The 72089-nt window shown below is 32.2% G+C and overlaps 1 protein-coding gene and 1 long non-coding RNA gene across 2 annotated transcripts; one reads left to right on the top strand and one right to left on the bottom strand.

Annotated features, from left to right (window-relative positions):
- Positions 1–1853: 1853 nt before the first annotated feature.
- Positions 1854–2272, top strand: LOC143199049 (uncharacterized). Its single transcript, XR_013006334.1, has 2 exons — positions 1854–1994; positions 2067–2272. It is a non-coding gene; the product is annotated as an uncharacterized LOC143199049 (long non-coding RNA).
- Positions 2273–26816: 24544 nt separating this feature from the next.
- LOC143199028 (uncharacterized) lies at positions 26817–44044 on the bottom strand. The gene is made up of 2 exons (XM_076408746.1): positions 43149–44044; positions 26817–27171 (listed from the first exon to the last, which is right to left on the bottom strand). The coding sequence occupies exons 1-2, from the start codon at positions 44001–44003 to the stop codon at positions 26902–26904; spliced, it is 1125 nt and encodes a 374-aa protein (XP_076264861.1). The 5' UTR covers positions 44004–44044; the 3' UTR covers positions 26817–26901.
- Positions 44045–72089: the final 28045 nt, after the last annotated feature.

Below are 72089 nucleotides of genomic sequence, written 5' to 3'. Positions count from 1 at the left end.
ACTTGCATGACTACTGTTAATTAATTAAAACTTAAAAAGGAATATTATAATCACGTTATAGCCTATGACATGACGGTTTCTAAAAATAAACAGAGCTTAATAGTAAAACATTTACTAAAACGTGTTAGTCACCGTACTCACTACTAGTATTATCATTCATCGTATATTCATTGCCAAAATATCTTTCCGTTTTGTCAACAGACCGTTTAAACATTTGCATAAAACATATAGGGAACCGAAATCCTCGCGTCCTGTTATCATTCCGCGTGTTTGATAAGGAAATATTAGTCAAAAGTCAACTACTATTGATGACTAATCTCCATAAGCTTTCTAATACGGTCAACGAATGAATTATTCGCTGGTGATCGTAATTTCGTCCACGTATTATCTGTCGGTGATATAAATGAAACAATTAAAATATCGATGACATAACTCGGTGACTAACAATTGCCGCGATGTTAAAATGCGCGTCTTCTCTGCATATTATTAGCAGGGCGTTCGTCGAGGATGATTCGCTCCGAAGACGTCGAAACGGGGCCATCGAATACCAAACGCCTACCTCACAACAAAGAGACATAAATAACTGACAGGATTTTCGATTCGTGATTGGAATAATTGATTTAATCAGTCCAGGAGAAGAAACTGAGGTTTTATCACCGCTGAGTGGTAAATTTATTATTATTCAAAATTTTATATGAACTATAATGATTATTTCACAATTTTAAAGCAAAAGAAAGCATTTCATAAGTTATTTACATTATAAATCTTAAAGACAATTTAATATAAAAGGTTACGATAATTACATAAGTATGTTTCTTCTTTAAAAATTAAAATAATATACTATTTTGTAATATCTGACAATGGCTAAAAGCCTAAAGGTATTTCCAGTAATTCAATAGTCTGTGACTTATCGTATGTTCACCATATTTGATTTATTGATTTATTTGAGCTATATGTACAGATATGTGAACAGGAACAAAAGTTGAAAGAACAAAAAGCTTATCCATTTAGCAGTGTAGAAGAAGAAAGTAGTAGTAAAGAAGTTTTGAACATACGTTGCGGGTTTTATTAAAAATATTTTAGCTGAACTTAATATTAGTACGGGCACATTCATTAAAATATCTCAAAAAATGAGAAATATCAGCTTAGATTTACCGAAAAAAAAGGTCCTCATATGAAGCGGGTGACAAATCAAGATCAGCTTGTTAGCTGTATCAGAGATCAATCATATAAAAACAGTTTGTAGTTTTTTCAATATAACATAATTTGATCCAATTATTTCAGAGGAAACTGTGTGGAAAGTATCCATAGATAGCTTAGAGCTATGACATAGATATTTCAGAAAAGGACATTGGGTCACTCATTGCAAGATGATAATAAAAATAGTGTTAAGACAATAAAAGTTGATGGAGAAAGGTAAACGTTGGAATAACAATTGATGAGGTTTTAGTAGTCATAACATATATTTTTCTTTGTGCTGGAAACAGGAATGGTTAATAACACCTTCGGTTTGGATGAACTCAATCAGACACATTCAAGAACAAATTGACAAACGATGAAATTGAGAACAAATGTTAAATAGATTAGAAATTAACAGCTTAGTTATTCACTTGAATTACATTTTCTGAATGTGGGTATATGACTCAATGCTGACAATTTCCATGACAGGGTGATGAGACTGGAAACAACTAAAGGTGAGTAATAATTAATATACGATAATGTAGAAAATTCTATTGTAGATTGTGAACGATTTATATGCATAGATAAGTATGTAATTGTTCAGAATTATACATAGCATTACGTTAGAATGTATGAGCAAAGGATTAATACTAACTGTTTTGTAGATACGGTAAATATATTAGAGAGAATTCAGTGAATAATTTTATCAAGAATGCTGTACACAGGTAGTAACAGAAGAAATAAAAAAATACAGTAATATCAAACTGATTTGATAAGAAAATACCATCGACGGAAACAGGAAGTAAACAAAAAAGGTAAATATGAAATCTCTCTAATGAAAGTAAAATAGATTACTTGGATATACAAATGTTCATTACGTGGATTAGGCATTCAGAGGATACCACTACATAGAAAAATATGCCTAGAACTCTACCTCATGGGTGGTGAAGAAAAGTGTTCAAAGTAAATATAATAAAACAACTCTAAACTATACATTATTTTTGGTGTATATGTAATTAACTGTTGATTAAATTATTCGATAATTTATGCATTAGATGTACTATAACGTTAAAGTAAATTATATTTGATAATATTTTTGTTTCATTATTTTATTTAGATTAGAATTTTATTATAATAGGTCAAATGAAAAGTTCCCGGCCTGACAAATAGATGGCGTCACTAGAATTAAATCCATATGTTTTTTAGTTAGCCCTAACACTTAAAAGCTGCGTGTATAAATTTGGCAGTTGCGCGTGTTGATAATATATTGCTTTTTGAAGGGAAAAAATGCAGTTGAAGCAAAAACTTGGCTTCGCTCCAAGTTTCTGGACACTACTACAGGAAAATCAACCATCAAGCATTGGTATGCTAAGTTTAAACGTGGTGAAATGAGCACCGAAGACGGTGAACGCAGTGGACGCCCAAAAGAGGTTGTTACCGACGAAAACATTTAAAAAATCCACAAAATGATTCACTAAACTCCACTCCATAGTCGGCTGGCAAGGTTATGGAGTCTGTATTTTGGGATGCGCATGGAATAATTTTCATTGACTACCTTGAAAAAGGAAGGACCATCAACAGCGACTATTATATAGCGTTATTGGACCGCTTAATGGACGAAATCGTAGGAAACGGCTGCTTTTGAAGAAATAGAGAGTGCTCCTTTACCAAGACAATGCACCACGTCAAAAATCCATGAATTGGGCTTCTCAGATCTCAAAAGGATGCTCGCAAAAAGAAATTTTCATCTAATGATAATGATGGTGACCGCCGAAACTGAGGCCTATTTTGGAGCAAAGGACAAATCGTACTACAAAAATTGTATCGAAAAGTTGAAGGGTCGTTCTAATCGGAATGGAATTATGTTGAATAAAAAAAAATAATTTTGGCAAAAAATGTATTTTACTATGGTAGGCCGGGGTCTTTTCAATTGACCTATCAGGTCAAAGACAAGATATAGTAAAACTGAGGTGTTGATACGGCAACATTGCACCATTTTGACGTTCTAAATTAAGATGACGTATATATATATATATATATATATATATATATATATATATATATACATATATATATATATATATATATATATATATATATATATATATATATATATATATATATATTGTAATAGTTTAAAATTCATTATGAATCTTAGTTAATGTATATTTAAAACTGAACAGATTTTCATGTTGTTTTCATCAATGGGAAGGTTTAATTATATAAAGTAATTTATAGATCGGTTGAAATATGACAATAATTGTAGAAAGAAAATAAGAATTTAAAAGCATAAAAAGCTTCTTAAAAACGTTCTTCAGCGTCCATTCACCGGCACACGATTTTTTTCTCCTTCCTTTATGCGTATAATTGATATCCGCAGTAGGCTTGCCTTTCGTGTCATGCCTGATAATCTCTATTATTAAATTAAAACAAAACCAAACCCGAATTACTAATATAGTCGATAAAAACAATAGATAACGGACCAAGCGTTAGCATACTATGTTAATGAAACATCATTAGGGAACATGAATAATTCATTTATAAACACCGGACCAACAAACTGTTGAAACATCCAAATATACTAACCTGATAAATTGCGTATCAGTGATGCGATGAAGCAGTAGTTGAACTACTGCGGTTCCCTGCTGCTCATTAGTTCGCGAAATTTGGTCAAGGCCCCTCTTAATTGCAATAACAATTAAAATAGTTAGTCACAATTATTCCAATGCCGCCTTTCCTAACCGTTCAAAAATAGACTTTTATTAATGAGTCACGCTCATTCTGGCGATTCGATGTCCAAGCTTATCTGAATAGATTACTATCAAAAGAGTATCTGATAATGATACATGAGCCTTATAAAGAAATATACACAACCGAGCTGGAAACGTTATATAATGTAAGTCGAAGATAAAATGTATATCTTTAACTGGCTATCACGCCTCTAAACTAGGAAAATCGATTTATTAAAATATATTTCTTAAATATAAGAAAAAAACCTTTTTTTCCATACCACGGTCGAAAGTACGTATCTAATAACAGGGAAGAAAAAATGAACAATACATTATCATCTAAGTAATCCACGGACGAGGAAGACGTTATACGAAATTTCGATGCAGAAGCGCGAATGATAATAAATACAGATACGTTGTCGAAGAAGTCAAATGATGCCGGGGCAGGCATCAAAAACATGCTCATCAAAATTTCAAGTTAAATTAATAACGTACTTTCGACCGGCTATCAAAAATACATTGTAAACTCTAGTTCATGTTTATTGTTCTAGATTCTGTTGACTCTTCCCAATGTTATTTTTATAGGGATATAGTAGATCAGATATAGGAATGGCCCCAAAATAATACCATGGGGGACTCCAACCGAGAGAGGTTTAAATATTGATAATGCGAAACACTAAATATTCTTTTGAAAAGATACGACGCAGACATTCACAATAGCGGGATTACCCTCAAATAATATATTAATCAAATATTATTAATTAACATATTATGAAAGAACATACCCGGCTAAATGCCTAGTTAAACGGATAGACGCCCGAGTAACAGGTCAATTGAAAAGTGCCCGGCCTACCAGAGTAAAGCATATTTTTTGGCAAATTTTTTTTTATTCAACATAATTTCCTTCAAGGGAAATAAAATTTTTGTAGTACGATTTGTCCTTTGCTTCAAAATAGGCCTCAGTTTCTGCGATCACCTCTTCATTCGACGAATATTCTTCTGAGATCTGAGAACAAAAAATAATCGCTGGGGGCCAGATCATTGGATTTTTTCCATCGTTTTCTTTGATTTGTGACACGGTGCATTGTCTTGGTGAAGCAGCACTTTCTTTTTATTCAAATGCGGCCGTTTTTTGGCGATTTCGTCCTTCAAACGGTCTAATAACGCTATATAATAGTCACTGTTGATGGTCCTTCCTTTTTCAAGGTAGTCAATGATACCTTGACCTTGCCAGCTGACTGTTGTATTTTCCCACGCTTTGGTGCGGGTTCATCGTGTGCAGTCCACTCGGATGACTTTCGATTGGACTTCGGAGTGAAACGATGGAGCCATGTTTCATCCATTGTCACATCTCGACACAAAGACTTGGGTTTAACACGCTTGATCATCTTCAAACATTGCTCCGAATCATCAACTCGTCGTTGTTCTTGGTCAAAAGTCAGCTCGCGCGGCACCCACTTTGCACATACCCAAATATTCGTGAATGATATGATGTACACGTTCAGTTGATATCTTTAGAGTGTCTGCTATTTCATTCAATTTTAATTTACGGTGATTCAAAATTATTTTGTGGATTTTTAAAATATTTCCGTCGGTAACAACCTCTTTTGGGCGTCCACTGCGTTCACCGTCTTCAGTGCTTATTTCACCACGTCTAAACTTAGCATACCAATCCTTGATAATTGATTTTTCTGGGGGAGTGTCCGGAAACTTAGCATCAAGCCAAGTTTTTGCTCCAACATATAACAAATGTAACAACAACAAATACAAAACATAATAAATGTTGCTTCACTCAAAATGCTATAATTCATAATCTAATGATCCGACATCTGTCAAATTTATACACGCATCTTTTGAGGCTTAGGGCTAACTAAAAAATATATGGATTTAATTCTAATAGCGCCATCTATGTGTCAGGCCGTTTGACTTTTTAATAGACTTGTTATGATTGTGAAAATTTGATGTAGTTCTGAAGTTCAGAAAATAATAAAATACTAGTTTTATATTGGTAATCGAAGAAATTAACACATTAGAGCGAATATGAATATAATGTATATATGATCATATGCCATTTATTGGCCTAAGTAGTTGTGATGAAGCCTCCTTTGGATATTCCAAGAAATACGGAGAACCTGATGACCTGAAAGTTTGTATATGTTAATATTAATATCATTCTTAAAAAATGTGATGTGTATTTGGTAAGAATATGTAACTGGTACTCATACTGTTGCAGACAATACTGTATATATTTGGAGAATATTCATAGATGCTACTAGATGAAAAATATGAAGTTACAATATAATAATCCAGACAAGATACACATTTAAAAAACATTGGTTGTGTGAAAAAACCAAATGCAAAGCAAACACTTCAATAATATGTGCTATTATTATATCGATAATATTACTTCGATATTGAAATATATGTTATTATATTTCACATCAAATTTATTTTGTTTCTTTCGTTTTCATTAATGTTTTCAATGCTTCAGTTAAAAGCTTTGATTTATATTATTTTGAGTTATTTAGTGGGGAATAAAAATACATTAGTGAATTTGAACAACATAATAAGTATCTATTGATAAAAGTTTTTGTATTTTTAGTTAAGGTTTTTAATTCCAATTCAATTAATTGTCTTAAAATATTGGTAATAGTAATCGCATTATGACGAATTGATTTTAAAGATAACTTAGCTAAATATATCCTTGACGTCGTGACTCGAACATTCTTGGCTCTAGGATATTAACAGCAGTGTGTTGGTTAGATACGCTAAGTAGATACTTTCTCCAAGCGTCAGCTATGGGTTGATGTTGATGAAAATAATATCTAGGTAATTCTGGTAGAGGTGTGTTGGATGCCATCCCAAAAAAACATTTTGTTCTTTGAACTGTCATTCAATTAACGTAGCATCCACCTTCCCATCTTTTGTATTTTACCCATTGCTCGTAATCGGTCACTAATCGTTTCTTGGGCCACATTTAACCCTTGTGCCAATTATTTTTGAGTTTGCTTTGGGTCTTTGTCCAATAACGCTTGCTGTTTTGCATTTTGAAACCTTTTCTGTCTACCAGATCGTTCTTTGTTTTGACGATGACTTTCAGTGGCTTCATTCTTTGGAATAAATGAGAAAAATAATGCGTGCCGCAAATGCCCGTTTTCAGACACGAAACTTAATATTCTCAAAAAGGTATAAATCTATAACGGTATTACTTTCGCAAAATATAACACGTGTAGTTTTGAAGCTTAATGTCAGTAACCGAAATGAGTATTGCTAACATTTCGCTTGCCGTAGATACAACTAAAAATAACGTGGATTTATTACTGTATATATATTACGTTATATTGCAACATCACCTTATTTGGACGTCACTGTCGTATGATTGATTTTACCGATCTCCGCTTTATACCACACCCACACTTTCATTAGGACCACCTCGGTTACAGAGGTACAACTATTTCAATATCTTAGAGCCGATAAAACCAATAGCTTATTCTTCAGGTCTCCATCAGAAAACGACTAAATTCGACAAACGAAATCGAAAATGGGAGATGATAAAGTAATTCCTAAATAATGTTTTCCAGGTCGTTCAACTTGTTGATGAATTGCACCGCCGGCTAGATTTATCGGCATTATTTAAATTTTACGTTTTTTAATACAGTTCTATCTTATCATTTATACGTCATTGTGTTTAAATGCTGTTAAAACATTTTCGATAGGATGTGGTTTTTTTCGGCTATTACGTTTTTATTGTACACATTTACTAAGAGGTTATATTACCTTGGATTTCTTTAAATATTCTGTTAGCTTAAATGGCTAATAAACTATTTGGTATCAAAAATTCTTCAGGGTATGGTCTAATAAGTGGCCAAGTACTTAAACAGCTTGCCAGAAATTACATAATAAAATTTTCTCATATATTTAACGCTAACCTGTGATTGTAATATGTGCATATAAAGTGAAATATTGCGGAAATTCTTGTACTATCTAAACCAGGTAAATCGCCCAAAGAGTTATTCTTAAAATTACTCAAACTAGTTTTTGAAGAACCGCAATTTATTCCGGCTGCAATTTCAAAAGGAACATCATATTACGAATGTAATTGAGACAAATTTTGAATAAAATAAAATTTGTTCAGCTCTACTTAGATTTGGCCCAAGCTGTAACTGTAAATAGAATACAGGGAGCATCAATGAGCTATCAATAACATTAATAAGGGGAATGGTAAGTTGGCTAAAGAAGATATATAGAGGATAATAACCAGATGTACATACAAAAAATAGACAACATGGCGGTGATAGATTATTTAAGAGTAATTATGTTTGCAAACAATAAAATATTTGGGCATGACACTGGAAGCCAAGCAAAAGAAACGAGCAAAACTTTGTATGATTCTTAAAAGACTTAGATGGTTGCTTGAACGGCAATTTGAATTATCATTGCACAATAAATTATTATTATATAAACAAATTTTGAAGTCAATATGGACTTACGGTCACTTCACAAAGATCCATTATTCATATGATCCAAACTTACCAAAATCAAGTTCATCACAGCATTGTTAACGCCTCATGGTAGATTCTAAAGAGGTAAGTGGTCAGCGAATAAATTAAACATGTCAAATTAACGTTAGAACTTCATAAATAGCTCATTTGTTCATCCGATGCTCAGAGCCTATTTTACTTTATAGATTTTATTGTGTTTTGTCTGCCGAAACTGGGTTTCATAAAATGGTGAATTTGTTTGTTTTTCAAATAAAATTAAATATATTTCTTAAAATATAAAAATACTTTAAAAATATTTAGATAATATCGATATTTTTGGCCGATATATCAATATATTTTTCGGCAGCCGACACCCCTAGGAGTGAGTGCACAACAGCAAGAGTGTTGATTATTTGTGATTTTGTGGTTTTAGTCATCTTGGTAGGATTTGGCCTGTTTCCCTTGATCTCATTGAATGTTCATTATTGTTAGTATTAGGGTAGAAGCTGATTCGTATCGTGTTGTCTTCCATTCGTATTGTATGCAGATGTTATACTTTATCGTAACTTATTTATTTATCTATAGCATATTATCTGTTATGGTTGTCTGTCATTATTATTGACTATTATGGACTAAGATTATTATTAACAAACGTGGTTATTCCGTCTTTGCTATTGACTTTCATTGTCATTGTCATCATAGATATCATCCATTATCAGTACAATCACTAGTCGGTATAATTATTTATCCCTTCGTGAAGAATCGGTCGTGATAATCATTGATGCTTGGTCTATTTCATAAGTATTTTTAATTTCATCCTTGTCATAGAACGTTTGGTTGCACAGGTACGTTTTCATAATAAAGGAATATTGTGTTGACATGTATGTTCAACATGTTCAATTCAATATAATATATTATGCGATATAATTCAATATATTCAATATAATTCAATGCCGGTTTAAGACTGAACTTTGTTCCGTAATATCTTAAGGTTATTCGAATAATTATGCTTAAAAACCTTCTTGAAACAGAATCAGCCAAATACCTCGGAATATATTTCAATGGTAGGTTAAACTGGAAACGTCAAGTTAGAGAAATAGTGGACACAAAGTCAAGCTACTGTACTGCACATACACGTCTTGTTTGTATATTAATTCAAGTACAACAGAACAGTAGTAGTAAATTAATATGTAAATTAAGATTGTACTAAGCATATCTGATATAAGTCACACTACCACTTGGACACCAAGATCTTTCAGGCTTAGAATTTACTTTATATATTTTGTTATTTATTGTGTAGGTAGCGGCTATATCATTTATTTTGATGTATATTTTTATTTCTTTATTTTTTATTTATTGTGTAAGTAGCTGTTATATCATTTATTTTGATCTATATTTTTATTTGTTTAATATATTAAATTTTTTATATTGATTTATTTAGATTTATATACAAATTATTTTAAGTAACGTTTAAACATATTATTTGAATAAGCCATGTTCATATATATGCATAATAGTTTTGGTTTCAATCAAAAGACATTTCAATTCCAAATGAAAATTAAATAGCGCCAATTTATTTGATGTATCCGTCTGAAATAGACCGTCATAAATCATTACGCCACTTTAATGCACTGGCGTGCTATAAATTACTAGAAAACCATTTTTCACTATTAAAAACGTCTCAATAGAAGTAGGAATTCGGTTCTACCACTTTTACGGCTCTACTTAATCTGAAACGATTTGCATTTAACGTCCACTATAAAGCCCGTCACGACGCCCAAACATTGAACATTATCTCAATGAAGAAAGTGCGTCCGAGCCCCATTATCTCGCTTAATGTATGTAAAGACCTTCTTCGCCGTTGTCTAGAAAGTCTTTTCGTCTAGCCGCGTCGTATTTTTATTCATCTCTCGCAACGGATCATGCCGTCAACTTCGTTTAGGTCACCGGTTGCGAGCTGAGTTGAAACGATATGGTATAATTGTCTTGTTATGAAGATATTTCGGCAGTAGCTGACCGTATCGTGATCTTGATGGACTTTGTGATTCTCTAAGAATGTACACGGAACGATCTGTTCAGATAAAGGTGATGTTGATTTAGTAGTGGTGAAAAATAAAAGTTTACGTGATGTGACTAAAAAAATATTTCTGTGTTGTCAAACAATGTATTTTAAACTGACCTGGGGGTAATTTTAAACCCAGGGTGTAAAATCAAAATTATATTTAATAAAACAATATAAAGCAACATCTTAAATAAAAGCAGAGATTAAATATATGGTATAATAACTAGTTACTCAATAAATGGCACAATAAATAAAGCAAATAACGGTGCGAGATCTTGATGTCAAGGTGGTCGGGTGACGTACCTGAGTAACCAATTTGCAATGATAAGGGTGAAATTAAAAATATACTGGAAATATAACAAGGATCAATGATTATTACTATAGATACTTCTAATGGCAGGTAATTGAAATATAACGGCACTGACAGTTAAATATTGCCAGATATATGTAAGGGAGACAATGCGCCAGATCTCACCACTAAGCTTAGAAGGCTTCGCTAAGATTAAGCTAAAATACTTTGTTACTATTGTATTCTTATTTCTCCAATTCCAGTTAACAAGTCAATTGAAAAGTCCCCGGCCTGACACATAGCTGGCGCTACTAGAATTGAATCCATATGTTTTTTAGGTAGCGAACCCTCAAAAGTTGCGTGTATAAATTTGACAGCTGGCGGATCATTAGTTTGTGAATTATAGCATTTTGAGTGAAGCAACTTATGTTATTGTGAAAAAAAATGGATAAAAAGTAATTTCGCGTATTGATAAAATATTGCTTTTTGAAGGAAAAAATACTGTTGAAGCAAAAACCAGACACTGCCCCAGGAAAATCAACCATCAAGGATTGGTATGCTAAGTTTAGATGTGGTAAAATGAGCACTGGAGACGGTGAACGCAATGGACGCCCGAAAGAGGTTGATACCAAAAAAAAAAAACATTAAAAAAATCCACAAAATTATTTTGAATGATCGTAAATTGAAATTGAATGAAATGATGCTCTAAAGATATTAAATTAACGTCTAGAATGTATGAGAAGGCTCTGTGCAAAGTGGGTGCCGCGCGAGCTCACTTTTAACCAAAAACAACGACGAGTTGATGATCCGGAGCAGTGTTTGAATGATGAGAAAGCGTAATAAACCCGAGTTTTTGCGTCGATAATCACAGTCTAATGGACTGCACACGATGAACCCGCTCCAAAGCGTGAGAAATGGCAATAGTCGGCTGGCAAGGTTATGGCGTCTGTATTTTGGGATGCGCATGGGATAATTTTCATTGACTACCTTCAAAAAGGAAGGACCATCAACACCGACTATTACATAGCATTATTTGACTGTTTGAAGGGCGAAATCGCCGAAAAACGGCCGCTTCGCCAAGACAATGCCCCGTGTCACAAGTCAGTGAAAACGATGGCAAAAATCCATGAATTGGGCTTCGAATTGTTTCCTCATCAACCGTATTCTCCAGATCTAGGCCCTCTGCTACAATTTCGTGTTCTCAGATCTCAAAAGAATGTTTGCTGGGAAGAAATTTTCGTCGAATGAAGAGGTGATCGCCGATACTGAAGCCTATTTTGAAACAAAGGACAAATTGTACTACAAAAAAGGTACCGAAAAGTTGGAGGGTCGCTACAATCAGTGTATCACACTTCGGGGGAATTATGTTGAATAAAAAAAAATTGCCAAAAAAAGGTGTTTTACTATGGTAGGCCGGGGACTTTTCAATTGACCTGTTATGATGAACGTGTAATGCAGGAAAAAACTAAAGGCCATTTACTATCGTGTGCACATGTCATATTTCATCCTAGCATAGTTTATCATTGCTATCAGTTACCATTATTGTCTGTTTAATAATGATTGTCCGTCAATTACTGACTACTATGAACTAAGATTATTGCTAACCATCCTGGTTACTATATCATTGTATTGCCTACCATTGTAATCGGTTTTTATTGAGATTATCAATATCGTCCATTACCAGTATCTGTCGATATATTTATTTATCGAAACTATTACTCTCGATACTATTACAGGTGCCAGTATTGTAACTGTTAAGTACCATTATATTTCAGTGACCTGGCAATATAAGTACTTATCTACGCAATATTTCAATTATATTTTAATTTCACCCTTGTCATTGAAAATTTTACTTATGTACTTATGTACGTTCTTTGTTATGTTTGCCGAATTATCACCCGACCACCTCCACATCAGTTGTTAGTAGTCATTCATTGTGATCTATGCTATTATTTATTTAAGATGTTTAACATTTTATTATTTCATTAAATATAATCTTTACTTTACGTCCTGGATTTAAAAATAATCCTGCAATACATAAAATATTTTATCATCATAATATAGTTATCTAACGACACATTATCTGTTATGTAAGTCACAGGCGTTTCAATAATATTTATCCCAGACCCTTTTATTCCCACGAAGAGAAAATAGGTCAGAACAAAGGAAAACTATTTCCCGATAAGGCCACGTTTTTCTTGTTAACGGGGGAAATTAAACGACGCCTCCGAGAAGTGCCCCGTAGACTGGGAGATTGCTCTTGGCGCCAGATTTCCTACGCAAACGAGGACAACTAACGACAGCAGGAATAAAAATCGATAACTAAGCGAAACCCATTTTGCTGCCACGACATAATATAAACCGGCCTGAATCATCTGGCGGCGACCTTAGTCGGGATTAGTTGTTTGTTTTTCTTTGAATTATAATATAGGGAAATGCTTGTTCTGATTGGCGGTGCTTAGGTCAAAAACTGTCTAATTTATTTAATGAGTAATGAGGTGAATGTAGGGCATGTTTAATAAAATAAATATAACCTGAGTGAATCAACTACGGTCGTGTGTAAAGTAGCATATTTTACTAAATGGTCCATCTAAATTATTTAAAAATTCCCTAAAACATCTTCTATTTGGACTTTAAAGTAGGGCAGAGCTTCTGTTAATGGATATCCATTGGCTGCAAATCAATAACATGCGGAAAAAGAATGGACGTTACTAGTGTTGTCATTGAATGGAAGGAACGACGTTGGTTTGACTGGATCTAGAAATTCTTTAGCATTTCAAAACCCTGTGCAAGCAAATTCATTCTACATCGATCTTAACAAATACTGATCATAGGGAGTAATATTTGGTGAGTATGTTGGACGCGATAGAACTTCCCATTAATTAACGCCCAAAATGAAGCGTTATATTTAAAACGTAAAGTAGGGTGTAAAATAAAATTATATTTAATTAAACAAGCCGGATTACTGGGAATGAATATCTTGACACCATCAATAACCAAGTGTCATACACATGGTTCAAAAGGTTTGAGAAATATCATCAAACATTTACTCTATCGAGCACAATCGCCAGACATCAACATAATAGAAGCGTTGGGGGTTTTAGAGTAAGGACTGAGCAGTTGATTTCTATTTCCAACACCGTTGAAGCAAAGGCAAGCTTGGAAACGTTATATTTAAAACTTAAAGTCGTGCGTAAAATAAAATTATAACTAATTAAACAATAATAAACAATTTAACATCTTAAATAAATAAAAACAGAGATCAGAATAAACGTTATAACGACTAATTACTCAATAAATAACAAAATAAAAAAGTAATTAAGCGTGGGAGATCTTGATGTCGAGGTGGTCGAGTGAGACAAGGGTGAAGTTAAAAATATACTTGAAATATAACAGGGATTGCTAATTATTACGATAGATAATTCTAATGCCAGGTATTATTGTAATAACAGGTCAATTGAAAAGTCCCCGGCCTGACACATAGATGACGCTACTAGAATTAAATCCATACGTTTTTTAGTAACCCTCAAAAGATGCGTGTATAAATTTGACAGCTGTCGTATCATTAGTTTGTGAATTATAGCATTTGGAGTGAAGCAACTTTTGTTATGTGAAAAAAATGGATAAAAGGGAATTTCGCGGGTGGATAAAATATTGCTTTTTAAACTACCGTTGAGCAAAAAGTTGGTTTGGTGCCGAGTTTCCGGATACTGGCTCGGGAAAATTAACCATCAAGGATCGGTATGCTAAGTTTAGACGTAGTGAAATGAGCACCGAAAACGGTGAACGCAGTGGATGCCCAATAGAGGTTGTTACCGACGAAAACATTAAAAATAATCACAAAATGATTCTGAATGAGCGCAAATTGAAATTGAATGAAATAGCAGACACTTTTTAGCAGAAAGATATCATCCAATAAGTCTTTGAACTTTATCGGTAACTCTTTTGGAACTAAATCACCAAAAGAGTTGAACATTGTTTTATTGGGGATACTGTTAATTTTGCAATATAAAGGTAATTTTCCAAAAAGTGCTTCCAGTAAAACTGCCAGTAGACTTAACTATTAGAAGATATTTATTATAAAATTATCTCAATATTACATAATTTTCGTTTAAATTTCCGATCATAAGAAATGTAAGCGAGTATTTTTTTGACTTTTTTTTGAACATTGACTTATCCCAGATATTAAGTTATAATAATTATTACTCTTTTTTCTTTCTTATGCCGATCTTTTGGGGTTGGCCCGTTAGTCTGTGAGCACTGTATATACATTATATATTTTATTATATATTTTCAATTTTCTAATACAGACCTTGGTGCAAACTGATAATAAGGTTCTTTGATCAGAGTAGTTCCAGAGTTTTGGCAATAATTTAGTTGATGAGCTTAGCCAGCGCATCATGCCGCTCCTTGTATTCACTTTATCCAAATAATTAGAAATATATAATATTATTCTTTTTATTTATTCTAGAATTTCTACTATAGCAAAGCATCTTTGTGCATATTTATATTAATATTTTCTAACGACCTTGAGGCATGTCTAATTTTACATAGTGGAATAACGGTCTACAAAATACCCAGAAATATAGTCCCAGATGTTGAACACGGGCGGGGTGCCAGCAGCGCCAACTAGAACCCGATAACGAATAGCTGGCAACCCCGAGACGTTTATCTGGGATGTTATTGAAGGGTATTTCGATTCATTCAGTACTCGACCATCGTTTGGTTTAGACGTGCCACCATTGACTGCCCAAGCCTCGTCTCCATGTAACACCGCTGCCATCTGTTTTATCTAATTGTATTTTTCACATTTTTTATATAGCCAATAAATAACTGTCACATAATGTAAACACCACTGTTTCATTTCGTTCTACCTCCATTCACCGAGCCATATCATTTACCCCAAAATTAGTTTTTATTAGGATACTTCAAAGAAAACTATACTCAAAGGCGATATGGGGACTAATTGTAATTTTGAATAATTATTTCTGTATCACTACTATTGAAAATAAATCAGGGAAACGATTAACATTATCTCGTGATTTAACGTTGTGGTTAAGAAGCAATGAAATTATATGAAACATTCTTGGGTGATGCCATAAAACATCGACATATGGCGTACGGTATTGTTGTCGTAAGCTTTACTTGTACATAATGGCCCATTCCGATTTATTTTCTCATTTACCGGTAATATATTACAATAAGTCAAGGACAATGTACGGCGATAATGAAAAATAAATCTAGCATATTTAATGTATGGAATGTCTTAAAGATAAATTCGACTGTAACAACTTTCACATTATTATTGAGAACGTTGTGACGAAATTGTTCGTTCTACACGAAACAGTTTTTACCCCTTTTCTTTAAATATGGAGCGGGAACCCATGGTCATTCTGATAACCAAGATTAGCCTCAATAAATCACGTATTTACAATTACAAAATACATTTTTTTAGATGTCGGCTTGGTAACCGCGATAATTAAGGCGACAGAACGGCGACCTCCCTCTGATGCTAGAGTCGTGGGTTCGAATCCCGCAGGGCATACATGTGGTTTGAGCTTGTCATCGTGATTATAAGTGTATAGGCAACAATGTCAAAAATTCGACCAGGAATGTGCCCCACTCACATGTCTTCTGGAATGGTCTCTAATGCCGAGGATTGTAGAGACCATAATTAGAAATAGATCAAATAGAGATAAACTCTGATAGGTAAAAGAGGATCTTTACATTGTATTCAGCTTTGTTGAGGAAGGCACTCTCATTCTGGTAGTCAAGAAAACAATTTGTCATATAATTTTTAATATATTTTACAATTTTAGGACAATGATGTTTCGTTTATAATGAAATAATCAGAAAAAAGAATAGAATTGAAGACGATATCATAGAATGATAATGTTGGCTTGCAAACATATTAATTGAAGAAACAGACCAAATTAGGGAACAAACTGACAACCGAATGAACGGCAAACGACTGCTATGCTAATGGCGATCCAAGGAAGTCCGTATTGTAACAGATGTTTTATACGATATTATAAACTTTGTGAGATTTTTTGAAGTATTATTAAGTTTTTTTTACATGAAAAAGTCTTTATCAAAAGAAAAAGTGGGTTTCCATACTAACAAAAAACTAACATATCCTTTTTACATTAATTTTTTACTGATTATGACTATTGATTACGGTTATTGATTAAATCTATTTCTTGTTCTTCCTATAGTATTAGTAGTACTCAATATCAACACTGCTATAGGAGACGTGCAATGAGTATAGGGAAAGAGAATCTGAATCAGCAGGCTGTGCTGGAATAAAGTCAAAATAACTTGTGTATTTATTTGAAATGCTAGTATTAACTACAATAAAGTGCAGTGGCTATCAAACAATTTTCACAAAAGAAGCAAGAGGCACAATAGATATATTATAATTAGCAAGGGATACTATTTCTTATGTTTTCGTGCGACAGTAAAATATTAATAATTACCTTCAATTGTAAAATCAGTGATATTCACATTAGTATCTTTTATTTAAAAGAGTTTATTAAATAAGTAGGTTTAGGCCTTATAAAGCTATGTATATGACATATAACAGTTATGATTTATGTTTTGTAGTTGCAGCCATAAAATGCTATTATCTTCTATTACAATATAGATTATCAGTTATGAGAAAATGTCAATACAAAGAGAGCTAACTGGAATATTCTGTGCACAAATACTGCACAAAACGCAACAACAACTAACTTTTGGTTGCCTATTTTACACGTTACGACGTAACTTTAACTTCTTCAGACATTTTAGTATGGTTTTATTAGCTGTGTCTGAGTGCGAAATAATTCGTTAAATTGAATCCGATGAAGGTCCGAGAGAGTGTTTAATGTTATAGACGGTGTCGTAGATACAGTTTACACTTATGGTATAGATAGAGATATGGATAGTTGTGTCGCCTGCTATTGCAGTTGAGCAATTGCGGGAGTTATGGGGATCAGTAGAAGAATATGGCATTTGGCATAAGTAATAAACCAAATCGGCCAAATTGCAGTAGATTTTGCTTAAGGTGGTTCGTGAGGAAGAAAATAATTATTACAATCAAGGTCTGTCTCTTTTATTCTCATATTTACCAATATGTATGTCTACTATACTTGGACATTATTGAACGAATGATAGTATGAATTCTGGCTATGGATTAAGATTGAACTGTTGTGAAACTTTACTAATGTCGCCATTGCTACTAACTACCCCTTTTTGTAGAATTGCAAATTATTTTTCGTTCTTTTGGAAATATTAATATATGTGGGAGATTCAATTTAATAAATAACTCGTTCTTACAACACTTAGTTAATTGTGTAATAAATTTGTTGGTTGATGTTGGTCATATTAAAATAAATATACTACCTTTGTATTTGTGCAAGGAATATGGATTTTTTATGATATTTCAAGCTGTATTAAATAATTGTTATCAAACCAGTGATGTGAATGTCTAGTCTCCTACATCTCTGACTAATTCTTCGTTGAAATGATTACACACGTGACAGGCGTGACTTAAGAGTATGTGTATAAAATATTTACGAGGATATATTAACAAATATGCATTACTATGCATTTACTGAAAATTAATTGCATATTATAATACAGTAATTTAACCGCCCTGTATGGTTGTTTTGTCGTCGACTTTTGCCAAGATCCATCGGCCGTTTCTTTTTCGCTTAACTCATCGTCTTTCGGAATAAAATCGCGCTTATTTCGCCCGTTTATTAAATTGCATCGTCGAGCTTTCGCAAAGCCGTCATCTTTCTATCCAGCCACTTGTATGATTCATTTTTAGGTCAGACGGAATTTTTCCCGTCGTTGCTTTTTTTCTTCGTACTTTCGAGATGTTATTGGCGTCGGTGACCCAGAAACGCAAACATTGTTTTGAACTTGTTCAGGAATATTAAACAATTCGGAGAAAAAGTTTTGCTTTACTTATTTTTTTGAATTTGGTCCCGGGTAAATATCCTAGAACGTTTAATTTTAATGTTTAAAGTTTAATGAACAAATATCGAAAATAAATGGGATTACACATGAATGTGTAAATAGCGAAAAGGATTCTGTCTATGAGAGTTATGTATAGTGAAGGGGTTTAAAACACTTCAATTTGTTAGGCCTATAAATTAGTATTAAAATATTTGTTTTTAATTTGAAGTGTGAAAAATCGGTACAATGTAATTTATTCAAAGTATTGTCCATCGATAGTCAGTACGTTTTCTAATTTTTCAGGATATTTTCGAAAAAACGATGTGTCCTTTAAGGCTATCCACTTTTTGGTATTTTAATAAGAAGTGAAGAGTTGCTCAGACAGGTTACGAGTCATTTGTCGGAGCAAGTAGTAATATGAAAGAGCAAGGTTTGGAGAATATAACAGGTCAATTGAAAATTCCCGGGTCTGACAAACAGATGGCGCTACTAGAATTAAATATTTAGGGTAAATTGATATGGCTCGGTGAATGGAGGTAAAACGAAATGAAACTGTGGTGTTTACATTATGTGACCGCTATTTATTGGCAATTTTAAAAAATGTAGAAAATACAAAATAGATAAAACGGATGGCAGCGGTGTTACATGGAGACGAGGCTTGGAGTCGATGGTAGCACGTCTAAACCAAACTATGATCGGTTACTGAATGATTGAAAATACCCTTCAATAACATCCCAGATAAACGTCTCGGGGTTGCCAGCTATTCCTTATCGGGTTCTAGTTGGCGCTGCTGGCACCCCGTGTTCAACATCTGGGATTATGTAACACGATGTAAAATTCGACATGACTCAAGGTCGCTACAAATCCGTATGTTTCTTAGCTAGCCCTAACCCTCAAAATATGGGTGTATAAATTTGACAGCTGTAGGATCATTAGTTTGTGAATTTCTCTAATGTCTGTATTTTGGATGCGCTTGGTATAATTTTCATTGACTACCTTGAAAAAGGAAGAACCATCGACAGCCATTATTACATAGCATTATTGGACCGTTTGAAGGACGAAATCGCCAAAAAATGGCCGCATTTGAAGAGAAAGAAAGTGCACCAAGACAATGCACCGTTTCACAACTCAGTGAAAACGATGGCAAAAATCCATGAAAAAAATGTTTTATTCACACTTCGACAAAAGGCTGAAGAGTGAGGCTTCAACATGAGATTAGTTATAAATGTACCCGATGAGATTTAATACATAGTAACATCATTTTTTATATGCCTTAAATTTACGTTTGGATACTTTAAAGTACTATTTTATTTTATGAGGAATGGGAAGTCAGCAAACTAAATAAAAGCCTATAGACCTATATCACGGCTACCAGTAATATCTAAGGTTTTTGAAAAACTTCTGTTGAAAACAATAAAACCGATTATAGAGAGAAAAAACCTAAGTACCTAGTACCAACACACTAGTTTGAGTTTATTAACAAGCACTCAACAACTGACCAGGTCCACAGAATAACAGATGTTATTGAAAAAGCCTACGAAAGTAAAAAAGAATGCTCAGCTATATTTTTAATCGTCTTGGACAGCGATGCAAGACTAAATTGATATTTTTATTATCTATTACAAAACAAACCAACTCCTATCTCTAATTTTTCTTTAACATTAAAAGAAGGTGATACACATAGACTATTCAAAGTTTTTTTTGTATATACGTCATCAAGATGTTTAATGCATTGCTTGCCGCAATTGGTAAATTCGTTTTAGAATCAGACAATATTATCCTGATTTTATTCTGGTTAAAAAGAGACACAACGCTGAGACACTGAGGCTGTCAAAGTCGTCCCGTTTTCAGACGTATGCATAGTTCTTGAAAGCAATACTGATAAGAGGTTGTAACTCTATCCTATAACCTATTGTGGCTGTATATATTTTATTTAGATTAGAACTTTGTTGTATGTCAAAGCCAAACTGAACTAAAACTCGGAGTTGATGCGGCAACATAGGGACGTTCTGATGCCACAAATTTAAATGACGTATGTACAAAATAATTTTGAACAGACTATATGTTATATTTAATGTATTAAAGAATAAAGAGTTGGTTTACTGACACTTTAACATCACAATTGTTAGATTTGATTTTTTAAAAAATTTAATTTGTATAAATTTGGTATTCAAATGTTAAATACCATTTATACATTATTATAAATAAAAAAAATCAAAATATTTTTAGATATCCTGCTGCCCTGTGGTAGTTCCTAAGGGCAAAACTTGGTTACGACTTTATATATGGGAAATCGACTTTAGAGAAGCCATTACGTGTACTTTTAATATCACGAATAATATAATCCTTCCAATAAAACAGCCAGTACACGTCATCAAAATTTATAATGCAGGGTTGCCTCACCAAATTAAAGTTTTCGTTTATTTTGACTCTGACAAAAAACTGCTAATGTAAATATGTTTTAAACTGAATTTGGCAATACGTACGATGGTGTTGATGACGTATATCGGCTGTTGCATTTGAAGGACTATATGTTAGTATTATATAGTATTTTTCAGTGTAATTACTTAATAAAATAACACATTATAGCTAAACGAATTACTCATATATTGAGACAACCACGCCACATTTAACGCATTCGTAACATTAACATAGTTTTCCAATAACCATCGATTTATCACAATAGTTTCCCTCGCTCTCTCAAAACGGACCGAAGATATCATTCAAAAGCAGCCCTTGTCGTATAGAACCCGGATATTCGCATAAATCCAAATGAATCACTGAAATAAAAATAAAACCAAAGTAAATGATCAACTGGCTGTGTCCCTCGTGACGCAGTCATTTCCTTTTTATTAGTCATCGAAAACTATTCGAAATTAGTCTAGAAGGATCGATATAATATAATTAAATTGTCTTTATGGTGCGTTATAGAAAGTAGATTTGATCCCATGTTTTTTAAAAGTATTGTTAAAATGGGTTTTCTATGTATAGTTTCAGTTTCTGCTCAAAAACTAAATGTTAGTATTTCGTGCTTATCTCTTTTTGGTGATTGACTGTTATATTTTCTATTCCAAATTATAAACTTCTCACAAAAAATTTCTTTTAGTTTTTTCATATACTTATTCAAATTAGTTGTGTCTACTAATATTAATACTAATAATAGGTCAATTGAAAAGTCCACGGCCTCATATATAGATGGCGCTACTAGAATTAGAATAGGAAAATCAACCATCAAGGTTTGGTGAAATGAGCACCGAAGACGGTGAATGCAATGGACGCCCAAAAGAGTTTGTGACGAACGTGGACACAAAATGATTTTGAATGTCTCCAAAAGAGGTTATTACCGACGAAAACATTTAAAAAAGGAAGAACCATCAAGAGCGACAATTATATAGCGTTATTAGACCATTTGAAGGGCGAAATCGCCGAGAAACGGCCGCATCTGAAGAAAAGGAAAGTCAGTGAAAACGATGGCAAAAATCCATGAATTGGGCTTCAAATGGCTTCCTCATCTATTTCCTGTTCTCAGATCTCAAAAGAATGCTCGCTGGGAAGACATTTTCGTCGAATGAAGAGGTGATCGACGAAACTCAGGAAAATTTTGAAGTAGAGGACAAATCGTACTACAAAATGGTATCGAAAAGTTGGAGGGTCCCTATAATCGGTGTATCACCCTTGAAGTAAATTATATTGAATAAAAAAAACTAATTTTGCCAAAAAAAAATGTATTCTACTATGGTAGGCCGACGACTTTTCAATTGACCTGTTAAGACTACCAAATCTATGATTGATTTGTTTAATAAATCACTTTGTAAATGTTTAAACTGATTTTTTCAGTTGTATAGAGTGTTTTTTAAATAGCAATACGTCGATTTAGTATTTGACGATAATTTTTCAAGAGATTGGTAATGATATAAATTTAAAGTTTGATTAATGAAGGCGTCTTCATCTTTTTAGGTTAGCATCTTTTTAATATTAGTTTCATTCATATTAGATGACTCAATATATGGTTCCTGTCTGGTCTATTCAGCGCTTATATTTTTTAAACAATATGTTGATGTTTATTATAATTTGGTTCGTTGTTTTTGTAGGGTATCCTAATTTTAACATTTGTTTTTACAGGTCTGTTAACTTCTTCATTCTAAGGTAAATTCATTAATTCATTGTAAAAGTTTACCATTCATTTACCAAAGGGACATTTTAAATATCACTGCCACAATTTATTTTCATATAACTTACCAATAATTTTGTTTGAGAAATTTAAATTTGATTTAAAAAAAGTTTAAATTAATAAATATTTATTTGTTGGTGATTATTCTGAAATTTTTATATAATATAGCTTACAAATTACTTACTTATAAATTTGAGAATCAGTACTGTGTGGGTGGGAAATATTATGATCCTTTGTTAAAATTAAGGATAATAAATTAGAGAATATAAGAAACCTTTTCTTCAAATAGTAAAGTAAATGACATATAAATGGATGATAAATAATAAGAAGAAATTACCAACAGTACATTACAAAAGTATACCTTAACAAACTCAAAGATCGACGTATAAATAATATTACTTTTTTATAGCAACAATACAACAAGTAAAAATATTAAGACAATCGTAATATACAAATGATAAAGTAAAATGCGGAAATGGAAATGATGAGTTTGTTCACAGAATATTCCAGTATTCTCTTTTTATTTATCATTTATTATTTATAAAATCTCGATTTATTATGTTATAATTATTATTTTTCTTATATTTATTAGCGTTCACTTCTCATATTCTACTTATTATTTTCCATTTGTTATTCTTCATTTATAATTCTCATTTTATTATATTATTTTTCTCTATTTGTTATGCTCTACTTATAACGTGAAGCATACATAAACGCCACCGAAAATGGTTTCTGCTGGCCTTGATGGCAGCGTATCTAGCGTGTGGCTTTTAGCTTTCTCCCTTGTACGCATTGCACATCCATCATAGCTGGAGTTGGAGAAGTGAATGAGTATGTATTTTGAGAATTTAGCTTAATCCTACCGAGGTCTTCTAACCTTAGTGGCAGCATATCTCGCGCATTACTTCCCTTGATCTCTTGCACGTCAATCTTGTTAGTGTTAGGACATAAGCTGGTACATCTTGCTTTACTTTCCCTTGGTATCGTGTGCACTTCATCCAAGCACAGTTTATCATTGCTACCTATTATCGCTATTATCGTTATTATTCATTATATGTTGTTTGTTAGCTATATACATCCATTATATGTGGTTTATTGACTATCTGAAGCAATCATAAATGCCACCAAACGTGGTTTCTGCCGGCTCTTGGTGACAGTGTATCTAGCGTGTTTGCATTTGGCTTTTTCCTTTGTATGCATTGCATGGTCATCATAGTCGGACAGTGTTCACATATCATATTTCATCCTACCATAGTTTATCATTGCTGTCAGTTACCGCTATTATCTGTTTTATAATTATTGTCCGTCAATTATTGACTACTATGGACTAAGATTATTGCTAACCATCCTGGTTAATCTATCATTTTATTGCCAACTATTGTCATCGTCTTTTATCGAGAATATCAATAACATCCATTACCAGTATTTGTCGAGATATTCATTTATCGATACTATTAATATCGATACTAATATAGCTGCCAGTGCCGTTATATTTCAATTATCTGACAATAAAAGTACCTATCTACATAGTATTTTAATAATATTTTAATTTCCCCCTTGTCACTGAAAATTGGTTGGTCAGGTACGTTTTTATTATGTTTGCAGAATTAAAAAAAAATATTTCAAAGTCTCCTTTTACCAAGTAGGGATTTATCTGGACTGGACCTATAGTTTAACGTGGGCTCCGAACCACGGTCCTAAGCATTAAGCCTACCAACTGGCGAAACAACTTTAGAAATCATCCCAGAAGATATCCAGGCCTTACATATATCGGCCTTACCCAGCCTGTTTACTGGCATGACTGGGATCATTTTCCTTGTATCATTTTACACTCTTGCCTAGGACAATCACAAATTTTAAACAATCACAAACATAAATTTACGATCATGCCCCAGCAGGATTCGAACCCGTGGCTATTTCAATAGTAGGAGGACCGTCCTATCGCTTTTACCATTGCGCCACCAAGCCGGCTGTTAGCAGAATTGTCACTCGACCAACTCGAACATCAAGATTTCGCACGCTTATTTGCGTTATTTATTTTGCCATTTATTGAGTACTAGCGACCTGCCCCGGCTTCGCACGGGTGCAATGCTGATACTAAATTAAATACACTACAGAAAAAATATGAACGTTGTATATAAAAACATAGCGGCCCGCTCCGACTTTGCACATTTTTCATTCATTACTGCCCTTGGCCTGCACGCATTAAATTTGGAGTAAAACAATTCCTCTTCCCCTATACTTACTATGAAGATTTCCTGCTATCTTTGGAATATCTAAATTCATACAATTTTTATTACATTACACATTTTTAAACGCAAATTTTAAATTTGTAATATCTCCGAAAATATTTGTTTAATTTACATGCTGTAAGGAACCATATTGATCTATATTAATTGCACACTGTATTTAAGCTACTTAATTCGATAAGGATTAATGCCGTATTGTTTAAAATAGCTTCGTAAATAATCCATTTTCTCACGTAAAAAGTAAACAATAAAAATGGTTAATGTGGGTTATCCCTAAAAGATAAACATATACCATCGCGGACTTTTTTGTAGACCTTTTTATGGTGTACAATACTGTAGTACATTAATTTGATCTAACTCGTAGGGTTAGGCAGCGTTTTTGCTAATTGCTAAATAAGCCTAAAAAATAGGTTAATTTACGACATCACGTTAGAAACCTCTAAAATTAGCAATGTTGCCTTAGTATATTATGCATGTATTATACATATAAACCTTCCTCTTGAATCACTCTATCTATTGAAAAAAACCGCATCAAAATCCGTTGCGTAGTTTTAAAGATTTAAGCGCACATAGGGATATAGGGACAGAAAAGGCGACTTTGTTTTATACTATGTAGTGATATGTATTGTAGTTGTTAGTAGTCATTTATTTTGATCTCTGTTTTTATGTTTTTAAGACGTTTAAAAACAACCCCACACTATGCTTCTGGAAACTACACTAACTATAGAATAATCACATGATATTTCTAAAATATTATAAACAGTGTTTATATGTATTTTTCAGTGCGCTCGTGTAGTTTGACAGTAAATTGAAAGAAACTTGGATTATATGACGGCGCTCATTTTATCTACAGGGTCGTCCCTCATTTGCAGTGATAAATCACCCTTTTACAAACACACAACTGCAGTTTGTGTCCGAGATTCATTAATTTTAATTGAACCTTACAGCTAGCGAACGCGTAAACATACTGGAGTGTTTGCGATCGACCGATGATGATAGTGGAGTATCTCTAAATTGAAATTGAATATTTTCGTATTCAGAGCAGTGCTAGCTTAAATAACTTTCATTTAATCTGTTTAGATGGAGATCGTTCTTTCAAATTGTACACTAATAATCCAGTTCAATAACAGCTTCTGAAATAAAAACATTTGTTTTTGTTTTAACGAAATTTCTTATAAATTTAAGGTTCTCATGTATAATAGCTAATACAAGCATTTAAAAAAAGTTGAAAACGTTGAAATGTTTAGTTGCAATATAATATTAAGTCAGAGAACATTCAAATATAAAAGTAGTTCTACTTCGTTTAAAATGAAATCATAAATTGCCTGTTAATAGTATTCAGTAATTATTTTTTTCCTTATCTTTTTTAAAGTTAGTACGTGAAGGAATTTGTACATCTTCGTCTTGCTTATACTACCTTTGGAAAATATAAGTATATATAAAATTCACTTCTCCAACCAATTATCTCCGTCCTTTCCTCTTCCACAATTTATACAGAAAAGGATTCCTACATCTTCGTCTGACATGACGAATTGAAAAAAACAGTCGAACAGTAATTACTATTTTCAGGCGCTAGTTTTTTGACTATCGACTGTTTCGACAGTTTTTAGTCGATAGTTCCCAATGCTACCTTATTTTAATGAATATACGTATTTTTAACTAAAATTATTTCATCATTATTTACAACTACGTGATAATTTACACAAAAACACTTCTCTTGTACTTTTATTTTTATTATCTAACAACAATTCACAGCACGTATAACACAAACAAACAACACACGATGGAACACGCTGTTTAGCTACTGTTTCCAAATTGTACTAAAGCTATAAAGTAGGTCGTCGTATTACCGATGACAGCGAACATTGTGCTTCTGTGTATCTCGAAGAAGTTAGCTGCCGTGAAGCTGATTTTTCTGTTGTTCAACTTGTCGATGAACATACTCAGTTCGTGGTACTCCTCCGAAGTTGAGGGATATTTTTCTTGGAGATTCAGACAGGTAATCAGGAGTTTTTCGGAGGCTCGTTTCGCTTTGTCGCAGCTCATCATCAAGCAAAATTGCACCAACTGGAAAATAAAAAATTATTCATTATTTGAGAAAGTTCAATTTGTTTTTAAGATTATATTATTATAGTATGAAATGGTATAGATTTTGATACTATTAGGAACTGGTTCTTTATTTAATAATGGCAAATTAATATAAATCACCGCAGAGTAACAGAACGTACTGTTAATCCGATGGCAATGTTATAATGTTCATCAGATTGATGATATATAATATATAGGTTGATTGATGTTGTGAGGTAAGTTTATAGTTGAAGACTATGGCTTTGCTAAGAACATAGTAACACTTTTGAAATAAAACACAAAGGGGTTAAAAAACCCCTAGAAAATAAAACAATTTTCTTTGTTTAATTTATCGTCCTTTAAAATTACCCCTCCCCATTTTGCCAATAACTGTTAAATCCTGTTCCTGATGTAGACTTTAAAGCTTTCTTCAATAGTTAAGCAATGGACAAACATTCGATGGAGATAAATTTGACTAATTGATCGGTTTCCATATGATATTCGTGAGTTACTTGAAAAATATCACCATGTTTCCATTTTGGTGATTACTCTGAGATTGTTGCTATTGGAAATAACAACGAAGAGGTACTAAAAGAACTGCAGCTTCACTAAATAAAATGAGATCAAACAATTTAGTTTGAAGTTTATATATAATCAACCTGGGAATACATTAACATCTAATGAATCATCCACCTAATAACCAGTTATCCATTATAGCAATAACGCTAGGTATCTTGGGAGGAGTCTTGAGCATAGAAAAAACAAGAATTGAAATTGAAATACATAAAATGCATGAGAAGGGACACTCAACTATCAGTACGTAAGAAGCTGCTGCTGCACAGACAAGAATTAAAACATATACGGGCGCTACGCATTCCAATTAGGTGAATGTTCAGCGATAATAAAATAATATAAATAAATTGTAAATAAAATGTTTTCCAGAATAATGTTCTAAGAAGTATCATAGATACATCCAGATACAATAAGAATGATTATTTACATCGCGATCTTCGATTTTCATCAGGAAAACAAAGTATGTTTAAAGTATAAAGCACAGAAAATTGCACGTTATATGTGTAGTAGACTGCTAAGCAGCATATTGTAACAGTGAATTAATAAAGAACTAAATAAAAGTAATTTAAAAAATACAAATTAAACTATAATATAATGTAGAGGATAATTTCACATATGTAATACATTCATAATTTTTGACAATATTTCAATATGATAAATCGCGAAAAGAAAATATTAACAAATGTATAACTATTTTTTAAAATTTATGAACCATTTGAAAATTTTTAAAATTGATTAATTTAAGTAATTATTAACGCTTACCATTGAGTAAACAATATATAAGGCAGAAGCAACATATTTAACATTGCTGTTTGGTTTATTTAAATACAATGTTAACCACACTGTTAAAGCATTAAAGGAATATACCAGAAGAACTAAGATGACTTGTTTTTTTATTATTATAGTATTTACTTTTTAATGTGATTGAAAGACACTGCATGCTAGGTTAAGATAAGCTAAATAAGTAGTAGCTAATCCAAAATATTCCACTAGTATATTTTTACTAGTTCCTAATTCAGTATATAATATGTAAATTGATATAAATATCACAGGAATATATATAATTAAACCCCAAATGAAAAATAATGAATGACGTCGCACTTTTTGTGATTTGATATCATAATTTGGCACTATTCCACAAAACTGTAAGTATTTGAAAATGTTCGACATTATTTCAATATCTTGCTTCTGCAGTTGTAAGGACATTATTGTGGAATGAATACTTGCTCAGTGATAGTTAATAGCTCATATATTTCCACTAACAGGGTATTTAATCCTATATTATTTTTAATTAATATTTGATAATACGAAATGTTCTTGATTGATTAATAATAAATGAAAGTTTCTTTGTTAGTAAAATAATAGACGAGTGGGAGTTATTTCGTGTGGTGTATAATTTTAATTTAATATTAGTGCCATTTATCGAGTTATTTATTAATTGCTTCATTTTATGTATATTTTTGTTTTTTTTGTGATATTAGCAAACAAACTATTACAAGTAAATTCAATATTGGTCGCTACGAATATTTAAGTGATTCATATAATGCACAAAATCATATATATTTTAATACCACTAATATTAAAAACTGAAGGGAATATGTATTTTATAATTCAACATAACTATATATGCTCGATGTTTAGAATAACAGGTCAATTGAAAAATTCCCGGCCTACCATAGTAAAACACATTTTTGGCAAAATTAGTTTTTTTTATTCAATGTCATTCATTTTATTCATTGTCCTTTGCTTCAAAATAGGCCTTAGTTTCGTCAATAAACTCTTCATTCGATGAAAATTTCTTCCCAACGAGCATTCATTTTAGACCTGAGAGCAGGAAATCACTGCGGGCCAGATCTGGAGAATACAGTGGATGAGGAAGCAATTCGAAGCCAAATTCATGGATTTTTGACACGGTGCATTATCTTGGTGAAACAGCACTTTCTTTTTCTTCAATTGCGGCCGTTTTCGGCGATTTCATATTTCAAACGGCCCAATAAAGCTGTATAATAGTCGCTGTTAATGATCCTTCATTTTTGAAGGTAGTCAATGAAAATTATTCCATGCGCATCCCAAAATACAGACGCCATAACCTTGTCAGCCGACTGTTGCGTTTTCCCACGCTTTAGAGCGGGTTCATCGTGAGCACTCGGATGACTGTCGATTGGACTTTGGAGCCATGTTTCATCCATTGTCACATATCGACACAAAACTCGGGTTTATTACATTTGATCATCTTCAAACACTACTCCAAATCATCAACTCGTAGTTGTTTTTGGTCAAAAGTGAGCTCGCGGGGTACCCATTTTGTACAGAGCTTTCACACCCACATATTCGTGAATGATATGATGTACACGTTCAGTTGATATATTAAGAGTGTCTGCTATTTCATTCAATTTCAGTTTACGATTTTTCAAAATCATTCGTTTTCGTCGGTAACAACCTCTTTTGGGCGTCCACTGCGTTTATCGTCTTCGGTGTTCATTTCACCACGTCTAAACTTAACATACCAATCCTTGATGGTTGATTTTCCTGGGGCGGTGTCCGGAAACTCGGCATCAAGCGAAGATTTTGTTTCAACTGTATTTTTCCCTCAAAAAGCAACATTTTATCAACACGCGAAATTCCTTTTTATCTGTTTTTTTCACAATAACAAAGGTTGCTTCACTCAAAATGCTATAATTCACAAACTAGTGATCCGACAGCTGTCAAATTCATACACCCATCTTTTGAGGGTTAGGGCTAACTAAAACACATATGGATTTAATTCTAGTAGTGCCATCTATGTGTTAGGTCGGGGACTATTCAATTGACCTGTTAATGGTGGTGATAATGATGAGTTCTTGACCTCTGTCAATTTCTGATGTCAATGAGAAAGAAAGACCTGGAGAATCAGAAGAACGTGTTTGAATACAATGAATTTCAAGACTTATAGGACGCAAAGCCAGCTTAAACTGTCAAAGAACGTGCAGTCAACTTAGCAGCTTTTGAATCAACTGTTTTTAGATCTTCATTATGGAATGCTATGGAAATGATCCAAAAGGAAAACAAATTGCACTCAAATTAACTGAAAATACCATTTTGAACCGTTGCATTTAAACATTGGGCTTTTATTACTTTTCAGGTGGATCAAAAAGAGTTTTCTGTAACGTATTATAACTGGCGGTGAGAAGTGGATCTACTACAGTAATCCCAGGCACAAAAGGGGTTAGCCCACGAGAGTCATTTACCAGCAATAGCGAGTAGCAGACGCCATTGAGTTATTTTATGATAACATTGCTTCCTCTCGCATGTCAACTCATGTTGCCAGAATTGTGAAGAATATATATGGCAGTTTGAATGCGCAGTTCTGTCTCACGCAGCAGTCGACTGAAAATAATATATGCAAACACCTAACAGTACGTTCAATTATTATAAACCATAAGTAAATATATTAAAACTACTACTTAAGTAAAATTTCTCTGATATGTCTTTTGTTTGAATGTGTGTAAGATATAATTTTTTGTGCATCTTCAACATTATGTGTTATTAAAAAGATACAATTGAGAAAGCATAGTTTTGATATATAAATATCAATTTTTGTTAAAACGATACATTACTTATTTTAGCGATTTGTGTATAACCTACATCATCTTCAAGTTGAAAATGGTTGAAGTCTGGATCAGTTGAAAGTATCTTGAGTTTCTAATGCGAAATTTATACATTGACAGAAATATTACACTTTGCTTAAAACATAATTACATGTTATTTACTGTTTGCTGTATATTTCTAATACTTCACATAAGCCTTATTAATGTAAGTGTAACAACTTATATTTATATTTTGATTAGTTTTAGTGAAATAACTCATGTTATTTGTAAAAATACATAAAAAATGTTGAATTGGATTGACAAGGTTTATGGAGACTGAGTTAATCTAGTGGGTCAAAATTGTCAGTTGTTTCCGGAAAACAAATATGTCCAAAATAGTTCCAGAAAACTTTGAACTGAAGTTGATGACATTTAAGATATGGGTATAGGTATTTTAAGAATACCAATTTAGTACCATATTAGCTAACATTAAATCAAATAACAACGTGTCAACGATTTCTAGTGCCATTTGGAGTTGTTGGGAAATAAAAGAGGTTTCTTTTTATTTAACTGTGTTGTTACTGAATACTTGTGTCAATGAATATGACTGAAAAATACTGAAGCAGACAACTCTCTAAAGCAATCATTTTAATTAAATGTTTAAGAAAGCGTTTGAATCAAAAAGTGATACACAGCAAAAGCAAAACATCTGAGCTTCAGTAGCAATGTAGTTCGTTAAACTTGAAAGTTAAAGTTTTATGTTTAAGTATGATAGTAAATATGAATAAATAACTTACTATTGAGTATATTATGTACGCTGTTGCACTATATGACACGTTATTAAAAGATGTTTTAAAGTACATTGCGATCCAAAGGAACAACATATCTATGGAAAATCCGAGTATATTGAGAAGCACTTGCTTCCCGAACAAAGCATTAAATAATAGAACAATATCCGCCATCTTCACATATAACTTCCTTGCGCTTGATATTACTTTTCCAGAATCCAGGCCAGAAGTACTTCCTAACAAGATGCGCCGAATATCTCGTAACTTTTCGTAGAAATACCGTGTAATATATATCATTAACATACATATTATTGCACTATTATTAACAAGAACAACATAAACTAGAGAAATAGTTTTAACATTGTAGTACCAAATCACATGTTCGACTATAGTTTTGAAGATAATCATTATATTAAAGAGTATGAAATTCACTGACGGATCGAAGAGAAAGAAGGTTTCCTTTGACAGGTCGTGAAAAGTTAGATATTGACTCGATTCCAATTCGTGACATTTCTTGAACAACTCCTCCCACCGTTCACTGTTGAAATAGGATTCACAAACGCTGATCATCACGGTACAACAGGCGATTGTGGCAGTTATAAATGTAAGAACATTGGTGATGAATATTCCCTCTGTTTTAAAGCTATTTATGGATATGTAAATAGACAGTCCAATCACAGGTATATATATGATACATCCCCATATGAAGAAGTACCTCTGATGTTGCACGTTTTTTAAAACAAAGTTATAGTTCGGCACAATGGAGTAAAACCGTAAATATTTGAAAATGTTTGAGAGGAAGTCAATATGTTTCGTCGTCGATTTTACGTAGAGCACGTTACGATTCATTATTGTGAACTGAACTGGCGATTGTATCGGAAACGGAAATAAATATTTAATACGACAAAAAATATGTTTTCATTAATAGTAGATAATGGATAGATTAGCATAAAAATGTTAATAAAAGACATGCAATGGTGATAATGTTGCAATAATATATTTACTACCTAATTAATACAATTATTATTAACTATATAATTTATATTTTATATCGATTTTGAAAATATTTTCTATAAATATTTTGGTAGATAGAGAAATTAGTTTTGAAGCTTTTTTTGTTCTTTGATCTGTTATAGGAAAAATATTAACTTGTCCAACAAGTATTTGATAAGAAAACATAGTTTTATTTAATAGGAATATATTTTAGTATTCAAGGTGATTTTTCCGATTTATTTTGGCAAAAGAGTGTTTCCTTTGAAGAGAATAATCCCAAAAACTGATACTCCTTTTTTACATAATGAAAATCTATAAAGGCCTGCATTTTTTAAAGGCATCTGAGGACTAACAAATGTCAGGTAGTTAAATTTGGTAAATAGAGTGGGTGTTCATGCCTTAATTTACATTTTTTACTTGTAATTTGAAAAGTTTTTGAAAAACTGTCAATCATGAGCATTAATGTCTGATCTCAACTCATATCAACATTAAACTGTAGAACAATTATATAGAGTGATACACTAAATAAATACAAAACTATATGGTGAAAGATATCGGTGGGTTATATTATTATTATATATCACAGGTTTTTGATAAAGTATGACAGACAGGGCTACAGGTTAATCTAAAAAACTTTTCACTTATTCTTTCACTTTCATCTATTGAAATTTCATCTCAACATGTCAATTGAAAAGTCGCCGCCCTGACACATAGATGGCGCTACTATATTAAATCCATATAACTATATATTTTATATTGCTTTTTGAAGGACAAACATACAGTTGAATCAAAAACTTGGCTTGATGCCGAGTTTCCGGACACTTCCCAGGAAAATCAACCATCAAGGATTGGCATACTAAGTTTAGACGTGGTGAAATGAGCACCGGAGACGGTGAACGACGTGGACGCCCAAAAGAGGTTGTTACCGACAAAATCATTAAAAAAATCCAGAAAATGATTTTGAATAATCGTAAATTGGCAACAATAAAGATATCAACAACAAAAATGATATCAACTGGACGTGTACATCATAGCATTCACGAATATTTAGGTATGAGAAAGCTCTGTGAAAAGTGAGTACCGCGCGAGCTCACTTTTGGCCCAAAACAACGACCAGTTGATGATTCGAAGCAGTGTTTGAAGATGATCAAGCCTAATAAATCCGAGTTTTTGCACCGATATGTGACAATCGACAGTCAGCGGAGTGGTCTGCACGCGATAAACCCGCTCCAAAGCGTGGGAAATCGTCGGCTAGCAAGGTTATGGCTTCTGTATTTTGGGATGCGCATGGAATAGTTTTCATTGACTACCATGAAAAAGGAAGGACCATCAACAGCGACTATTACATAGCGTTATTGGACCGTTTGAAAGACGAAATCACCGAAATACGACCGCATTTGGAGAAATAGGAGGTGCTGCTTCACCAAGACAATGCACCGTGTCACAAGTCAGTGAAAACGATGGCAAAAATCCATGAATTGGTCTTCGAATTGCGTCCTCATCCACCGTATTCTCCAGATCTGGCCCCCAGCGACTATTTTCTGTACCCAGATCTCAAAAGAATGCTCTCTGGGAACAAATTTTCGTCGAATGAAGAGGTAATCGCCAAAATTGAGGCCTATTTGGAAGCAATGGAGAAATCTTACTACAAAAGTGGCATTGAAAAATTGGAGGGTTGCTATAATCAGTGTATCACCCTTGAAGGGAATTATGTTGAATAAAAACAACAACTAAGTTTGCCAAAAAAATGTGTTTTACTATGATATGGGGACTTATCAATTGACCTGTTACAAATAAGCAGTTTTCTGCTAACAAACTACTTCCAACAAATTCAGAAGTTCCGCAATGCATTGTACTGAGCCCAGTAATATATCCCCTGTATCTTGCTGATCTACTCACCACAAAATAATTACTTTAGCCACATATATAGATAACAATGTTGGAATGTGGAAATAATAACAAAAAGACTCCAAATATGCCTTAGTAAAATACCACTTAGGCTGAAGACAGTGTATTAAAGTCAATCCATTAAAGTCAATTACATAGAAGAACATATCCCACCAGTGAATATTAATAAGCGCTAATTAGCTAAATGTTAGTGATAACAGTGGAGTGCGCAGACGAAAACTTTTACTAGTACCCGATCTTAGTAATGGACATTTATAGACTTTAGAGCACAATTCGGAATAAGATATATTTCACAGGGGATTTTAATACTTATCGTAATAAATATTTATTGCCCATTGGGTAGATTATTAATCTACTTTGGCTAAAAAGGAATATTGTGTTGTCCGTCTCATATATTGATGGAAAATTATACTTTTATTCTTGAAGCTATTATTTTTATAACTAGCTTCCTAAATGTTATGTTACTGACAACTGATACTAAGACCATCCTAGTCTATTTATTTGTGTCAAGAGTCGTCAGATAGTCGTGTCAGAAGATATTGACTATTCCACGGTGATGAAATGATGTACGAACGCTTTTTAAATTTCTTTAAAGTCGCTTTCGAATGTGTTTAAGTAAAACCCAGAACTTAGGAGTCTCTCTTAGTTCTTTCTTCTTGGGGTTCCATTAAAAGATCTGATAATCCATGACGTATCTTATTGAACACAAAATTTACTGAGTAATCCATTACAAATGTTGAACATTAAAATAATTTCGGTTGTTGAAAGGCGTTAGGCGTTACTCTTCATAGACCGAACAAATAAGGTATTGTGTGTCAAATTATAATTATATGTAATATTTTCAAAAAATATTTTACTTTAATAGTTATACAAAAAAACTGTCAAAATTTTTTTAAATTAGTATAAGTAACAAAAAATGGCGAATTTATCAAGAAATGAAGTATTTATTAGTTGGAAACATAAACAGAAAAAAAACAGTTCTTTTATTTAATTTTTAGAGTATTGGTCCACTCATAATGAGTTTGTATATTATTTGTTGACTTAATATGCCAAATATCTTAACCTGCTCCTTGGGGTGTCTGGAACTGCAATAAGCAGATATATTTCCAATAATGTTTTTTGTGCTTGACTTTTTAATATGAAAATATAAAATATTCTTCATAACTATAGATTGTCGATTAATATTAGTAGAGCTAATGGAAAATTTGAGCCATTGTTATACAAAATACACAGGACAAATAAATAAGTGTGAAGTGATGAACCACTGGTCAATATTTTTCTTAATTTTCTAGACCGTTCGATTTTTTATAGGAAAAAAATTGAAAATCTGCCCTGATAAACCATTTTAATGTAATAAAACCCAATCTGCAGGAGTAATGTTTGGTACTTAATGAAGTGATCTTCTACATGTGATAAAAACATGTACTTGCACTAAGTGCGATATTTTGTATAATGCGTATAATGTTGTTAATTTTCAAATCATCCAGTTTTTGTTTAAATCGCGTTCATTTTTCTTTCATAGCAGGTGCTGGTGTAGTAGTAGGATTTGTTTATTGTGATCCTAGACTATTACAATATAAGGTAAATTATAGTAGCTCAAATTTTCAGTAGTAGGCTATGGGACTTGGTAAGTTATTACACACTATGTATAGTAAATACAGTGCTATTTAGAAGACCATTAAAGTTAAACTGGCGGATGAAGGCGCAACTAAATATTTAGTACTACTAAACTAGATAAATTTACAACTAAAATATGTCCAAATGGGACAACAACCATGCTCGTCATTTTAGTCGTTTCTTCAATAGAAGTGTTATATAAAGCGACCAATACAGCATCAGAAATTCTAATAAATGGTTGTGCTGTCTGTTGAGGTGATATGAGAGGGAATGTGATAACATTATAAGGATTTCTTATATATTAGAGTAGGATTGGATGGACAGTATTATAACTGTAGTCACTCCAACAAATCGCCAATACAAATCAAATCGAACTAAAACTTTTGTTTTAAGAGTTACATGTTAAATAACTAATATACTTACCAACAAGAATGCCGTATATGAAGTTGAGACACTATAAGAAGTTTGATTATTCGTCTTGCTAAAATATATCATCAACCAAACTGATAACAAATCGATGGCGAGTGCCAGAAGAGTGAAAAGAATTTGCTTCCCAAATAAAATATTAAATAATTCTACGACTTCATACATTTTCATATACATTTTGTTACCAGTCGAAATCATCTTACAACAGTTACAATTGTAGGGACTCCGAAGTAGTAAGTTATTGATATCTTGAAATTTTCCTTTAACATATATCATTATGTATATCACAAGCACAATTAACAAGGACGAGTAATACATAAACGCCATGAAAATTAAGTAAATCAAGCTTATACCCATATCAAACCACAATAGGTGATCCAGAATAGCATTTATTATTATTAAGGTGTTCAGAATGATGAAGTTGATATTTCTATCGAATAAAAAGAATGTCTTCTTTTGCGCGCAAGAAATTGATAGGTGTTCATTGGTATCTACGGCGTTACAATGCTTAAAAAACATTTCCCAGTGTTTTCTTTTAAAATATGAATCAAATGCACTGCAGGTAACATTGCAACATGATATAAACGTTGTCATAAAGGAAAATATGTCAGTTTGAAGGGAACATCTTGCCACTTTCAGCTGTGTTATTGATTGGTACATGGATAGAATCAGAACAGGACCGTAAATGGTTATATTCCAAATCAGGAATGCTAACTGATGTTTGACTTGTTTTTCCTTGAAATCGTAATTTGGCACTATAGCGAAGAATCTCATATACTTGACAGTGCTCGACAGAAACTCGATTTGCCTATTTTTCGAATTCACAAAAATTAACTTCTTAACGATTTGAGACATTTTAGTCGACTGAAATCGCATTCAATAATATTTCATAAGAATAACTTTAATAATTGTTACTTTAATGAATACATTATAATAAACTCCTTCATTAGTGTAATGGATTGTAAAATAATAGAGTATTTGTCTATCATTCTTTTATATGTTAATATTGTATATAGCAAGACCATTCTTTACATTATTTACAATCAATATATGGATTTTACGTTAATTTTTAATGGTTAAATTTAGGATAAATGTATGTATTAATTAATAAAGCAATTACTAAGATTTTAAGCCCCGAATTTGATTTCTATTTCTTGCAATTAGACATAGATATGTAGTGTAATATTTATATATTTCAAGTAAGTTAAAAGTTAAAATTAAAAAAAAAAAACAATTGATCAGGTACTTATGAACACATTGGTTATGTACCAATAAATTTGAATAATACTATTATCCCATAAGAATTAATAATAAGTACTAGTATCGATGAATCTTTTTTAAATGTTTCGTTGGAAGTAATGTATAACAAAGAAAAAAAATCGAATTAAAATTCAAAAAAATGTAATTGTTATTTGGAAGAAAATCTAAATTATCCGTACATAATAGTTGCTAATATTTTCAAAAAATATTTTACTTTAATGGTTGTACAAAAAAAATTGTCAAAAATATTTTAAATTAGTGTAAGCAATAAAAATGGCGAATTTGTGAAGAAATGAAGTATTTATTAGTTGGAAACAGAAACAGAAAGAAAAAGTTCTTTTATTTAATTTTTAGAGTATTGGTCCACTCATAATTAGTTTGTATATTATTTGTTGACTTAATATGCCAAATATCTTAACCTGCTCCTTGGGGTGTCTGGAACTGCAATATGCATATTTATAATAATGTTGTTTGAGTTTGACTTTTTAATATCAAAATATAAAATATTCTTCACAACTATAGATTGTCGATTAATCTTAATAGAGCTAATTGAAAATTTGAGACTTGGTTATACAAAATACATAGGACAAATAAATAAGTGTGAAGTGATGAATCACTGGTCAATATTTTTGTTAATTTGTTAGACCGATTTTTTATAGGAAGTTTGTTTATCCAGTTTCTACTGAAATAGCGATCATTTTTCTTTCATAACAGGTGCTGGTGTAGTAGGTAGGATTTGTTTGTTGTGAATCTAGACTATTAAAATATAAGGAAAATTGTAGTAGCTCAAATTTTCAATAGTAGGCTATGGGACTTAGTAATTTTAAGATTTTTAGAGGAAATTAACAGGTGACGTTGAAAACGCAACAAGATATGGGGAAAGACTTCAATCTTATGTTAACATGCTGCAACTCTTGAGTGTAAAGCACGGAACTACGACGCAAACAGTGTGATTTTGCGTAGTGAAGGATACTAAATGGCAAAAACACCGAAAAGTGTTAGTAATTTTTATTTAATGAGTCTTCTTATACAAGTGCCTATTTTTAAGTTACTCTAAAGACATATTATAAGTTAGTCTGGGACGATTACAAATAATATATTAATATATGTACTTACCAATAAGAACGCTGTGTATGAAGTTGAGACAGTATAAGAAGTTTCGTTATTTGTCTTGCTAAAATATTCCATCAACCAAACTGATAAAAAATCCATGTCGAATGCCAGCAGAGTCAAGAAAATTTGCTTTCCGAATAAAATATTAAATAGTTCCGTAACTTTAACCATTTTTGTATACAATTTATTAGCACTCGAAATTAATTCGCAACAATTACAACTATAGATACTCCCACGCAGTAAATTGTTGATATCTTGAAATTTTCCTTTTACATATATCATTATATACAGCACAAGTATAGTAAGTAAAGATGAGTAGTACATAAATGCTATGAAAGTCAAGTAAATTAAACTTATTCCCATATCTATCCACAATATGTGATCTAGAATAGTATTGATTATTATTAAGCAGTTCAGAAAGATAAAGTTGATAGTTCTATCGAATAAAAAGAATGTCTTCTTTTGTGTGTAGAAAATTGATAGGTGTCCGTTGGTATCTACGGTATTACACTGCTTAAAAAAGAGCTCCCAGTACTTTCTATTAAAATAGGAATCAAACACAGTGCAGGTCACATTACAACATGATATAAACATAGTCATAAAAGAAACTATTTCAATTTCTAGCAAAGTTCGTCCCACATTCAATTCTGTTATCGATTGATACATGGACAGAATTACAAGAGGGCCGTAAATTGTTAGACTCCAAATCAGGAATGCCAATTGATTTCTCACTTGTTTCTCTTTGAAGTCGTAATTTGGTACAATGGCGAAGAATCTCATATATTTGAAAATGTTTGAGAGAAAATCGATTTGGTTATTACTCGAACTCACGAAAATAAACTTCTTAACGACTCGAGACATTTCAGTCAATTGAAATAATATTCAATATTTCATAAGGATCATTGGATCATGCTTTAACGAATACTTTATAATAACCTTCTTCATTAGGATAATGGAGTGTAGAATAACAAAGCGTCTATTGTTATGTTATGTGTTCATATAGTATATTACAGGATGATTCTAAACATTATTTAATGTCATAAATGTCTAATGAGTCCTTCAAAGAAAGATTTCTATATTAATTAACAGCATTCATATGGAGATATTAAGGCACTGCATCTATTTTCATTTTTTGGCTAGCATACGTAATTTATTGTTATTTTTTAATATCATTCATGACTTAGATAAGAATAAGAATCTTATTTATTTTTTTGCATTTGCATTAAACACGGAGTACGAACAATAAAAGGTAAAAGTGTTAAAAAAAAGAGAAATTTAGAAATAGTTTTAAATCTTGTACATTTGTTTGATTATGCCCTTATAATAAAGCGATTATAATTCCAAAAGGAAAACAAGATATTAAAAATTACTTTCAGGAAGGGTATTCTGTCGACTGTTGAAAAAGTGTTATACGGTATTGGTTAAGACACATTACGTGAGAGCAAAAATTAAGAAAATACCAAAGTACCGACAACCAACTAATCCATTGCTATTGTTAATAATAAAGCAGGAGAAGAAAATAGCACCCAAATGGCTGAAATAGAGATTAAGTTGATTCGGCCACGCTAGCGGAAGTTTAGAATGCTTGTCGTAATATGTTGAAGACTAACGAACTGATAGTAAGAGTAAGATCACGAGGGGAAGATCATGCAAGGGGAATAAACTATAAAATCTCCTGAAGAATACATTATCCAATGTATTGAAAAGGGAAGAAGCATCAGCTTAAGTAATCAATATCTAATAACATGTATATAATATATATCTAGATATATTTTCTCATCTTTCTGTGCGTTTCTGAATTATTTATTATGGCATAAAAAAGAAAAGAATGAAGCCTTCAAATATTATACTCTTTTGTACTCTACAGCTGTGACTAATTGTGTCAGACTCGGAGACCTGACGAAGCTTAATAGCAAGGAACTTGAGGTTTTGTTCGCTGAAAACTCTTGTTGATATATAATCAAGATAATTGAGTGTTGATTGATTAATAATAGATAAATGTCAGAAAGTCTTGCAAATGACAAACAAGGAAATAAATTGATTTCTATATCAGTGGAAACCCACAGACATTGTGATAATTTATTGACTTGTGACTTACATAAGAAGTAAATATTTTGAAGTAATTATTGCATTTAATTGTTGCAGGATATCATTGTAGATCTATTACAATAATATCAATCTTATAATGTAATAGGCTATGCAGATAATTCATCAACATTAATTACAAAGTGAAATATTGGTCAAACTCAAAGTGGACCCTGGAAGACCTACCTATACAACATTATTTTCTTTAAATTTTCGTGAATGAATTCTATAAATATAATTTAAATATTTGTAGATAATACAGTGATACAGATCAAATGAAATGCCGGCCTGGCACATAGATGGTGCTACTAGAATTAAATTCATATGTTTTTTTGTTAGCCCTAACCCTCAAAAAATGCGTGAAGAAATTTGACAACTGTTGGATCATTAGATTGTGAATTACAATATTTTGAGTGAAGCAACTGTTGTTATTGTGAAAAAAATGGATAAAAGAGAATTTCGCGTGTTGATAAAATATTGCTTTTTGAAGGGAAAAAATACAGTTGAAGCAAAACTTGGCTTGATGCCGAGTTTCCGGACACTACCCCAGGAAAATCAACCATCAAGGATTCGTATGCTAAGTTTAGACGTGGTGAAATGAGCAAAGAAGTCGGTGAACGCAGTGGACAGCCAAAATGGGTTTTTACCGACGAAAACATGAAAAAAATTTACAAGATGATTTTGATTGACCGTAAATTGAAATTAAATGAAATTGCAGACACTCTAAAGATATCAACTGAACGTATACATGCTATCATTCACGAATATTTGGGTATGAGAAAGCTCTGTGCATAGTGGGTGCCGCGCGAGCTTAGTTTAAAAAATAACGACGAGTTGATGATTCGGAGCAGTGTTTTTGCATCGATATGTGACAATGGATGGCTCCATCATTTCACTACGAAATCCAACCGACAGTCATCCGAGTGGATGATCCTGCACACGATGAACTCGCTCCAAAGTGTGGGAAAACTCAATAGTCGGCTGGCAAGGTTATGGCGTCTTTATTTTGGGATGCGCATGGAAAAATTTTCATTGACTATCTTCGAAAAGGAAGGCGACCATCAACAGCGACTATTACATAGCGTTATTGGGACCTTCGAAGGACCCAATCGCCGAAAAATGGCCGCATTTCAAGAAAAAGGAAGTGCTGCTTCACCTAGACAATGCACTGTGTCACAAGTCAATGAAAACGATTGCAAACATCCATGAATTGAGCTTCGAATTGTTTCTTCATCCAGCATATTCAGATCTCAAAAGAATGCTCGTTGGGAAGAAATTTTCGTCGAATGAAGGGGTGATCGCCTAAACTGAGGCCTATTTTGAATTAAAGGACATATCGTACTACATACATGGTATCGAAAAAAAAATTTGCCAAAAAAATTTGTTTTACTGTGATAGGCCGGGGACTTTTCAATTGACCTGAGTAACTTTGAAATGAGAATTAAATACATTTTTCTGGCCTCATATATTAAATAACTATAACCTATATTATATATTAATTTAGGAGTAGTCGACTTAATACACTTAGTAGGTAAATATGCAAAAAATATAGTTTAATTGACATGTTTTGAAGCAAGTGAACACGTAAATAATAACATTGAAACACTAGTTCTATATTTCAAATAAAATATAGAAAATAATTACTTACCATCGTATAAATCGAATACATAATTGTCATGCTATAAGTTGCCGTATCGCGTTTTTTCGCTTGATACAACGTTATCCAAATTGTTAGTACATCAATGGAGAACACCAACGTAATTAGGAGCAATTGTTTACCAAACAAATGATTGAATAAATCAACGATGTTGGCCAATTGATTGTATAGTTGTTTTGTTTTATTTATACCCATTTTGGGCTCGGTAGATTCGGAACTTTGAACCAGGACGGTGTTGATATCAACAAGTTTATCATTAAAATATAGCGTGATGTAAATGACTAGAAAACAAACGATGGAGGAGTGATAGATAAAGGCGGTATAATATAAATCGAGAAGATTTGTTAAACCATCATACCACAGCACAGTCTCCACTATGATATCAACCACAACGAATGATGTTGATACGATGAAAATAAAAGTTTTGTCGAAGATGAAGAGAGTTTCTTTGGTGGTCTCCAGAACAATGAGCACGTCGCTTGACTCGAGCTGATAACAGTGCTGAAAGAACTTTTCCCAAGCGCCGGTACAAAAGTACGAGCCCAGAAAACTAAAGATTAGATTCAAACAGCCTAAGACGTTCGTCAACATTAACAGGATTTTACTCGTGACGGAGATCGAATAATCCTGATTAAATATCGACGAATATATAAATATCAACACCAAGCCAATGTACATTACCAATCCCCACAGGAAGTAGTAGATTTGGTTTTCCACTTGTCTCGTAGAGAAGTTGTAATTGGGCGTGGTGGAGAAAATGCGAATGCACTTGAAGATGGTGCTGAGAAAGCTGATTTTCTTCGGGTTCGTTTTAATATAGAGAACATTCCTGACCGATTGGAACATCGACGTGAACTATAAGAAACTGTTTATACGACTGAAGGGAAATCGTAAAGTTCGCACAGCAATTTAATTACTTTAATGGAACGGCAAAACTAATTATATAATTAGTTATCTTGTATCCTCGTCGAAAATCGAGAAGTTAATCGTTGGTACTAGTATTATTAACTCGTTACATTAATTGATGTTCTCTACATTAGGAAATATACAGTCTGTAACAACGTGGTTGTGACTTAACAGTGTTAAATTTCAAAGAGTTTTTAAGTTGTTGAAATTTGAATCAAATAAAATCTTTATCTGCAAATTATATATTAGTTTCTTTCTTAAAATAGATTTACCAGATGAACCGGAAAGTAATTACCGGTTTTTCTAACAGATGTCGCTAGGTTTAAGTATGCAATGTTATGATATGTGATATATATTGTCTATTCAAAGTTATTTTTTATACGTCATATAAATTTGTGACGTCAAAACGTCGCCAGGTTGCCGTATTAACTATGAGTTTTAGTTCAGTTGGGTTTTGATATACTATATAAAATAATTGAACAAAAATGTTATCAAATATATTTTCTTTTAACATTATTATACATCTAAAAACTGTAATTAATTATACAGCCACAATAGTTTATAGGTTAGAGTTATAACCTCTTATATAGCTTTCAAGAATAAGTCTGACAACCGGACGACTTTGACTGGCTCATTCGTTTATGCACAGTAGACATTCGTTGGACAACACTGGGTCTCGTATAAAATGAAAATATTGTCTGATTCTAAAACGAATTTACAAATTGCGGCAGGCAATACATTAAACATTTTGATGACGTATCTACAAAAAAACTTTGTATAGACTATATGTGTCAAATATATGTTATTTTACTCTACAATATGTAATATTAGAATGGGATATTTTGTCACTTATGCTAAGATGAAAATAAAAATAGTGTTAAGACAAAAGTTGATGGAAAAGGGTAAGCGTTGGAATAATAATTGATCAGGTCTTATTAGTCGTAACATATAACGTTCTTTGTGCTTGAAAAAGGAATGGTTAATAACATCTTCGGTTTGGACGAACTCGATCAGACATATTGAAGAAGAAATTGACAAGAGATGAAGATGTTCACAAGAATTGTGAACAAATATTTGATAGATTGGAAATTAACAGCTTAGTTATTCATTTGAATTAAACTTTCTTGTTATATATAATTAATATACGATAACTGTAGGATGTTGTTTTCTAGAGAGTGAACGATTTAGTGCAAAGAGATGAGTGTAATTGTTCAGTGGTGAGGATGAATATTAACTGTTTTGTAGATATGGTAAATATAGTAGGAAAAAATTCAGTAATTAACTTTATCAAGAATGGTGCACACATGTAGTAACAGAAGAAACAAAATAATACGGTGATGATGGTATGGAGAAGAGTTCAATGTAAATATAATAAAACAATTCTAACCTCATTTATTGTCGCTGTATAATTACCTGTAGTTTAAATTATTCTAGAATATATGAATTAGATGTACTATAAAGTTAAAAAAAAATATATTTTGACAACACAAAAAAGGCGCTGAAAGTCATCATTTGCTGTTAGAAATTTACGTTGAGAATGCTCTAAACTTAAATGCTTAAAATTTTTGAGGCTTGGTTTCAAAAATTCAAAAGTGATGATTTCGATGTGCAAGACTAAGTTCTGGTAGATTCAAAAAGTTTGAAGATGCGTAACTGTAAGAGTTTTTGGATGAACAGCCAACCCAAACTCAAAAACAATTGAGAGCGTGCGATTACGAGCAATGGGAAAAATTCTAAAGATGGGAAGGTGGGTGTCACATTTACTGAATGACAAGCAAAAGTAAAATCGAAAAATCGTCTGCGAAATGCTGTTTCAAAGGTATGATCGGAAATCATTTCTGCATCGAATAGTGAGGGGTGATGAAAAGTGGATAGTGGAAAAGAATATTTTGAAATCTCTAAGTGTAAAAAGTCATGGTTATCACCTGGCGAAGTCGGCCGATTAACTCCAAGGTCAAATCGTTTTGGTCCCAAGAAAATGTTCTGTGTTTGGTGCGACCAGAGTGACATGGTGTATTACGAACTATAGAAATCTAATAAAACAGTTAATAGTGATCGTTAGCGATAACAAATGTTCAATTTGAACTATGCATTGATTGAATAACGTCTAGAATGGGCTCTCTACCGTGATATCGTAGCACGATAACGAGTCGTCTCATAAAGCAAAACCTATCAAAGAAGTGCTGAAAGCAATTGTATGGGACATATTATCGCACCCACAGTTGTTTCCAGACCTTGCCCCGTCTAACTATTGACTTTTCGCATCAATGACACACGCTCTGGCAGAGCAGCATTTCGCCAATTTCGAAGAAGTTGGGAAATAGCTCAATGAATGGTTTTGCTCAAAAGGCAAACAGTTTTTTGGAATGGCATTCATTGATTGCCTGAAAGATGGACAAAATGGCTTAGAATCATAGGGTCAATACTATGAATAAATAAATGTTTCCATTTTCTTTTAAAAATTATGTTTTTCTTTTCTCGAAAAAAAAACGCTAATGTCTTTCCGGTACACCCGGTATTAGGTGATGCATTGTCACAATTTTTTTTATTTATTGAGTAAAATTGGTACAATATATATATATATATCGGATCAAGCAGATGGATCCAGTAAAGGTGGTTTTGATAATTTCGTCAAATTATTAGGAAACTGTATATGAATCTTCTTCTTGGTCATCTTGTTCTAAAATCATATCAGTGTAAAGACCAAAAATACTTCAAGAGATCTTGAAGGATTCATGACATACTATGGGCCATTGTTATCTGAACATGCGTCTGAATCACATCATCACAATTAGGTTCTATATCTGTTCAATTATATACGTTGATATAATTCAGTCTTACGGCTCTGGCTACAGCGGTCATGTGCAAAAGCTATCTGTTTTAATACTACGTGAATGGTAAACGTGTGAGATGGGTTTGGTCTGTTCTTTAATAAAAACGCTCAGTGTAGTTTTGTATCGTTCTTTAACAAGTCGCCTCTTCTTTTTTTGAATAAAACACTTTCAAAGCAAATTAATTGGTTTTACGGGTCCCCTTCACATTTTATAACTTATCTAGGCATGTAACTAATAATTTTTAATATAAAACATTTGAAACATTAGATGAAACATATCAGTCCTCTCAGTTGTAGTAGGCTAATTGATTATAGATGATTGTCTGATGAGATCTAAGTGTATGAATATTTCTCGAATTTATTTACCATTTATATCACTTTATTTAGTCGATAAAGTTTAAGACACTTGGCACTGGTTTGGATATATCAGTAATTTAAAAAAAAAGATATATCTTTTTGTGTCAAGTTATTTAGTAAATATCATAAAATATTTTTTATGCTGTCAAAACCGAATTAAGTTTTTTTTGCGATATAATCAAGGCGTAGTAAAAATCAACTAACATTTTCAAACAAAGAATGAGCAGTGATAACCATCAGAGATAAAAGTTGACTAAGACATGGGATTTTGCTACTTTGGGGGTCTCGCAGATGATATTTAAGATAAATAGTTATGGACAAAAATAGAAATATACAAAGATATCATTTATATAATCGTAAAGTTTCATAATACGTTAAATTCTGGTTATATTGGTATATTGTTATAACAGATATTCCTTCTGCAAGCCCATATTAATAATATGTTTTTTTAAAATATCATATTTAACCTACAGTTTTTGTAAAATTAAATAGAGCTAATGTTGGTGGTAAGAACTCTTTGAAATATCTGTTCGAAATACTTACACTTACAAAACCTCTTTAACAATGACGAATTGCTGTTAAATAACGAGACTGATACTGTAGAACATATAATTTGAAATATATACAGATCTAATTATTATACCGAAATTATTTTACCGAAAGATCTAATTATTATACCGAAATTTATCAAAAGTAAATTTCAGCTTAGGGATCAGGTAAAAGTAACGTGACTGCAGATCAGGAAAATCAGGTGGATAGTCCTAACATTAGTGCATTATACTAATTAAAATTACTGTAAAAAATTGTTTAACATAAATTTGAAGTATGTTAAAGGTTTTTCTTCCTTAACTTCGACAGTTTTCTATTGCATTAACAGAAACTATACTAAATGAATATTATTACAAATGTTTAAGGTTATGTAACAAAAGCTCCCAAATGCTGTGGCATTATAAGCATTCGATATACTAAACAGGTCAATTGAAGAGTCCCCGGCCTACCATAGTAAAACATATTTTTTTGGAAAAATTAGTTTTTTGATTCAACATAATTCCCTTCCCTAGGGTGATACGCTGATTATAGCGACCCTCCAACTTTTCGGTACCATTTTTGTAGTACAATTTGTCCATTGCTTCAAAATAGGCTTCAGTTTCGGCGATCACCACTTCATTAGACGAAAATTTCTTCCCAGCGAGCATTCTTTTGAGATCTGAGAAAAGGAAATAGTCGCTGGGGGTCAGATCTGGAGAATACGGTGGCGGAGGAAACAATTCGAAGCGCAATTCATGGATTTTTGTCACCGTTTTCACTGACTTGTGACAGGGTGCCTTGTCTTGGTGAAGCAGCACTTTCTATTTCTTCAATTGCGGTCGTATTTTGGCGATTTCGTTCTTCAAACGGTCCAATAATGCTATATAATAATTGCTGTTGATGGTCCTTCCTTTTTCAAGGTAGTCAATGAAAACTATTTCATGCTGATCCCAAAATACAGACGCTATAACCTTGCCAGCCGACTGTTGCGTTTTCCCACGCTTTGGAGCGGGTTCGTCGTGTGCAGTTTACTCGGATGACTGTCAATTGGACTTCGGAGTGAAATGATGGAGCCATGTTTCATCCACTGTCACATATCGACGAAAAAACTAGGATTTATTACGCTTGTCATCTTCAAACATTCAACAAACTTCAAACAAACGTCATTCAAAATCAGTTTGTGGAATTTTTAAATGTTTTCGTCGGTAACAACCTCTTTTGGGCGTCTACTGAGTTCACCGTCTTCGGCGCTCATTTCACCACGTCTGAATTTAGCATACCAATCCTTGATGACTGAAAATAGCAACTACTGTTTTCAGTCGCTAGTTTTTTACTATCGACTTTTTAGACTGTTTTGAGACTATCGACTGTTTTCAGTCGATGGTTCTCAACGCTAATTTTAACATATAGATAATATATGTAAGCCTATAGCATGTATAATTTATTTCCATATTAGCTTGTAGTTATTTTATAGCCACGCTTTGTATTATAATTATATAAAGTAGTATTATAAATATTAACTTACCAGTGAATATACCGTATAAATTCCATATATACTATAGGAGGTATCATTATTTGTTTTACTTTGATATATGCTGATCCATATCATTAATATATCTATGGAGAAGATGAAAATTTCAAAAAGTATCTGTTTTCCCAGCACGTTGTTGATCAGTTCAACTGCATTCACCGTCTTGCTATATAAGCGTCCTACTCGATGAAGTATCTTTGTGGCATCAACCGAATAATAACTGCACACTACCATAACATTCATGTCTTCTAGTTTCTCTTTAAAATAACTGGCGATTTGCGTTACTAGAAAACTAACTAACAATAAGTGATAGAAGAATAGAGAATACGTTACGGATATTACGACGTCATTTTCTTCATATTCATTCCTCAAATCAAGTATGATGTATGTAATGACTGTCAGAGTGATACATACAAAAATTAGCTTCTCATTGAAAATAAATAATGTTCTCTGGGGTATATTCACAAATCCCAAACACTGATCGTTTTCTAGATCGATACACTTCCGGAAAAATATTTCCCATTCTTTTCTCTTTGCATATGAGTCTATAATACTGAAAGATATACTGACGATGGACAATAATATAACAACAGCAAACAATACGTCTCCCATGAAAATAGTGTTCCAAGACTGGTCAAGAAGCAATATCAGAACAGTAGAGATAACCAAAGGGATGTATATTGCACAGCCTAAAATTATAAAGTACCACCAAGTATCCTTTGAGTGTTAAAATTGTAATTCGGTATAATAACTAGAAACCGCATTATTTTAAATATATCGGCTAAAAATATGATATTTTTCTTTCTATGTTTGACGAAAACAGTGTCTTTTACCATCGACAACATTGTATACTAATGGATCATTTTCACTAGAAGTTTATTTAATTAAGTAACGATGTAAAGGCTTTATTTATTAAGTTGATATGGAAGTTGTGTATATAATTAGTCGAATGTATTATGAATTAGATATTTGTGAACAAAATATGTGTATCGTGTTAATTATCATAAGTGGACAGTTGTAACGATCAAGAAAATGTTAATTGTTATTACTGTTGGGAATACATTATGTGAAATTGAATAATTTAATTAACTTTTAAAACCTATTCTTACGATTGGGGTTATCTATATAAGGTTTTTCAATAAAAGCGGGACGATATGGTGATTAAATGAACTGAATGAATTGATGACAACTGAACAAGGCGATCTATTTTGTCAAGATTGACTGGTGTAATGAGTGAGACAATTCGAGTTAAGGGTTTGGTTTATTTGAAACAGATAAAAAAAATCAGTGTCGGTTTGTACAGCCGTTCAAGAAGTCGCCTCTTTAAAAAATATCCTTAGTCCGTATGTTCTCAACACAAGTTCAAATTTTAGTATGTGAGGTCACCAAAGGTGGACTGAAGGTGCTGTGAACTAGCGATGCCCAAAAAATATGGATATATCGATATTTTTGTTAGATGATTTTTCTTGATTTTTTCCAAAAAAAAAAGTTAAAGGTATTCCTTAAACATTTTAAGATCCTTTTAATTAATTTTTTTGTACATATTTTGAAGTCTCCTTTTACCAACTAGGGGTTTATCTGGACTGGAACTACTATTTAACGTGGGCTTTGAACCACGGTCCTCGGCATTAAGCCTACCGACTGGCGAGTGACCAACTTAGAAATCATCCCAGAAGATATCCGGTCTTACCCAGCCTGGTTGCTGGCGTGATTACACTCTTGCCTAGGATAGTCACAAACATTAAACAATCACAAACATAAATTTACGAACATGCACCAGCAGGATTCAAACCCGCGGCACAGTAGGAGGGCCGTCCTGTTGCCTTTACCACTGTGCCACCTAGCTGGCTCCTTTAATTATTTTTAATAGGTATTTTTCGGTATTTTTAAAGGTTTATTAAAAATATCGCTATTTTTTAAAATATCTAGAGAATATCGATTTATTTTGTGTCAATATATTAATATTTTTATTTTTATTTTGTATATCGATGTATCTGTTGTAAAATATCAATATTTTTTCTGATTGGTGCAAAAGTAATTTCTATATTTATATGGATAAGACAATATATTTTTTAAATATCGAAATATAGCAAATGCAATTATTTTTATATGATAAATTGTGTAATTCATTTAATCCTCAGCTCATTTTGTCATTTTATTAATGATAAAGTGTTGTTTTTTTTTTGGTCGATTAGAAAGGCTAATATAATTGTACAAGGGTAAATAATGAACAATTTTGAATACTTTATAAAACTAAATATAATACAATTTTGGTGGATAATGTTCAATTATGTACTTATCAATAATATATATCTAAGAAAATGGATTTTTTGTAGGAGACCTATATTGTAATTCGAAAAAAAATGTATATTGTACCTGCGGTTACATTTAAAATCATAGAAATACACAAATAAGAAATATGTTTTCATTTACAATGTTTGTGCATATTTGCATAGTCTTAAAGGCTGTAAAAATTGCTCTATAATTGTTTTTTTTTCTTAACTGTTTGTTTATTATTTACCGTACTTTAATTTTACTTACTGTAATTGTACTGTACACAATTATTATACGAGTTGCTATTATTTTAAATTATTATTATTGAAATCAAAAAAATAAAAGTTGATATATCTGAGAAAGCTACCGCTAGAAACATTCGTGTAAAAATCTACCTAATGAGTGTATTGAAGATTATTCAAAGAAAATATGTGAATGAGGGATGAATTTTTAAAAGAGGATTAGGATTGCCTTTTTTGAAAAAAATATCGATATTTTTGGCCGATATTTTTCGATGTATTGTCAAAAAGGTTAAATATATTTCTCAAACATTATAAAAACCCATTTAATTATTTTTAATAGTATTAATTTAAAAGGTTTAGTGTATTTCATTAATTAATTTTAATGGTGTAGTATATTTTAGTTATTAAAAATATATATTTCAAAAAAACCTCGATATATTTTTTTCTCCGATATATCGACATGTTCCATATTTTTTAAAATATCGATATAAAGTAATATCGATATTTTTCCTGGTGGCCGACAATCCTAGCGCAAATAAGTTATAAGCAAATTAAAAATTCCATCTTGTTGCTTTATACGCATAGAGATCTATCTCTTTCTTTATGTTTATATGTAGTTCGAACTTCTTTTGAAGAGTCAGAGTTCATTAAAAATTGAAAGACGCAACTAAACTTTGTTTTCAACGTCTGCTTCTATGGTACTGATCACATTATCAAAAGTTGAGGCATGTGGACTACAATCTGGTGGTTCAGGGCTATGATCAAGAATATAATCTATTCATTATATTTTTGATTTAATTCCGTACGATACTCTTGTTAAATAATTGGAGAGCTTCGCTGCTCTTGAGTAGTTCGAATCACCTTGATAATTTTTTAAATTTTTTTTTTCAAATATAATAACGTTGCGTTTGCATATATTCAAGTCTAACTTACGTCATTATTATTGCATGCTTTTGTTATATATGTTATAAGTATAATTCTAGCTATTATAGTTGCCAGATTTCTCTTTCGATTATTACTTTTCGAATAGATATAACCTTACATAGCTCAGAAATGGTGCCATTTGTATAAGAAACTTCAAAAGTCGAGTCTTTTCAACAAACTCAATTAACAGTGAAAATAAACCTGATAAGTAAAAGTGACTAATATTGGACAATATACTGAAAAATATAAATTAATGACAAATTTCTAACAATAAAGTTCTGAATTTACGAAATATTCGCAGTATTTTGCAAAAAAAATCCGTACATTTTGTGTAATAGTCTACATTTAATTCTTAAACAGTATTGTCAAAAGTATTTTAATGGAAATCATAGTTAGTTGAGTTTCTGGTTTTAAAAATGGTGATTTTGATTCGCAGGACAATGAATCTGTATGGCCGATGAAGCTCAGTCATAAACCATTGGAGGGGAGAGGGTTATCAAATACTTCAAGAATCATCTAAATTATTGCAAATTTACTTAATAACAGTAACAAATTTGCATTCTGGTTATTGTCAAGGGTTTGTTGATTTGTTACCTAATTAATTCTTAGTATACCTAATTCTTAATTGTAACAGTAAAGTAATTTATATAAGTAATTTTGTATTGAAATGTAATTGTTTGATAACGCATAATAAAAACAGTGAAATAATATTAATATACTTACCAGAGAATTTGCTGTATAAACACCAGATAGGCTGAATAAAACTTCATTGTTCGACATATTACGATATATGTCAACCCAAACTATTAAAATGTTAATAGAGAACACCAAAATGATCAGAAAAAGTTGTTTACCAAACAAATCATTAAATAAATCCATAATGGTTACTAGATCTTTATACAGGCTTCGGGCTATTGAAGTTAACTTTTTAGCTTCGATGGTGTAGTAACTGCTACGCACAATGTTATTCACAGTTTTGAATTTATTTTCGAAGTACATCGCCATATGTGTTATTATAAAGCTGATTGCAACCAAATGATAAAAGAAAGTGGCATAAATAGAATATGTAAGAATGATAGAATCATTAACGTAGTAAAAAATATTTAAGATGTTAAGGATCATCACCATTATATTCATTAAAATAAATGAAACGGTCTCGTCAAAAAAGAAACATATTTTGCGAGAGATGTCGAAATATTTGAGGGTATTATCATTTTCCACATCATAACATCTTTGAAAGAACGTCTCCCATTTGCTGGTTTTGAAATATGATTCTAAAACACTGGTCGCTAAATTAATTCCGCTTAAAGTATTACTCAAAGTTAAAAGTATATCTTCTGCCAGTAGTTTTGTCCATAGAGTATAATCATAATATAGATGTAAGGCTATCGCAGCTACGGAAGCGGTACCATATGTTATTACACCCCATAGAAAATAGAATATTTGCTGTTCGATTTTTCTGTTCTGAAAGTTATAGTTCGGTACAAAGTTAAGAAATCGTAGAAATTTGAAGGGTATGTTTAAAAAGGATATGTTCTTCTTCTTGGACTGAACCAGCACAATATTCTTTATTTGTCGAAACATCGAAATCGACTGACCAATAAACGAAATATTCATGGAAGCATTCATTTAATTGTTGCTTTTGAAATGTGCTTTGTTTATTGTCCTTAACAGTAATCGATTGCCGTTTTAATACATTTTAACACAAACATTTCATACAATATCTAATATATTAGCCTTTATTATTTGAGTAGCTGTTAAGTCTTGACACCATAATGTTGTATAATACATATATTGTTGTAAGTGACTAATAAAATATCATATAATATAATGAGCTCCTATGTGCCAATAAAATTAGTATAGGGATTGCACATTAATTTAGTCAATTTATTGCTAAAAATGTATTTATTATTTTATATTATATCAGTAGTTCTCACCTCTCACGTCTCAAACAAAGACTTTTCTGTACACAGTTGTAGTAAAATTGTATTAGCTGATAAATGTGTTTGAATCAGTAATATCATTAGTGAAAATGCGAAGAATATTAGAAGTTTTCTATTTGGTATTACAGTGTATATATATACCGAAGAATGTCAAACACTTTTAGAAATATATAGTTTATAGTCCGTTTTAGAAATATACAGTGATATGATTATATGACGTATATAGTCGTAATCAATGGCGGCATGTCTGTACTATATGATGATCCTTAAATGATTTACTAGATCAACGTCTCCGGGTTGCCACATCTTCATTTCCGATGGTTTACAGTCGCTGCTGGTATCTCGTACGTGCCCAACATTTGGTATATTAATATTTTTGGGTGTTTTACAGAGCGTTATGAAATTCAACATGTCTCCAGGTTGTTACAATTCCAATGTAGTTTCTTCCTATCAATACATACCTTTTAAAATTGAACAAATTATTAACAGTCATACAAGCACGTACTAATATTAAAGTTTCATATTTCCAACGTATTTCTTCAAGTGACTAGGAATTAATCCATTGAGTGTATCTGAATTATCTCTTTATGAAAAATATTTTCATTGATAAGACATTCTATCAACATTTGAGTTCAATTTCGGAGGGCATTTCTTCTTTCTGGAAATGTCTTCCAATAGACCAAGAGAATTCTCCAGGCAAATAGCCTGTGTTTTATTTTGGGTTATAAGGACTATGTTTGAAAGTAAATTGTTGGTCGGTATCGGAGGTAAATGAAGATAGTAACATGACCCATTATACTTGTTTTACACACAGAAAATTAAATTGATGTAATTTTAGAAAGACTGTAGTAACTCAATATAGGCCCAAAATAAGAATATATTGTTGATATTGGAGAGAAACACAAAAAAGAATATAAAAGATGAAACATTCTATTCTATTTGTTCGATGAATATATTGATGTAACATAGTCTGAACAAGTATATTGTCTAACAAAGCAAGAGATAAAGCTAATATTGCTATTGTTTGGTATTATTTAAATCTGATAATAGTTATTAATAATTTTCGATATTATTCGATGAATGTCGACGGTGTAAATAGTAGTTATAATTAAAAAGGTCATTGTACAGGTTCATAATTCCCACCAAATCTATCTGCATCTTAGGATTATTTAAAAGATGCGGGTATCTTGAACGAGCTCTGTCAGTGTTAGGTTTGATATTATCAATATTATAATGTAGAATATTGGATGATTACTCAACCGATTATTGTGTGGCGACCTTGAGGCATGTCGAATTGTACATCGTGGAATATACAAGATACCCAGAAATATAATCCCATGAACACGTTGAACACGGGCGGGGTATTAGCAGCGCCAACTATGATACGATAATGATTATCTGGCAACCACGAGACGTTTATTTGGGATGTTATTGATGTTATTGAAAGAATTACTTTCATCATTCAGTAACCGACCATCGTTTGGTTTAGGCGTGCTGCCATCGACTACTCAAGCCTCGTCAACAGGTAAATCCAGCGCCCATACCTTTCATTTATTAGTATCTTCCACATTTTATTTTGTATCGTCAATAAATAACGGTCACATTATGTAAACGCCACCGTTTCATTTCGTTTACCTCCATTCACCGAGCCATATAACATACCCTAAAGTTGTTGTAAAAATCTGGAAAAAATAGACTTGGAATAGGATTTAATGGAAGTTACATATTCATATGTAATATATGATTTATATCAGTAATGATACAGTTTCGTTAATTTCTAGCAGCTAATTTGATTATATTACGTGTGAAATCTATGAGGAATCCACACATCAAGATTTCCGGTAGTCAGCTTTGGTTAAATTATTCAAAAATATTTTTTTGTTATTCTTTAGCTATATATCTAGTCGATGTTGCTGATAAACGTTCCTAATTTTTATATTGATTGGGTAGCCAGAATTTTATTTATCTTTCATATTAAAATTGCCACAACGAAAATGAGGAAATGCAGATCTTTACAGGAAGTAAGTACCTGGATAATTCTAACTGCCTTCTGAAACATTTGATATATAAATGTTAGTTTATTTCATCTTTCCTTATTTTCAAACGCAATTTACTTTACCAATATGGAATGCATATATACCAATGTTAATGCTCAAAGTACCACCTTTCTAATGGATGTTTAACCGATTTACTGTAATTTTTGTTTCTTGGCTAATTTTTAATTCACTAGATCTATAAGCAAAAACGCTACAAACTTGCAAAATTTTGTTAATGATACATTGCCACAATGAAAATTATATTAAAAAAAAACGTGTATACGATAAAATGTTATAACCGGTTAATTGAAAAGTTCCCGTTCTGACACATAGATAGCGTTACTAGAATTAAATCCATATGTGTTTCATTTAGACCTAATCCTCAAAAGATGGGTGTATAAATTTGACAGCTGTAGGATCATTAGTTTGTTAATTATACCATTTTGAGTGAAAACTTTTGTTATTGTGAAAAATGGATAAGAAGTAATTTCGCGTGTTGATAAAATATTGCTTTTTTGAATATTGCTCCGGATACTGCCCCAGGAAAATCAACCATCAAGGATTGGTATGCTAAGTTTAGACGTGGTGAAATGAGCACCGAAGACGGTGAACGACGTGGACGCCCAAAAGAGGTTGTTACCGACGAAAACATTTAAAAAATCGACAAAATATTTTGAATGACCGTAAATTGAAATTGAATGGAATAGCAGACACTCTAAAGATATCAACAGAATGTGTACATCATATCATTCACGAATATTTGGATATGAGAAAGCTCTGTGCAAATTGGGAGCTGCGGGAGCTCACTTTTGACTAAAAACAGCGACGAGTTGATGTTTCGGAGCAGTGTTTGAAGATGACCAAGCATAATAAACCCGAGTTTTTGCGTTGTTATGTGGGAATAGGTGAAACATGGCTCCATAATTTCACTTTGAAGTCCAATCGACAGTCATCCGAGTGGACTACACACGATGAGCCTGCTTGAAAGCGTGGGAAAACACAACAGTCAGCTGGCAAGGTTATGGCGTCTATGTTTTGGGATGCGCATGGAATAATTTTCATTGACTACCTTGAAAAAGAAAGGACCATCAACAGCGACTATTACATAGCTTTATTGGGCCGTTTGAAGGACGAAATTGCCGAAAAATGACCGCATTTGAAGAAAAAGAAAGTGCTGCTTCACTAAGACAATTCACCGCATCACAAGTCAGTAAAAACGATGGCAAAATCCATGAACTGGGCTTCGAATTGCTTCCTCCTCCACTGTATTCTCTAGATCTGGTCCTCAGCGATTATTTCCTGTTCTCAGATCTCAAAACAATGCTCGCTGACAAGAAATTTTCGTCGAATGAGGCCTATTTTGAAGCAAAGGACAAATGGTACTACAATAATGGTATCGAAAAGTTGGAGGGTCGCTATAATCAGTTTATCGCCCTTGAAGGTTTAGGGTAAATGATGTGGCTCGGTGAATGGAGGTAAAACGAAGTGAAACAGTGGTGTTTACATTATGTGACCGTTATTTAATGGCAATATAAAAAAATTTGAAAAATACAAATTATAAAACGGATGGTAGCGGTGTTACCTGGTGACGAGGCTTGGGCAGTCGATGGTGGCACGTCTAAACCAAACGAGGGTTGAGCATTGAATGAATTGAAATACCCTTCAATAACATTTCCAGATAAACGTCTCGGGGTTGCCGCCAGCTATTCGTTATCGGGTTCTAGTTGGCGCTGTTGGCACCCCGCCCGTGTTCAACATCTGGGATTATATTTCTGGGTATTTTGTAGACCGTCATTCCACGATGTAAAATTCGACATGCCTCAAGGTCGCTACAAAGGGAATTATGTTGAAGAAAAGAAACTAATTTTGCCAAAAAAATGTGTTTTACTATGGTAGGCCGGGTACTTTTCAATTGACCTGTTATATAGTGTAATTGTAAAGGGCATTTATATGTCTTGTATCAATACCTGCTTAATATAACCTTCATAATGTAATTCCTTTCTCCATATAATGTATTTTTTTGATAATTTTCATAGCAAAACTCTAAGATAAAATTATATAGATTATACACAATTTTTTTAAATATAATACTTCTGAGTATTATTATATCGCAATGTTGTGAAGGTAATGCTTGCGTTATTGCTTTGATGATTTTAAAGCAATAATAATGCCGTCAATCAATATTAATTAACATGTAACAATCATTAGCGATGTTTATTTACTTTATAAGCTTGGGAATGTATACAGAAAAATAAAATAGGGCAATATTGTTAGCTATATTTAACAAATCGTCGTAAAATGATACTTTAATAGGGTATTGAGAGATTACTATAAATTTGAAGCTTTATTCCTTAGATAGCCACATTTGTGATGATAATTCATTTAGAAAAACCATTCTATAATATTCTAATGTATTTACTATTTCTCAAAAATATATTATCTCGCCAGGAACTACATATTTTCGGAATGTTTTTTTCTATCTTCAAAATTATCAAAAAGTATGATGTTAATTGAAATGTGTTGGTGACTTGGTGACCTTAGATCGTTAACTGTGACGTTTCTGGCGGGAACCCACGAACTAAGACAGCCAGAAATGTTTCTAGTTACTGTGGACCGATTGCCAATCCAACTTTAGCTTATCTTTTCCCGATAATTTGATCCCGGTTAATTGAATGCATTCAAAATAGAACAAATTATGAAATGTTAAGGGTTTAGAATAATAAGAAATTGAAGTGGTGACTGGTGGGCACAAAAAGGTGCCGAGGGTTTAAATATATTCAGTGTTAACATAAGTATATCGTCTGGTTCCTCCGAATACATAGTCTCCGTAGACTATAGTTTTTTTTAGCCTGGAACCGGGATGGGAAATGCTGTTACGGATACCTGGTCGGGAAGACCCGCAGGAATAAGCGAGTTGGACTGGTTATGTGGAGACTGCCTCTGGGCTACCCACTAAACCCCACCCTATCAGCTGATCTAATGACCCTAACTGGTACTTCTTACTGTTAGTAAGGAGGATGCCTGTAACTGGTAACGACATTAACAGACACAAGGGCCAGGCAAAGACGTTGCGTTATTATCACACCACGCAGCTTGAAGTACATGATTTAATCGCTCGCCGGAGAAGGCCGAGACAATTTGGAGTTAGAGCACGACGGGGAAGTGTCGGCTGTGATAGAATAAGGCCACGAAGAGCCGGATGAGTTATTGGCCTGAAATATCAGCCAGCTCGGTAATACATCTATTGTCCGAGAGACGAAGAGTGGAGAAATATTTCGAATAAACCTCGGATATAAAATCGTGAACTTGGGGGACGTCTGCTTCTCTATGAATTTGATTGTTCCTGACGAACCAAGGCGCATTGACTATTCTCCTGAGAATTTTGTTTTGAAAGACTTGAAGACGTTCCACTTGAATAGGTGAGACGTATTTTAGATAGACAATGGAGCCGTATAGAACGACTGACCGAACCAGCATCTTGTATAGGAGATATTTTGTAGAGAGAGGAAGCCTGCTGGCCCGGTTGATAAGCGGGAACAGCAAATTAACAATACCTTAACCTTTATGGAGGGACCTTCGAATGTGGGAATTCCACCTAAATTTGCGATCGAAGACAAGACCGAGATAGGTGGCTTCTTCTGACTATGGGATTTCGGCGTTCTCGATTTTAAGACACGAAATGCTCGGTGCAAAACGCTTCTTGTGGAAGAACATGGCCTGGGTTTTCTGTGGGTTGACCTGCAACCTCCAGAAATGTAACCATTGGACCGTCTCATCGAGTTGTTTTTGGAGTCTGCTTCGGATGTACGGTGCTACTCTTGAAGAATCAAAGTAAGCAGTGTCGTCTGCGTAAAAAGCTGCCTCAACTTGTGGTCTCCTAGGGACATCTGAGAGAAAAATATTAAATATAGCGGGTGCGAGGGGGATCCTTGTGGAACTCCTGCGTCGATGGTTTTCCGGCTAGACAGAATATCGTTAATCTTCACCTGGAACGATCGTTCTGACAGAAATGATTTGATAAGAGCTTTTAGGTCATCAGGTAGACCTAATCGGATGCATTTCGCCACTAAGCCTTCATGCCAAACCTTGTCAAAGGCTTTGGTTAAGTCCAGGAAGAATGCTCCAAGTCTTTCACGTAGTCTATAGTATCCGTCACTGAACACTGGCGTAATTCGCTTTGATTGATTTCCTAATTACCATGGTGGTATTCTCTGGTTTATTTTATGAAATAAATTATTAACTCCGGTCTAAATACGAAAACAAATATTATTTTAACACAGTATTTGTGTGATTTTTAATTATTAGAGAAACTACATCATTGTATTACATACCTCTGTAAACATGTATAATGCCAATCAAATAGATCCAAATGATTTGAAATGCTTATTTATAGAATAGTAAGAACAGAAATGAAAATAGAATGTCCTTTATATATATTTGATGATCAGTAAATTCTGTATTGTGCATATATTTTAAATGCACCCCATATACGATACAATGTACGAGAAATAAATCGGTAGTGAGTCAGATTTTTTCAATAACAAGTCCATTATCATTTAATTTGATCTGAATTGTTGATGGAGCAGTAAATTTTCATTACATAAATTGCTTAAACTCACACCACAGACTGCAGCAGATAAATAGAGTCGAAGAAAACATATAATTAATATTACAAGGCTGTTCGCCTTGCGGGCTAAGCTGACATAAGTTTCACTTATCAATAGCAGTTGTTTATTACATAATAGTACTGTGTTGATACAATATTGACAGAATAATGTAATTTTTAATGTTAGGCAATGTCAAACAGCCCTTTAACATCTGTTCAAATAAAATCCGTATTAGAGTTTTATTTTTTAATAATTTAATTTTGTTTACAAAATCGTTCAAACAATTCTTAAAAACATGTCCTTATATATAATTAACATGTTTATTAGAAACGTGTAATATCTTCTGTAGTAATATTTTTATTATTTATTTATTACATGGTTATTAGTCGTTACCGACTAATCTACAATTTGTTTTAAATACATTAACTTAAATCTTGGTATATATCTAGGAGGACTTATCGGCCTTATCTTAGTGGCCGGTATAATAATGTTTATACATTAACACTGCTGTTTTTCTATTAAATGTATCTTACTACACTTACATTACACAAGATCAAATGGTTTATTTCTTTTGGGTCTGTGTCCTGCTCTGGCATTATCTAAGAGTTGTCATACTTCGATATTTACATGAGAATAGATGTCTCTCTTCATATGATTTAATTAATTTTCTTAGTGACAGCCGTTATCTGAAGATCTTGGTGTAAATAATCAATCCTGTAGTATCTCAGTGCACCTTCAATACTTCTCAGGACTTTGTTCTGGAAAACTTGTATTATATTTATATTTCTTTTCGCAAAACTTCCCCATAATTCAATTCTGTAGGTTTCAATACTTGCTTATATAATAGCAATTTATTATGTACTGATAATTGTGATTTTATTCCAATTAGCCTAATCATTTTCATATATTTTAACTCCAGTTTTTCCCTTTTAGTTTTACATGTTCCTTCCAACGAAGTTTTGCAGCAAGATAAAATTAGAAGAATTAGAGAAGAAGAATTATTGTATTATTTATTGTTATTGGTGTTTATGCGGTCTGATTATAGCTGAACTGTTAATTACCATTTTCCAGGTTGTTATTTACCGTGTGGCTTCGTCACTATTGTGTACAAAAGCAACACTAGCACTGTTATCAGCATATGTAGACACCGTGATATTTTCCATTTGTGGTATATCACATATGTAGAGTAGGTAAAGAATTGGCTCCAATACATTTCCTTGTGGTACATCTGATTTACTTTCTTTTAATGTAGAGTAGGCTTCCTCTTGCTTGACTCTAGACATTGGCTGTAACGTCAAATTTTAATAGTTGAATGTGTTACTTCTGTAACATTTTCCGTAGCGTACAATACCTTATTGAAAGTTTATAGTACATCTAAGATTATAACTGAACATAGCTTTTTACCTTCATATACCTGTAGAAATAAAATATGTTATCTTAAACAAGAACCAATGGTCCGACAGGGCCATGTCCATTTTTACAAGCATTAATATACATACATACATATTAAAAGTTTCATTATCAATGACCTGTACAAATTTTAGAGGTGTTATAGTTCAACTTGGTTCTTAATTGACATGATTTTCTAAGTGTTTTTTTCTGCATTAATATACAGTTGTAAAATTTTTATTTCAGACTATTTAATTATTGTCTGTAGCTGAGGCTTTTCCAACACTTTTGAATATCTTTCATAATTTTAAAATATATGTGGTATCATAAGATATTATTTTATCTACAATATACAATTATGGATTTTAATTATCGCCTTTTGTGGACTTAAAACTTTTGAATCCAAAATATTATTCTCATTTAATCCACATGTTTTGGATGGACAGTATTTCTACCTTCTTAAAGACAAAAAATTAAGCGATTGCTTTAAAGACATCGTTTTATTGATATGAGAATCTAAAGCTATCGGAGGAATGGGAAACATATTATCCATTTATGGAAATAAGTTTATTTCATGATAAGTTTATTTTTTATAATTTCTGAACTTTAGTTATTCCCCATGTTTGTAAACATAAGTACATATGATAACATTTTTTTATTTCTATTGGGATGCTAATTGGTGTATGTATTTTTCTTTAAAAAATTCAAATATTCTCTAGCTGTTGGAGCAGTGGTAAAGGCGACAGGACGGTCCTCCTACTGTTGTGATGGATGATCTCTGGATGTCTTCTGGGTTGGTCTCAATTGATCACTGGCCAGTCGGTAGGCTTAATGTCGAGAACCGTGGTTCGGAGCCACGTTAAACTACCAGTCCCGAAAAAATCTCGTTGGTAAAAAGGAGACCTTAAAATATTTTTAAAAATTCTCTATAGTGCAGCAGATTATATTATTTATATTATTTAAATTTTTTATCAATGTAAATTTGATTTAACCGGTTAATAAATTGTTTGTTATTTTCAAATAGTATGAAGAGTAATTAATAAAAAACTTCTAATTTTTGTCTTTAGTTACACTATGTAATATTACAGGCTATAATATATAAACAATAAGTAAATAAAAGCCCCATTAAAGGTATTATATAATGTTCCAAAGAAACAAGATAATAAAAGCACCGAAAATACATAAATAAGAAAAGGAAATTGTTGAAATGGAATGAATTTTAAGTGAAAAAGTGAAAGCTTGCCCGCTTCCCACGTTGCGTGTTTTAAAGGCCAATCAGAAACCTTCTAAACATCTAATTATTTGAATAAACATCGTAATACTTTCGTTGGAGGACAGGAATCTTGGACAGGTGTCTTTAAAATGATATGATCGCCAAATTCAATTATTTTGGTATGCGGTATCGTTAGAAATCCTACATGTTTATTTGAAAATATTTGTTTAGTATTTTAAGTGGTTTTTGATATTTACTATCTGCTTTTCGTTAAAAAATATTTAAAGAATTTCAAGATCATTTTTATCGATATAAAGTTCGGGATTTTATGATAATTACTTATTTTCTTGATATGCGTTTATGTAACATTCTTAGTTTCTGTTTATTTGAAATTTTGATAAATTCGAGTTAATTCTATGAACTTTTTATTATTATTTCTTTTTATATTTTTAAGTCACCTTTTTACCTGCGAGAGTTTATCTGGACTGGACCTACATTTTAACGTTTAACAGTAAAACAGTTTAACTCTAAGTTTATTTTAAGGAATTGTTATATCACACCGGACACCTCTGTTACTACTAGGTGTTCTAATAGAGAGCAGTCTTATAATTAAATATCTTTTATTGAACAATTAAGAAGAATACATATTTTATAATTAGTTATAATATTAGATTTTTTGGAAAATATTTTTGTGGAAACTACCCTCATTAATATTTTTCAGAATTTAAGGTACGCTGAATCTTTTGTTCGCAGTTTTGTTAGCAGGAACATATTACCTTGTAATTGAATGATGAATAAATATCGTCGCGTGGGATATGTGTTTGGAAATAATAAATTATAAAATTATGTTATGAACAAATATATGCGGTTATGCTAATAATATTCTAAATATAAACTATTGAAGTTGAAGAATATGTGTAGGTATATTTGCCAGTTTTCAAGGTTTATACTTCTGAGAACTGTGTAATTAGTCAATCTTTCTGATAGCATATATTTTTTATAATAACTGTACTGAGTTATTATTCCCCACATATGTAAACAGGTATATATGATAGCATCTATTTAATTTCCTTTGAGATTATAAATATACAAGTTCAACAAATGTGTAATAAATACATAATGTAATAATTACCATAGAGTAATAGAGATGCAGCTCAACAGAGGATCCTGGCGCAAAGTTTTGCTTTGCCCAACATCCAGAGGGAGCAATAATGGGTCATTGAAGTAAATTCAATGGTCAATTTAAATCTCCATTATAGTCACCTGTAAGAAAATTATTTGACTGTGAAGACATTTAATTGGCTCGTTAGTAATATTTGGCACGTGATAGCCTTGACGTCATATTTAATTGACCGATGAAATCTAAATAAAAAACAATTTTTTTCTGAAATAAATTTATTAAATTAAATTCAATTAAATATCCATATAAATACAATATTTTAAAATAAATAAATATAAATATAATCTATAACAATAAATATAAATTTATAATGTAAATTTATATACAAAATATACATATAGTATAAAAATAAATATATCTATAAAATATAAATATTGTATGCATGTACATAAAACCATAACCAAAAAACTTTGGTGCAATACAAATCAAAATTTTCTCTTCCGTTTCTCCGTCAGTTCTTTTAATATTTTATCCGAAAGATCATTATAGAATATACAATTGAAGGGTTTTATTAATTTAGTTTTGTTTAAACATTTGACAAAAATTTTCTTATATTATCGACGTGGCAAAATTGCTGAATAAAATAAGACATAGCTCAAAGACCTACTGACAGTATATAAAACAATTTTGTTAGAGTCTGGGGCACGAGATATTGTCCTGCCTCTTTAACATCAGTCTCAATTTGTGGGTCTACTGATTTATTCATAATTGTATGTAAACAAAAATCACACTTAATTTCTTTTTTAAAAAGTTTTACTAAATAACCTGAGATGTATACTACGGTACAACATAAAACTTTGTTTGCTCTAGGAAAATCTGGACTGAAGTTATAGAGTCAAGCAATTAACAGTAAGAATGAGCAGAAAGGGGGATACTGGCTGATTGAATATAAACTTTACCTTCTTAAGTTTGTTCAAATGTCGGTGATACTTGCTTCGAACATCCTGCTTTTGGGCCTGGAACGATGGAAATAGGCACTAAAAATTAATGGTAACAATTATGAACAGAAATGTGACCGACTCCTTCAATTTACCTTCTATATAATTTTGATTTTGATCCACTTCCATTTGTACATATTCTGGGCTCGCGGTATTATTTTCACCATCACTAAATTGTTCATAAGTACTTAAAGGAAAGTTTAAATCACAAAAATGTCTCACATGGTAATGACCATAAATCTGTTTCATGTTTAACACAACGAGTTTAGGATTTTTAATGTTTTCTACTCACTTCTTAAAGATCGCTTTTGTAACGGAAAACGACGATGCATTTCCTCACTATATGTGCATGCGGGCACACAACACTTCCTAGAACGGGAATGCATTTCAACTACCGACTTGTATATACTAATAAAATAAAATAAAAATTTAATGTATACATGTTATAAAAGCTAACCACACTGTTCTCTACGAAGGAAATGAACCAATCAGATACGGTCGCGGCTCTTAGCATAGCGAATTAAACAAATAATAAGTTAAAGGTAACGACATCTACATGTTGAAAGGCGCGAAACATTTCGGAAAAATTTCCTATGAAGTTAAATCTCTCTTAAATTTCTCCACGATTACTACGAACATAATGATTTTAATGATTTCATTGGTTAGCAATTTAAAGAGCATGAAAAGGTGAACACTTCACCAATAATTATTAGTTATATATTTTTCAACACAGTGACGAATCAAACAAAAATAGCAACAGTCATAACTTACAGTTTGTTAATAATAATTAGAGCTTTTTAGCTAATCTGATGTTTACTTTTAATTCGCCAAGACTAATGCGGTAGCTGTAAGCATTCTCAAGACATAACCCGCCTTATTGAGACTTTATAAAAGCTATATTTTTTATTTTGTCATTATGTATACAATTTTCAGAATCCAGTTAATCTTTGAATTAGATATATAATGTGTACCAATTCTAATATTTTTTTTTCTTTTTTTTGTCGATTTCGTTGGCGCAGTGATCAAGGCGACAGGCCGGTCCTCCTATTGTTCTTAGAATCGCGGGTTTGAATCCTGCTGGGGCATGGATGTTCTTTATGTTTGTGATAGTAATTGTACATTTTTTTATAGGCAACCGTGGAGAATTGGGCAAGGAATAATCATCCTCGTCATGCCAGTAACCAGGCTGTTAAATACACTTTATTACGATACGATAAACCAACTTGCTAAATATTAATTAATATAATCAATTCTTCGGTTTTTTTAATGAAATTAAAAAAAGTCTTTTAATCTCTTATTAATATAGCAACTTCATAAAGGACTCTTAAAAATATAAAAAGGGAAAATATATTATTGGGACGAAGAACAGAACGTTGAATGTTGTTAAATGTTGTAATCCCTTAGACAATTTTCGTTGTATTACCTGCTGGTGTTCTGCTTTGTTGCTTTTTTTTTCTTCGTTCTTAATGGCCTATTATTACGAGTTCTCTAATTTCTCTTGGTTATCACCGCAATGACAGCCAGATTCTGAAATGCTACAAAGTAATTGTGACTATAAGCGCTATTAATAATATAGAGTAAAGCAGAAAACCAGAATATGGTTAAATGAAACAAAAACAAGCATAAGAGCAAATAATAATTGAAAATAGTAACCCATGTCATTTTAGAAATAGAAAAGATAAGTAAAAGTTCTAACTAAGTTCCTACTAAGTGATGTAAAAAATCAACCACACTAAGTAGACTAGAAGGATGACAGAGAAACTACAATAAACAACTAATACAAAGAAAAGAAATTAGGATACAAGAACTAGGTTTGAATCCTGCTGGGGCATGGATGTACTTTATGTTTATTATTGTAAATTTAACTATCTTATAGGCAACATGTAATTGTAGCTGCCTTATAGACAACAGAGGGCAATCCGACAAGGAATAACTCTCCCAGTTGTGCCAGTAACCAGGCTGGGTAAGACTGGGTGTCTTCCGAGATTTTCTCGAAGTTTGTCACTGGCCAATCGGTAGGCTTAATGCTGAGGACTGTAGTTTGGAGCCCAAGTTAATGCCCATGCCCCTTTTTTTGTGGTAAAATAAGTTAAATATTTCTTGATTATTTTAAATAATTTTGGATTAAGGATATAAATATTTGTAAAGAGAATTAAAATTGTAATTATTTATTTTGCAGATGATAATATAAATCCCCTTCATGTAAAAATTATGTTTTTATTGAATACTTGCAAATTTTTATTTAAAGAAATAGCTTTCTTCAGAATGTCAAATCTTCAGGAGAATTTTCATTTAATGAAAAACACTAAAGCAGATAAATTTAAATGATTTATTTACACTCAAATCTTCACAAATTCACAAATTTAACTTATTTAAGGATTCAGAGTCCAATGTCCTCGATTCACTTTGTTGTTATTACAACTCTGCTGAGCACAATGGACATTCATTCTTCACCTTTCTATTAAGTTCATCCTATACTAGGCTGACGATTGTGATGAGAATTCCATTATTTGCAAAATCTATTAATTCCATATTTGAACCTGCTATAAGCTCCTGATTCTTCGTATTAAATATTTAGGATCTTTTACGATAGATTAACTTCAGGAAGAAATCGCATTTTCCTAATGTTTAGTTACCCATCGGCATTGTCAGGTATTCAGTATTTTTTACGTTAACTAAAAATATACTGTTTCTAAACTCTTGAACGATGGTGTACATATATTGGAGCTAAAGACAGGATATTATAGTTTGTCAGATCCATGTGACAATTCCAACTAAATTCTGATTCCATTCTGAGACATTTTCAAGACTATACAATATTTTTTAGCCGTTATGGTAACATTGTTTCACATTATTATATTTAAGGTTATAAACGAGTGAAAACATTTCGGTGTCCTTATAATAGAAATGTGATTTTTCTATAATCGTTATATATTGATTATCTATAACAAAAATGGATAATACTATTTTTTGTATAGAGAATATAGAATTACCTTGTTATTAATTAATAATCTATATATAAATCCGAGTATTAAAATTGATGAACACGTAATTCAGATACCATAGCAAACTCTAATTGCTAGTATGTACTGAATATATTTAAAATTGGTCAAATTCATCTATGAATAATATATAATTAATATTAATTATAAATGCATGACTTGTTGAAGGTATATATATACAAACAACTAATTAATATCCCATAATTAAAACTGTTGTATAATTAAATTACAATTAGCACTTTGCATTACTATTTGCATAATGTAATTGTTATTATATGATTAATATTTTCAGTTGTAATGACAGTATCCGACTTGACTTGAAGCCAAGTGACACGTTTTAGCAGCACGTTCAAATAATAGCATTTAATTATAATAATGAGTGTTCATTAACACAACTGTTGCAAACGATGAGATCATTTTACCTTTACTCTTCAACTTTTGGTGGCCAAGTTCAATACAACCTCTTGAGTAATCAATCAGTCAATACTTGCTGGTCAAGGCAGCGCCAGATCAACCGAGAGCATTTGTCTGTAACTTAATCATCTGATTAGCAACCTAATATTTGAGATGAAACTGTTTCAGGGGACGAAAATAAATAATCATGGACCACTCTATTGTTCACTAACTGGGCCTCGAATCGTTCAAGAGAAAGCTGTTAAAATTTCTGATATTCTTCTCATAAGTTTGTGAGTTATTCTGCCAAGAGTGACACTACTTTTGTTATTTTCAAAAGAATGGATCAAAAACAATTTACACTGTTTCTTGATGGGAAAATACCGTTCTAGCGAAGCAATGGTTTAAAGAGTGTTATAAGGATTTCGCTCCATCAGACAACAATAAAACGTTGGTTTGATGATTTCAAATGTGGTTGTAGAGACACCGATGATGCAGAACTTAGTGGACCTCCAAATGAGATGGTGACACCAGAAAATGTAAAAAAATCCACGTTTTGCATAATCGAAAAGTGAAGATGCGTGAGTTAGTAACATCGTAAAGATATGAAAAGAACGTGTTGGTTTTATATTGCTTGAGCACGGGTCCATTCAAAATATGTACCGCGTTTGCTCACTGTTGACCAAAAACAAGAACGTGTAAATGATGATTAACAGTGTTTGGCCATGATTAAACGTAATAAATCGGAATTTTTGCGTCGATATATAACAATGGATGAAACATGAATCCATCATTTCACTCCGAAATCAAAACCATCGTCATCTGAGTGGTCAACAACTGGTGACAGGCCTATTTTGAGGCAAATATATATAGTTCTATTGGTACTGAAATGTTAGAGCGGCGCTTGAATGATTGTGTTGTTCTTGATGGAGATTACGTTGAAGAATAAAGCAATTTTGAAATTTTTTGTTGCGCTTTCAGGTCTTGGCTTTCAGCGCATGTAGTATAATTGTAATTGACGAATATGCAATGCCGTTTTTCGGGGAAATGTCAAAATAATCGAAATGAACCGTTATGTTAAGTTATTTAGTCGTTGATAATTTTCATTTCATATTATATTCAAATATGGATGACGATGGTTGAAGCCCTTAACAATTAAGGCCTGGAATCAAACTTATATAACAATTTCCATTTAATAACACGCTTTGCTTTTTAATAACTTGCTTTTTAGTAACACGAAACAAATGGAGATAATATCGAATAATTATAGTGAAAAATTTGGTTATCAATAAAACTAATAATGTCATCAAAAATACCGATTAACAGTGTTTTAATGGGCATTTAACATGGACACTTATTATGCTTCAGGATTATAGATCTGTATATATAACAGTTATTTATATTTTGCAATAAAATAATTATCTAACTATTTGAAAACGAATCCAACATTTTAATATAAAACCTAGTCGTACAGAATATATTAAAACATTATGCTAGTTTATTAAAATTAAATTTAGTCTAAAATAAAGTTATTTACGTTTTGACTGGATGTTTATAATAAAACATCTTTTATATTTCTATGGGGTTAGCGTTAATATAAACACGCAGTATGTTGCTCCCAGTAATATAGCTGTAGTAGTGACGTCATCGACGTAAAACCTCATTACCCAAAAATAAAAGCCTACGGGTATGTATTACTCGTTGAATATTTTTCGAGAATACCGAGAAAGAGAAACGTCATTTCAACATGTTATTTCAAATGTATGACGACATTAAATAGTACTTCAAAGTTTTTATGAACATTTATTTAATTTCAGCGACTGGTTTTCGTTCTGTCGATATATAACGTGATTTTTGTACTGCGAGTAATTGTTACAGGTAAATATATATTTTGAATGCTTTCTTCAGTTACCAGAACGAATTATATACGTTTTGGGCTTATAAAAATGGATATAGAAAAGACATAAAATCATTAGGTTTTGAATTATATGGTATATATTACACATTATGATAATGTATTACTGAATAAAATTAGAGCTAGCTTTTCATTTATAAATATTCTCAATATAAAGAAGAATTCTAGGTTGAAGAAGCTTGAAAGAAACTATGTTTAATAAGAATTTAATTTTGGAGAATCATGGCATGTACACACTTGTATTTGAATTTGAAACGTTGGCAGTTCTTGCAAATTACACCTATATCTGAAGAATATCATATAAATAGGATAAATTATCTTATTATAATTGAATAGATACACACTTGCATGGAATGACCTTATATGTTTCCTCAGCTTAGAAGCTTTGTTGAAAATATTCCCAAATCGATTATTTAGCGATTATCCATATTTATAATCAAAACATGAATAGTACAAGAACAATTAAACTATAAACAACAAACCTCTTAACCTTACAAAAAGATCTCAGTGCTCAAACCCAAAATGGCCATTACAGATCGTTAGATTTTATTTCAAAATCAGGCGGACACTACCGAAATTTAGCAAATACCGGTTAAGATTCTCCAAAATTAGCCACTATTTCATGTTTCAGGTTCACGAAAACGTTGTATTTCATAGGTTACTGGATGTTTTCTTCTTCGACAACCCTAAATCAGGAAAGATATAATTCAATTCGTTTTGA

This window comes from Rhynchophorus ferrugineus, unplaced genomic scaffold, assembly GCF_030347505.1.
Source record: "Rhynchophorus ferrugineus isolate W39M unplaced genomic scaffold, kcgeb_rfMv2 rfM6, whole genome shotgun sequence".
NCBI classification, from domain to species: Eukaryota; Metazoa; Arthropoda; class Insecta; order Coleoptera; family Curculionidae; genus Rhynchophorus; species Rhynchophorus ferrugineus.
Note: the sequence above shows the minus strand (reverse complement) of the source record. Positions and strands in the feature narration are given on the sequence as shown.

What these genes read in the sequence shown, in the direction of transcription:
- LOC143199028 (XM_076408746.1), bottom strand. Translation starts at nt 44,003, where the DNA reads ATGTTCCAATCGGTCAGGAATGTTCTCTATATTAAAACGAACCCGAAG. An exon ending in TGTATTCGATTTATACGATG is followed by an intron (nt 27,172 to 43,148) that starts GTAAGTAATTAT and finishes TTTATTTTCCAG; the next exon opens with TTGGTGCAATTTTGCTTGAT.